General features: G+C 43.7%; 1 long non-coding RNA gene across 1 annotated transcript; it reads right to left on the minus strand.

Moving 5' to 3' along the window:
• Positions 1 to 2,659: 2,659 nt before the first annotated feature.
• Positions 2,660 to 26,574, minus strand: LOC145518770 (uncharacterized). The gene is made up of 3 exons (XR_014063281.1): positions 26,344 to 26,574; positions 20,959 to 21,101; positions 2,660 to 3,365 (listed from the first exon to the last, which is right to left on the minus strand). It is a non-coding gene; the product is annotated as an uncharacterized LOC145518770 (long non-coding RNA).
• Between the last annotated feature and the right edge of the window lie 45,515 nt (positions 26,575 to 72,089).

The raw sequence follows: 72,089 nt of genomic DNA on the forward strand, positions 1-72,089 counted from the left end.
ACCAGGGAATCCCATGATATATATACGTACAGTATATATTATGTATGTATATCAATATATAATCAACATATTAACTGCATGTTAATACATAATAAAAATATTAACTGTATTTACAGTCAAAGATAATATGTGGATTATTTTCTCTCTTTTTCTCTGTATATGTTTCTGTGTCTGTATTTTTTTGACAAATAAAATTCATGACAGTCACATATTAGTGAGTATCAGTCAGTTCAGTTCAGTCGCTCAGCTGTGTCCGACTCTTGTGACTCCATGAATCGCAGCACGCCAGGCCTCCCTGTCCATCACCAACTCCCGGAGTCTACCCAAACTGATGTCCATCGAATCAGTGATGCCATCCAACCATCTCATCCTCTGTTGTTGCCTTTTCCTCCTGCCCCCAATCCTTCCCAGCATCAGGGTCTTTTCCAATGAGTCAGCTTTTCGCATGAGGTGGCCAAAGTATTGGAGTTTCAGCTTCAACATCAGTCCTTCCAATGAACACCCAGAACTGATGTCCGTTAAGATGGACTGGTTAGATCTCCTTGCAGTCCAAGGGACTCTCAAGAGTCTTCTCCAACACCACAGTTCAAAAGCATCAATTCTTCGGCGCTCAGCTTTCTTCACAGGTCAAATCTCACATCCATACATGACTACCGGGAAAAACATAGTCTTGACTAGATGGACTTTTGTTGGCAAATAATGTCTCTGCTTTTTAATATGCTATCTAGGTTGGTCATAACTTTCCTTCTAAGGAGTAAGCGTCTTTTAATTTCATGGCTGCAATCACCATCTGCAGTGATTTTAGAGCCCCCAAAAATAAAGTCTGACACTGTTTCCCCATCTATTTCCCATGAAGTGATGGGACTGGATGCCATGATCTTAGTTTTCTGAATGTTGAGCTTTAAGCCAACTTTTTCACTCTCCTCTCTCACTTTCATCAAGAGGCTCTTTAGTTCTTCTTCATTTTCTGCCATAAGGGTGATGTCATCTGCATATTTGAGGTTATTGATATTTCTCCTGGCAATCTTGATTCCAGCTTGTGCTTCTTCCAGCCCAGCGTTTCTCATGATGTACTCTGCATGTAAGTTAAATAAGCAGGGTGATAATATACAGCCTTGACGTACTCCTTTTCCTATTTGGAACCAGTCTGTTGTTCCATGTCCAGTTCTAACTGTCTCTTCCTGACCTGCATACACGTTTCTCAAGAGGCAGGTCAGATGGTCTGGTATTCCCATCTCTTGAAGAATTTTCCACAGTTTATTGTGATCCACACAGTCAAAGGCTTTGGCATAGTCATTAAAGCAGAAATAGATGTTTTTCTGGAACTCTCTTGCTTTTTCAATGATCCAGCGGATGTTGGCATTTTGATCTCTGGTTCCTTTGCCTTTTCTAAAACCAGCTTGAACATCTGGAAGTTCACAGTTCACGTATTGCTGAAGCCTGACTTGGAGAATTTTGAGCATTACTTCACTAGCGTGTGAGATGAGTGCACTTGTGCGGTAGTTTGAGCATTCTTTGGCACTGCCTTTCTTTGGGATTGGAATGAAAACTGACCTTTTCCAGTCCTGTGGCCACTGCTGAGTTTTCCAAATTTATTGGCATATTGAGTGCAACACTTTCACAGCATCATCTTTCAGGATTTGAAATAGCTCAACTGGAATTCTTTCACCTCCACTAGCTTTGTTTGTAGTGATGCTTTCTAAGGCCCACTTGACTTCACATTCCAGGATGTCTGGCTCTGGGTGAGTGATCACACCATCGTTATTATCTGAGTCGTGAAGATCTTTTCTGTATAGCTCTTCTGTGTATTTTTCCCACCTCTTCTTAAAATCTTCTGCTTCTGTTAGATCCATACCATTTCTGTCCTTTATCGAGCCCATCTTTGCATGAAATGTTCCCTTGGCATCTCTGATTTTCTTGAGGAGATCTCTAGTCTTTCTCATTCTGTTGTTTTCCTCTATTTCTTTGCACTGATCACTGAGGAAGGCTTTCTTATCTCTCCTTGCTAGTCTTTGGAACTCTGCATTCAAATGGGTATATCTTTCCTTTTCTCCTTTGCTTTTTGCTTCCCGTCTTTTCACAGCTATCTGTAAGGCCTCCTCAGACAGCCATTTTGCTTTTTTGCATTAGTGAGTATAAGCACTCTCAAATCCCCTTTCAAACAGAAATGACAGCATATACTTGCAGAAATAGCTGTATCATTACAAAGGATGATATGGCATGTCTAGCATATAGTAGTTGCTCAAGAAACATATTTTCATTCCCATGAGAGACCTTGAATAAGTCACTTATTTTTGCTATCTCCATTTCCTTATCAAAGAAATGCGGATGATAATAATAACAAGACATAAGGCAGGAAAAATTAAATGTGATTGAAATGTGTGAAAAATGCTATGGAAGTGAAAGGCAATGCTGTGGGATATAAATTCTGAATATAATGGTATAAACAGTTTAAAACTACCATTGAAATTATTATGTGGTGCTGCACAAATTGGCATAAAATGAAGCCTATCCCGCAGTAAACTACCACTACACTCTCATCAGAATGGCTACCTTTTTTTTTCTACGTGATAATACCAAATGCTGGCAAATGTGCAGAGAAACTGGATCACTCATACATTGCTGGCAGGAAAGTAAAATGGTACAGCCACTCTGGAAAACATTTTGGCCCTTTATTGTAAAACTAAATATGTGATTACCATGTGAACCAGTAATTACACTCCGAGGCATTTATCCCAGTGAAATTAAGCCTTACATTTACACAAAAACCTGCATATGAATGTTCCCAGCAGCTTTACTCATAATAGCCAAACACTGGAAACAATCCACTCCATGCGTCTTCAGTGGGTGAAAGGTCAAATGAGACATCCAGACCATGAGTTACAACTCAGCAATAAAAAGGAATGAACTGTTGATACATGCAACAACTTGGATGAATCAATGATGTATTACGTTGAGCAAAAGCAAATCCTTGTCCTAAGATGCCAAACTGAAAAGTTCATGTACTGTGATTCTATTTATATTATATTAAGCATTCTTGAAATGACAGTGTTACAGAACTGAACAGACTAGAGAGTGAAGGGGTCAGAAATTAGGGAGGGGCTTGGGGGGGTGGATATAGCTACAGAAGGGTAACATGAGGATCCTTGTGGTGCTGCATCTGTTCTGTTCCTTGACCGCAGTAATGAGTCCACGAACCTACACATGTATCCATAAAATTGCATGCAAAACAGGGGACATTTGCACAAAATCGTTTGATTTCAACAATGTCAATGTCCTGCAGGTGACATTGTACTATAGTTTTCCAAGACGTAAAAGTTACATGAAGTCTCTCTGTTATTTGTTTCCTCTGAAGGAGACACCTGCTGAGAATTAGAAGAATCCACTGTTAGTTAGGACTCAGTTGCACATAACAGAATCCACTCTAGCTGGTTTAGGCACAAACGAATTTAACAGGGAATCAATCGCTTACAAAGTCACTGGAAAGTTATGAGGAACAGGGTCCAGCCTGAGTTTCCAGCCTTGACTTTCCAATATTGTTAAAGAGACCAGTAAAGCTGCTGTCTCCACTTCAATCAGCAGCCACATCAAGAAGCTACTACAGCTGCTGCTGGCTGAAGACCTACTACTTCAGCTGCCGTCATACCAGCAACTCGGTGTTTTGTGACCGACAGGGACCAAACACAGCACAGGTTCTGTGCTGCTGCCTCCACTGCTTGAACCACTATACTGCTGTCAGGAGAAGCCGCAGACACAGCAAAAGTGTCAACGCTACCTCATTTTCCAACCTTTGACGGTGCTTTGACTTGGGGACAGGTGCATCACATGGCAAACCTGAGGCTTAAGGGAGTGTGAGAATATGCAATTTACATTTCCAGCTTCCAAGGTGAAGGAAGACTTGCTATGAGAATGTGAATGGAGCTTAGAGAGCTTTTCTGAAATAGCTGCAATGGATCTACACAAAAATTTCTAGTGCATCTCTACATCATGTGACAATATGCCTTTCTTTTTAGTTCAATTCCTTTTTCTATGTCTGTTTTTAATTTTTAACACAGAAAGTGTATGATATTATTAATGAAACCAAAAAGCTATTCCATTTTTGCAAAAGCCAAACAAAACAACTATTCAATGAGCAAATTTGGCAGGTGGACATGGGACTACAGGGATTGGATCAGCTCATCTCTACAGTACTTTTAGAGGGACATCTTTGGTGATCCAGTGGTGAAGAATCCAGCTTCAAATGTAGGGGACACAAGTCTGATCCCTGGTCAGGGACATAAGAACCCACATACCACAGGGCAAGAAGTCCCCTTGCCACAACTAGAGAAGCCCTCGTGTGGCAAAGAAGATGCAGGAGAGTCAAGATAAACAAATAAAGTACCTGTAGAGGCCTAGAGGCTGCTTGTCCATAATAAAGTGAAAGTGAAAGTCGCTTAGTCGTGTCCGACTCTCTGAGATCCCATGAACAGTACAGTCCATGGAATTCTCCAGGCCAGAATACTGGAGTGGGTAGCCTTTCCCTTCTTTAGGGGATCTTCCCAACCCAGGGATCGAACCCAGGTCTCCCGCGTTGCAGGCGGGTTCTTTACCAGCTGAGCCACCAGGGAAGCCCACCATAATAAATGGCCATCTCAGTCCAAAGAGCTTCAGGTCCAGAGCTAAAAACTGAAACGTCTACAATAGAATGTAAAATAAGTGAGTGAGACAGGCCAGGTGAGACAATATGGAGTGGAGAGGACTAGGGCTAGTATGTCCTAACATGGAGAACCCTTATTCTACTGCCAGTAATTATTGCTAAATGGAAATTCAGGCTCAGGTTATGCAAACTTGTGGTTACTTTTAAAGGGAAGTGATGAGTGAGAACTTTTATAAAAGATATTATGATTTTAAATGTTGGTTTTAACACGTTTAAATCTTGGTTTCTACTAATTGCAACAGAAACAGCAACTTCTAATAGCCTTTTGTTTGGGGAGTCATTATAAGAGGGTCAAATTGAAATATTTTTACTAACACTGTGAAGTCCAAATGAAAAACTTCTGTAAGCTAGATTTGCCCAGAGAGCCCCCAGATTATGGACACTTTGCTTTAAGCCCTTGCTACACCCAAGTTTCTTTCTTTTTTTTTTTTTTTTGAAGTATAGCTGATTTATAATACTGTGTTAATTTTTACTGATTTATAGAGAATCACTTTGTTATACAACAAAAATTAACATAGCATTATAAATCAACTATATTCGCTCTATGTATATATATAAGTACACAGATACATAATATATACTTTTTATATTCTTTTCCACTATGGTTTATTATAGGAGAGTGAATATAGTTCTATTGATATACAGAAGGTCCTTGTTGTTTATCTCTTCTATATATAATAGTTTGCATTGCTTCACCCACTTATGTCTCTGAACGTTTTGTAGATACTTTTCTGAACAACTCCATTAGAGGAAACTCACTCAAGCCAATGGGTGTATCTACCATGATAAGAACTCAGTAACTTTTTCCAGAGCTCCTCTTGGGACCAAGGTGGAGATGACTTGGGTGACTATTTGGTGGGATTTGTCTTGTTTCTCTCTCTTCCTTGAGCATCCTATCAGCTGGTGTGGCAGGGGCCAAGGTGCAGGGCATGAGGGACGCTGATGCTCTGAGACACTGTCCAGTACCAAACTCAGAGCTTACAGCTCCACTTCCAAATACATCCTTCAGAAGAAACATAAAAAGCTGAGAAAAGGTTGCCAGGGAAAGGTAGAATTGGATATATATACAGGAACTAACATTTGATGATGCCCTCTGTGTGCCAGGCATTGTCTAAGTTAGATTCCATATATTAACTTGTTCAATCAAAGCCAGGCAATGTACTGGATTCAGTCCCTGCCTCACTGGAGGTCCAGGCCCTGTCTAGCCAGAACCACCCTAGCAATGGCCAACACTGTGCTCAGCACCCAAGGAACCAGCCCACTGATGCTGCTGCATTTGCAGGTGCAGGCCAAGGGGTCACCTGCAGCAGCTCTTTCAGCCTTTCCTGTGGCTTCTGAGCATAACCTCAGACCCGGCCTCACACTGGGCTACCTGATCCTCAGTTCCTACCTGGGGTTCCCTGTGGTCCCTACAGGGTGAGACCTACTAGTCACCCAGGCATGGGCAAACCAGAAGGTCAGGGCAATTAACTCCCAGCAGGTGTGAGCTTTGATCAATGGCAGTTAGGACACTGCAGATAAATGCTTTTCTTCAATCCTTGGGAGGTAGTGGCATACAGTATCTTAAAAGGTATCAGCAAAACAGAGAAACCAGCTTGCCCTGAAACTGACCAGTCCAGTTCCACTCGTCCTTGTATTTGGTCTCCTCCTTTCCCTGTCTCTCTTTGTATTTGGTCCCACCTTTTCCGGTCTCTCCTCTCTCTCTTATTCCGCTTGTGTTTTCAGCAGGGTCACGTGCTCCCCAAAGATGTGAGTATGTCACCTTATGCCTTGTACTTGGGCTTCTGGGGAACCCAGCTCACTCAAGGACTTAAAGCAAGTAAGTGCCACTGCCAGGGTTACAACCCAGGAGTTGATCCCCAGAGTCGGTGATTTTTAACCATTCTATGTACTACTTCAAAGGAAAAAACAGAACCTGGGATTATAAAGTTAACATCATCTTTAAAAATAACCTCTCCTTCTCTGCCGACTGTATGGCTGCTGTTTCTTTCCTTTCTCCAAGCTTAGATCTAACCTTCATTTTGCTCCAGGCTGGGTGCTGGAAGATTCCTACACAAACTGCTAACGGTTTATTCCATATCAGCCCACGAAAGGACATCGGTGCTCAGCGGGTAAGGTCTACTTGATTGCAGTGAGACAATTTGAAATGCGGAATGTAAAAGCCATTAAATTATAACCACACAGCTGTGTTCCAGAGTACAGCTCTGTCTGGGTTGGCAAAAATTTCCTAGCTCCTCTACAGAAATACTGCATTTTTGTTATGAGCCAGGTACAAAGTCAGATACAAAGATATAAGGCGGGGGGTGGGGGTGGGGTCAAACACAGTTCTTACGCTCCCAGAGACCTCTTTCTAGCAGAGAAGACAGGTACACCAAGACACAAGTTTAGCAAAGTAGTCAAGTGCTACACCTACAACTTCATTGTTTTTTCATAAAAAAAAAAAAAGTGTTTTAGCTGCTCTGTGCAGCATGTGGGACCACAGTTCCCTGACCAGGGATCAAACCCATGCCGTCTGCATTGGAGGCATGGAGTCTTAACCATTGGGCCTCTAGGAAAGTGCATCTTATTAATAAAGAGATCTTTGTTTTTATTTGATCAATTGAAAAGCTGCAGGCACATATGGGTCCTAATCTTTTCTTTGTAAAGAAATGGCTTCCCAGATCTGGGTAGGGCAGGAACAGCATGGGCTACTCAGAGAGGATCAGCAAACCCATCATATATTGGGTCTCATTGACAGATAAAGTCACATCCAACTACCAGTCCAAAGACAAATCCTGGCATCCATCAAATTCTTGTTCCAGGCTTTTCAAAGCCTTTTACCTACCTTAGCACCTTGGTGTTTCCCAAAGACAGTAGGAAGTAGGTGCTGTTACTGGCTTCCTCATTTTACAGTGAGAAGCTGGGGCACAGAGGGGTTAGCACGTAACCCAAGGACACACAGGAAGCAGATTGAGCAGTATGAGCATGTTTGAGTGACCCTCTGTATCCATGCCACCCACCCCCTTCCCTGAGATCTGAACATCCCACTGGGCACGACCTCCAGTGGTCGGATATCTTCTAGCTTCTCTTAAGAATGATGTATAACTTCCTTTCTTTCAAAATTATGCCATTAATCTTTTAGAAATAGCTTAGAGTTTCTCCATATATGACCTCTTGAGGTGCTAAGACTAATGTATGTATAATGCTCAATCTGGGCCATGTTTGAGAAGGAAAGGTGAACACTCTTAATAATTAAACCAGGACAACTAGTGAAACCAGGACTGTTCCAGGTAAACCAAGATGAACAGTTTTCTGAACACCCATCATTTATGACCAGAGAGAAACAGCTGAATTTGTGTGTAATATTACTAGAACATTTTTATATTGGTCTCTGCCTCCAAAGCGTCTCTGGTGGCTCAGTGATAAAGAATCCACCTGCCGATACAGGAGACATGAGTTCAATTCCTGGGTTGGAATATCCCTTGGAGAAGGAAATGGCAACCCACTGCAATATTCTTGCCTGGAGAATCCCATGGACAGAGGAGCCTGGTGGGCTATAGTCCATGGGGTCACAAGAGAGTTGGACACGACTTAGCAACTAAACAACAACAACTCTGCCTCCAGTTCCTGGCACAAGGCTCCTAATACCTTGCAACTTCTTAAGTGGTAAAAACAATAGGGGCATCTCCTGTTCAAATATTTGTCTTTGATCCCATCCCTGATTTAGGGCACCTGAAACTCTGGTAAATTCCTGAGGAATACAAGTACTAGGAGAGTCTTTTGTTCTAAGATGCTTTGGGGCTACAGTTCATAGGGTCGCACAGAGGTAGACACGACTGAAGCAGCTTAGCATGCACGTGCGGACCATAGCTCGCAGGCTCCACTGTCCATGATATTATCCAGGCAAGAATTCTAGAGTGGGTTGCCATTGTCTTCTCTAGTGGGGAACCTCATTATTGTACTAACATAGTTCACACAGATAGAGACTGAACCAGCAAAGTGGTCTGAGCTACCAGTGGTTTCAGAGGCTGTTCATTTCTCAGCTGAATTCTTGAGAGTAACAAGTTGTCTCTGGGATGAGACTCTCAAACTCTGATACACTATAAAAAAAAAAAGAAAAGAAAATACTCTCTCCATCTCCAGTATGGCTTTGATTAGGAAAATGTTATTAACTTTTCAAAAACTTACCATTTTGTTTTCTTGGAGTTTGGTCAAGGCCCCCCATTTATCTTGAAAATGCTAGTTTGTGCACAATTTTTAATTGAAATGCTCTAGGGCAAATTCAATTAAGTTGTGGTATATGAACTGAAATTTGCAATATATTAAAAATATTCCCTGCACAGTTCACCAATTAACCATTTTCTAATGTGAGGGCCATTATTCCAAATTTGTACTTAACTCCAAAGACATGACAGAGGGCTTCAGCAATCACAGACAAACCCCATATCCATTTGTACTTACTTATACACAAGCTTGGAAAAGGAAATGGCACCCCACTCTAGTATTATTGCCTGGAGAATCCCATGGACAGAAAAGCCTGGAGGGCTACAGTCCATGGGGTCATAAGAGTTGGATATGACTGAGCAACTAAACCAATATTCTTGCCTGGAGAATCCCCATGGACAGAGGAGCCTGGTGGGCTAAGACAACGTGGCTGAAAGAATACCCATCCTAACTGGGACTTATAGAATTGAGGGGAGGGGCCTCAGAAATCTTTCAAATTCTCCCTCCTCTAAATGAGCCACCTGAGGTCCAAAGAGAGTGACCCATTCAACAGAAACAACAGAGCTAAGGTTGAAAACCGAGGGTCCTGCCAATTGCCTGATTCAGCCTTGTCCCAGGCTGACTGGCTTCTACTTGTGTCCTTGGGTGACACTGACTGTCTGCTGCTACTGCTGCTGCTAAGTGGCTTCAACTGTGTCCGACTCTGTGCGACCCCATAGACCGCAGCCCACCAGGCTCCGCCGTCCCTGGGATTCTCCAGGCAAGAACACTGGAGTGGGTTGCCATTGCCTTCTCCGACTGACCGTCTAGCCACCTCATAATGAGGGTCCTTATGTTTTAGGCTGAAGCAGTGGAGGAGACTCAGGGATGGAGCCTTCCTGGTTCTCTCCTAACAAACCGTGTAAGTCGTCGAGTTCATACTTTCTCACCACCAGCCCGAACCCAGCCCTTCCCATGCAACGTGCTCCCAGATTGCCTTCTGGAACCATCTCCCCACAAGGAGTCCAGGCCAGGAGGTGGAGTCTGACGAGAGGATGGGGTATGGATGAGGCTCTAGATCCGTATTGAAAAGTCCCTCCGTGGACTGGCCATACCTAAAGGCACTTCAAGGCTAAATTGGGATTATCTATTAGCAATTGTTTTTCATTAACCACAACTGTCCACCTCTCGTTAGCACAGCCAAAGCTGAGCCAGTGAACAGCTGCTTCACATCCCCATGCAACTGTTAGGGCAAATGTCCATAAATCATGATGCAAATTTGCCAACTGTGACTGTTGATAGAATAGCCCGCAACTGAATGTGCTGAATTCCATGGGTCAAGAACTTTCTAGGCAGGTGTGTCCATACCGTATCCAGAAGAAGGTTTTGCAGGAACCTAGGAAGAATTCACAATATGGAGGACAGTATTCATTTCCCACTGCTTAATAAATACTGTCACAAAAATATCTTTTCAACTAAAGTAAAATTTTGATAAAGAAAACATAATACTGATAATGCCACTGCTCAATGCAATAGCTGCATTTTTGCCTATTTGCTTTCCAGGCTTGAAAATTGGTCTTGAAATTTTTAAAACCATCCTGAATTTGTCCTTTCACAATTTTGCTTTTTAAAAACTTAACACATAAGAAATATTTTCCCTTATTTCCAGGTTTCATTTATCTTAAATAAAACAATATTTTATCACCTTGAACTATAATTTAATGTGACAATTTGTCTCTTTTAATTGTATTGGTATTATACATTGCTGCCATGAGTATTTTGATGCTTTTGGTTTTATGAAATCGTTTCCTTAGGAAAAACTGTCATGTTTGGGCCCAAGATATGACACTTTTATGGTATACGCAGTACATTATTATATTGCTTTCCAAAAGGGACATACTAATTTGCAATACCACCAACAGTATATGTGTTTGCCAATTTTCCAGAAATCTTGTCTTTAACTTATTTATATTTAAAAGTTTTGCTAATTTGCTAGGTTGATGAAAGGCACTCAGGTTGCTGTAGAGAATTTATTTGTTGAATTGATTGATTGATTCATTTAACTATCCAGTCAAGAACTATTTATCAAATAAATGCCTTACTAGGAGCTGCAGAAAGAGAGAGAGATGAAGTTCTCATACGATCTCAGTACTGAAGTTAGTGGGGCAGCACAGCAGAGTATTTTAAGAGTAATGATAGAGGGACCATCGGTGGTCCAGTGGTTAAGAATCCACTTTGCAATGCAGGGGATGTGGGTTCAATCCCTAGTTGGAGAGCTAAGGTCCCACATGCCAGAGAGCAACTAAGCTGGTGGCCACAACTAGAGCATGCATGTAACACACTACGGAGCCCCAGCACCACAACTGGAGAATCTGTGCATCGAAACAGAAGGGTCCACATGCCACGACTAAGACCCAACACAGCTATAATAAAATGAATACATAAATATTAAAAAGAGTGCAATAAAAATATTAAATATTTTTAAAAGACCCTGATGCTGGGAAAGATCGAAGGCAAAAGGAGCAGAGGGCAGCAGAAGATGAGACGCTTAGCTAGCATCACCAACACAATGGACGTGAACTTGAGCAAATTCCAGGAGATGGTGGAGGACAGGGAAGCCTGGCATGCTGCAGGCCGTGGGGTCACAAAGAATAGGACGTGACTTGGCAAATAAACAGCAACATAGAAGAATAATGATAGAGTTATTAGAGTTGCATACACTGGGCAGTTCAGTTAAGTCGGAGGATTTGAAGAAGATACCAGAGAAGTAGAGATAAGTGGGGGACACAGGTATTTTAGGAAAGAACCGGAGGAGAATCGTGGGCAAAGGCATGACTGAAGGCATGAGAGGGAAGGTCAGCTCGAAAGAAACAGAGAGCCAGGTGGAGTGATCTGCAGAACCGCAGTGCCCTTGCCCAGAGCCTGGGCTGCACAGAGTTAAATGGAGAGAGAGAGCAGTTGGGCATATTAGTTAGCACTATTTTGGTTTCAAGTGTCATAAATGTCAAGTAGAAACAGCTTAAACAAGAAGGAAGAGACATAGAAGATGAAGGGGGAGAATTATTTGCTATAAAGAACTGTGGTGTCTCAGGGAGCCTAAGGACAGAAACAGCGTCAAGTCTTAGAAGTGACTATAATCAGAAACGACAGGCGTGCCTCTCCTTTCTTCTCTCTGTTTCTCTTTGGATTTCTCTCTCTCTCCAGCTCCTCACCTACATTCTCAGCTTTTTTAGGGCAGGAAGCTTAAACACCAATAGCTTTACCACATACAGTTTAGACATCAAAACAGAGATCAGCACGCACTCTTGGTTCCTCTGCTTGCCCCAGTTTGGGTTCAAAGACCTACCTCTGAAATGATGCACCGAGGCTATGAAGCCAGAACGTCAGGATTCTCTATTTAGGAGCCTGAAAATTCCTGTTGAAAATATGATCATCTTGGATAAAAGAGAGGGTTAAGTGGGTATCGAGGTTGCAGGAAAACAAAACAATTCTCTGTTGTTGAAAACAAAGATTTTCTATTATTGAAGAGAAAGTCTAGGGTGCCATCATGAATGACATTGAATAATGATGGGTCAAGGACTTCCAATTTTCTGTATGCCAACCTGTGTATCTTCTACCCTGGCATTCCTAAGCCTTCTGTTTGCTCTGGATGATTTGGTTTGTATTGTCCACTTTTAGGGGAGCTGGCAGAAAAGAACGTGGGAGCCAAATACTTCTTAAGTTTTTAATGTTGTCAGAGCATCTCCCAGCTCTTCTGGGATGTTGATAAACCAGCACATTATAATTGGAACATGCCTTGATCTTGACCTTAAAAAAGACCTGTGAGGTCTACATGCCTTAGCTTCCACCCACACAGTTGATTAAGAGACTTACTCAAGCTGGACCAGAGTCATTCCAAGAGATTTCTTTACCTTCTGATTGCTGGGGCTTCTGTCTAAGACTCGGTCTTGACCTTGAATAAGGCTGATTCCTTCTTTCTCTAATCCCACCCTTTTCTAGAGCTTTTTAAATAAGTGTAAACCATAAGGTCATTTTGCATTAAATGGTAGTTGAAAAAGGATAAATTTGAAGAGATTTATATTTTTAGCTGGAGCCCTGAGATAAGCAGATTGCTTTTTCTTTTCTTTTTTTTTTTTTTCTTCTGTTAGAATGATCACTCTGGCAGCTGGAGAGGATAGATTGCTGCAGATTGAGCTTAGAGGCAGCAACACCAGTTGGGAAGATTGTTCTATTAATCCAAGTGAGAAATGATGAAAGCTGGAACTAAGACAGTGACCATGGAGACAGTGATGGGGAGATAGATATTAGATATTCGTGAGGCATGATGGATCATTTAAGGAGCTTTTTGCAGCAAATAATAGGAAAATAAACAGCACACACTAGCCTCAGCAGTTGTTTGTTCATGAGATATTAAATCCAGAAAGAAAGTAGACTTCAGGAGAGGCTTACAGTGACTACAACTCTGCGTGTCCACTTCATTTTCTATGCTCACTTTTTTATTTTTTAAATTTATTTTTTAATCAAATAATTTATTTGGCTGTGCTGGGACTTAATTGCAGCATCCAGGATCTTTAGTTATGATGCATGGGGTCTAGATCCCCGACAAGGGATGAAGCCCAGGTCGCCTGCATTGGGAACTCGGAGTCTTAGCCACTGGACCACCTGGGAAAATTCCTCTATGCTCACTTCTTTGTGTCGATTTTATTCTCAAGATGAGAGCAAGATGGTTACAGCAATTCCAGACCTATTATCTATCCACGTATGACATCATCCAGAGAGAGGATCATTTCTAGAAACTTTCCCAGCAAACAGGGACAAACTTTCCTGATGGCTCCTAATGAATTTCTCTTTGATTCTCACATGACTGGGTCATATGCTCAGCCCTAAATCACCCACAGGCAAGGAGGATAGGATGACTGTTAAACCAACTAGGACTTTCCTAAAGTTGATGGTCAGATTCACTTCCAAAGAAGCCAGTGAGCTATGTTGAGTGGGGAAGAGGGGAAAAAGCTGAACAAAGTCAGAATTTTCTGGAAATGGAGAAAGTAAAAGTGGGGGTATAGTAAGTCAATACTCTTCAATACAGGAAGGAATCGCTTGAGTGTGGGGAAGTGGAGGGGGTGACCATTACATTTCTCAGGTTTGTTGAACTGAGTGACCAGTTAGATTCACCAGGATCAAAAATTAAGGAGAATAAATGGGGTTTGGGCAAAAGGTCAGTGTTGAAAGGCATGGGTTACATCCATGTAAAGATGTCATATAGATAGTTTGAAGCTAAGGAAAGAGTTTGCATTAGAGATACTTATTTGGAAGTTATTGGCACATGGAAGTTACATGACACACAAGTGCTCGGGGAGGTCATTGTTGGATAAAAAGACCCAACGAAGTGAGTGAGGCGAGATAAAGAGAAGAATTCCTCCCTGGAAAGGCCAAAGTATATAAGCTGGAATGGAACCAAATGCACTTGCATGTCAAAGAGGTGTTTCTTGAATTTCGCTAGCTTTGGTAGTGAAAATTTCTACATAATCACGTGATTTCGAAGCTCCATTGGACAACTTACTACTTTTAAAGCGACATCTCCTCACCCAACAAAGTTCACCTGCACTAAAGTGTATGAAAAGAGCTTTGGAGTTAGTAGCAATGGAACTGAACCTAAAGTAATAGGTACTGTGTAGATTGTCAAAGCATTTGGAATCCTTTTATGACACAAATAATCAGCTATGGTTAATAGGCTACATGGCTTCTCTTGGAGGGAAGAAATGTTTGATGATGGAATTCCCTCAGGGGGCACAGTTTTGATCCCTGGTTGGGAACTACAATTCCTGCATGCCATGTGGTGTAGCCAAAAAAAAAAAAAGTTTGGTGAGTCTGTCATCGGTGACTTTGCTGTAATAACTTCAGCTTGGCAATCTTATAGGAGGACCTTAGCAAACGCTCAAAGAAGGTTAAGGTCAGATCTAATTGGAAGTGTCAGGATTCTCGTTCTACCAAATGGAAAGTGAAAGAAGGAACATGCAGGGGCGGAAAGCGTTGAGTTTGCTAGACTTCTGGGAGGCATGCAGACTGCAGGGCTGGCTCTGCTGCTGGGGTCCCCCACCGGGCAGGCTTTCCCCACAATGGTGGGATGGAGAGAGCCTGCTTCCATGTGCACAGGTGCAGATAGGAAGTAAAGCCCTCCCCCCTGCAGGAGCCAATGAGCCTGAGACCAGGGCAGGAAAGCTCAGCAGAGGGGCCCAACTTCAGAGCTTTCTAGTCTCTTACTTAGAGGACATTTCCCACGTTCATGAAAAGAACCTCCTGGATGGTTTCTTTTAGCCAAAGAGAAAACATCATTTCAATGCTAGATATTCATAGAAACAGCCAAAGTGTCAGTTTTGGCAGATGCTTTGGGAAATTCAGGAAAAGTTTAAAGGTGAGGACTGTCTACCTTCTTAGGGTGGAGGTGAGCTCCAGGGTTTCCCTTCAGCTCTGGAATTCTGAGTTTCTGTGCTTGACAGTCACTGATCTGTAGAGCAGGAGAAATTGACCCAGACACCCAAGGTCATGACAGTTCAGTTGCCCCCTGGCCATGTGACCTTGGCCCCTGCTGCATTTCTTGGATTCACTTTCTCTTTTTGGACAAGATGTGACTCTCTGAGAGACAGTCAGTGCAGTGGCTAAAGGCAAATTATCCCCATTTACAGCCTGGCTTACCCACTCCTGGCACAATGGGAGGGGATGGGGGAGGGGGCGGGAGATGGTTAGTTAACCTCCCTGTGCTTTAGATTCTACACCTAGAAAAAGAGTCCAGGGTCTCCACAGTGCTCAGATTAGTGCTGTTCCATATTGAGAATCATGTAAATACCGGCTACCTTTAGCCTAGCTCTAATTTTATGGAAATCTGGGTAATTATAGGCCCAGTACTTAGCATAACTTTTACCCTATATCAAGATTCCTAGGAATGAAACATGTTTCCATAGATATGGACATGTCTTGAGAATATTCCATAGCCAGAAGTTAGTGTGGCTGAGTTGCCTTTTTATTACTTTTATATATTTCTAAACCCTTTTAAAGAAAGTGGTTTTCAAAATAAGGTAAAAGATTGTAATTAGGCTTTGCAATATCTTGTAAAACCATACCCACAAGGATTTATGTCTTTTGTATTAAATGGAGCTGCATAGAATTAATTACCCAAAGAGATGGGTGAAAGTCCATCGACTGCTTGATGAGAACTGTCACTGCCCCCAGCTCAATAACCTGGGCTCCCCAAAGGGAGGTCCGCTAGGATTGTGGGCAGTTGGGAGGGCAGAGGGAAAGGATGCAACTTAAATTTTTCTACCAAAAAGAAAAGTTGTATTTAGATTCTATCATTCATTCATTTACCCCTCTTCACCCTCATTTAATAATCCTGCAGCTATTAAATAACCCTTGAGATTAGGAGTATGTATAAGAATTACTTGTTAAAATGAAGATATCTAGTTTTTCCCTGCTGATCTAATAGAGCTACCCTTGGGCCAGCAATCTTCATTTTCAGCCAAGACAGTAAAATATCTGGGCTTCAACTTGGAAAACACTTCTTGACTATGAGGAATGGTGAAACCCACACTAGACAGACTTGTGGGCAATGTAGACAGTAGAAAATGTCATGCCTTTTCAAGTTAATGTTTTTAACATTTCAACGTTTGTACTATGACATTTATTTGGTGATATATTTATTTGGAAACTTATATAATATTTCTATTAATAAATATTCCAAAAAGATCTCCCTAATAATTCACTTCCACTCTCTAAAGCTAACTTTGGGCTGTGAAGAAAGCTCAGCCAACAGCATTATAGCATGCATCCTTCTGATTTGGAATTTGGGTCTTGTATGCCAATTACAGAAGACCAGCATCTCATTTATCTAAGATTTGTGTTTGCAACATGGAAGTATTTAATTTATAATTTTTAATTTTAATTTACCTGCAAGGGAAGTCTGGCAGGCAGGACCAATTAAAATTTTACCAGCTGTCTAATAAGTCCCCATAGAAACCTGAGTTAATTGGCATCATAATTCCTATTTATTGCAGTGATATTATAATGTCCTTTTCAGATTAGGATGAGTGGTTGTCCAGCTCTTCTTCCCTTCATCCAACCTGGGTGGGACTACTGGATATAAGTAGAAAAAAGAGTGAAAGAGGGAAGTCTGGGCCTTGGACCAGGCTGTAGAAATTGGTCAGTCTCAAAAGTCATGGTCAATGACTTAGAGGGGGTACTGTTACACAGGCTGTCCAAGGTGTGGCTGGGTTAGGACTCTCCACAGAGCCCTCCGGATAAGATAGTGGCAGTGGTTTAGTGTGGACTTCTCATCCGGAAAAACAGCCAGCAGTTAGTATTCTAAGAGGGCAGGAATCCTCGGAAGAGACACTTGCAAGGGTTAGGCAGATGCTTGGGTTCTGACACTTGGTCTGAGCTCAAGGCAGAGCTCAGTCGTGGAGTGACCAGCAGGGGATCAATATGGATGGTATGTATCCAAGGGCTGCAGAACCAGTGGGTACCTGAGTGTTCAGGGTTCAGCCTCAGGCCATAGGCTCACATATTAAGGCAGCTGCCAAAGGCCTCTCTCAATCCCTTGTTGGGGATAACTTGCTTAACTTTAAACTCTTTTCTACCTGGTTTAAAATATTCTCAGGGTACAGGATGGAATGTCTTAGAATTTAAACAAATGCTGCTAGTTCCCATGGCTGGGAAGAGAATAAATGGATTATTCCCCAAGAATAACTTTTTATAAAGCCTCTAACCTGTTTGGAGGGTGAATGCTGATCCCAGAAATAACAACTTCCAAAGGTCAAGTGTTAAGGGAATGGTGGAATCTTCAGGTTTAAATATGGTCCTCTCCTCATTGCATGGCTGGAAATAGGAACATGATTTCATTTCAACTTCCACACCTGCAAAATTTCTCCTCTGCTTTCTTCACAGCATTTACTCCGATCCAGGAACATTGTCAAGTGGAATGTGTACACCACACACATGCTTCTGTCTTATCCCTCATAATAACCCTAAGACTTGCAACATTCTTACTTTATTTTACAGATGAACAAAATGAGTCTTAAGAGAGGTTAAGTGACTTGCCCAGTCACAAAGCAAGGCAAGGATCAAAACTCTTTCAGTCTGAAACAGGAGGGACTGGGGCAGGACACAACCTTTAAAAGAATGGTGTAACCATGGGATACGACATAAATGGTTAGACCCAACTAGGTCTTTGATGGCAGACGAGGCTTCCACTAGACCTTGAGCCTCAGTATATGCCCACTGTAACACATCAGCAAGCTAAATGACATACCTACAGGCACCATGATAGTTCCAGGGCTGACCATAAAATGTCAACGAGTGAGAGGAGGCCCAATTCCTGGAAATCCTCACCCTTTTCCCAGAATTTCCTAGAATACTCCTCCCACTCATTAGCTTATGAAATTGCCCACCCTTATAAAAGCTGACAACCTCATACCTTGGTGCCACTCTCACCTTTTGAGATGGCCCACACTCTGTCAGTGGAGAGTGTTCTTCTCTAGATTAATCCACTTTTTATCTATCACTTTGTCTCTTACTAAATTCTTTCTGTGAGGAGACATCAGGAACCTGAGCTTCATTAAGTCCTGAGACCAGGTGTGTGAGCTCAGATAAAAGACAGTGGGTTTAAGTGCCAGTCTGGGTGACATGGTTTCAAGTCTGTTTCTAGATCCTTCTCCTTAACCACGATGCTCTGCTGTTGAAGACTACATCCTACAGAGAGTACACAGTGAAGGCTACATCACATGTAGTGTGTACAATGAAGGCTACGTTGTGTACAGAGTATATAATGCAGCCAAAGGAACACAGAGGTAGGAGGAGAAGATAGGGCTTCAGGTGACAGATCTGTCCATAGTAAGCTTTCTCAACATACTTATCTTCCATTCATTCAAAGAAAAAATTTAGAGTGTCTTCTGTGCTCCTAGGATTGCTTTAGTGAGTTAGGTTGGAAAGGATCGCTGTCCTCATAAAGTTTCAAATAATGGCAGAGGCCACAGATGATAAAATAAAAAAAAGATCTAGTAAGTACACTACAAAATATAATGCAAAGTATTATTACTCCCAAACAGGGTTCACCTCTGTGTGGGTGTGAAGCCAAAGGACACAGTCAAGGCAAAGAGTGGGGAAAGGAAGGATTTCTTACACAAGTAAAGAGAACACTGGGGATCCTTCCAGAAGCAGTATCGCCCCAGACAGCAAAAGTAGGGAATTTTTGAGCTAAGGGTACATGCATATTCATGAAGGGGCTTAGGTGGTTGACAGAGTCCAAGGTTTAGTTGATTGAGGTCATGAGGGTCAGGAAAGATCAACTTCATCCTTCCTCAGGTTCCAGTTGATCTTGTTGAAGACTTCAGGCCAATCTTGACCACTGAAACAGAACTGGGAGACTTTTTTTTACAGTTTTGTTTTTAATTAATTAATTTATTTTAATTGGAGGCTAATTACAATATTATGGTGGTTTTTGCCATGCATTCTCATGAATCAGCCACGGGTGTACATGTGACCCCCATCCCGAACCCCCCTCCCATCTCCCTCCCCACCCCATCCCTCTGGGTCATCCCAGTGCACCAGTTTTGAGTGCCCTGTTTCATGCATCGAACTTGGACTGGTCATCTATTTCCCATATGGTAATATACATGTTTCAATGCTATTATCTCAAATCAGTGCAAGACAGCAAAACAGACACAGATGTAAAGCACAGACTTTTGGACTCTGTGGGAGAAGGCGAGGGTGGGATGATTTGAGAGAAATGGGAGTCTTTACAGCTGACATATGATCTTTGTTATTGTTGCTTCTCGTGCCTGAAAACCAGCATTTTCCTCTGCCTTCTTTTGTTCCCTTAAGATCATTAACTACTGAGACCTGTTAAGGACAAGCACTGTGGTCAGACCTCAATCCCAAAATGGCTTAGGCCCAAAATGGCTTCTCTCCTGTCAAGAAATCCATGCTTGGCCCTCTTCCTCTGGAGATCCCCTACCCTATCTGTTTACACTATGATTACAAATTATAAAAAATAATTACAAAATAAAAACAAAAGTAAACCTAATAAAAACAAATATTTATTGGTTATCAAGCTGTGAGTCTTATAAGGAAAAAAAAATGTGTTGAAGGGACTTTGGGAATATAGGGGATGGCTGCTGCTGCTGCTGCTGCTGCTAAGTCGCTTCAGTCGTGTCTGACTCTGTGTGACCCCATAGGCGGCAGCCCACCAGGCTCCTCTGTCCCTGGGATTCTCCAGGCAAGAATCCTGGAATGGGTTGCCATTTCCCTCTCCAAGGGTATGGCTACTTAATTTTAAATATGATCAGGATAACCTCAGGTTCACAGAGAAGGTGATATTTAATTAAAAAAACAAACTTAAAGGGAACGGAGGTACTAGTGAGGCACATGTGAGAGGGGAACATTCCAGGCAGAGGGCCTGAACAGGGTGAAAGCCTTAAAACTAGAGGTAGCTTGGAATATCGGAAGAATGGCGGGGAACCAGAGTGGCTGGCATGGCTGGAGTAGAGGCATGGCGGAGACGGAGGGCCATGCCAGCCATGAAGGGCCTCCTAGGCCATTGTAAGGGATTAGACTCTTACTTGGTGGGAAATGGGTGACCATTGCAGGGTCTTGAGCAGAGAAGTGACTGACACAATATGAACTCATTTTTTTTTTTTTTTTGGCCACGCCGCATGGCTTGTGGGATCTCAATTTCCTGACCGAGGATTGAAACCCAAGCCACGGCATTGAGAGCCAGGAATCCTAACCACTAGACGGCCAGGGAACTCCTGAACTCACTTTTTTAAAATAAAAAATACTTCTAAAAATGGGAGTCTAGTTATTGTACAATATTATATAAATTACAAGTGTACAGTAGAGGGTTCCACGATGTTTAAAGGCTAGACTCCATTCGCTTGTTGTTGAGTCTTGAAGTTGTGTCTGACTCTTTTGCAACCCCATGGAGCAGCCAAGCCATTACTGCTCTCAAGACTGAAGGAGAAATGGGGAGGGAAGAGTGGTCCTGAAACCCAGTGAGAGGCAGAGCTGAGAAAGCAGCACATCCTGCTTACCAATCAATCAGAAGGCAACCAGCAAGGGGGCCTGGGGACTGGAGTCTGCAGCGCCTGACTCCTGGAGAAGACAAAGGACCTGGCCTGGAGAGGGCAGAGAGCCAGCAGCACAGATGATGCACAAAGCCTCAGGCTGGATGCGACTGTCAAGAGAGGGAGAGCAAATAGTGAGGATAAGAGGACAAAGAACTGAGCCTGGGCCTGTCCATCATTAAAACTTTGGGGAGAAAAGGAAAAGCAAGCAAAGAGCATTACACAAAGTCCCCTAGATGTGAACGAGTTCCATTCCGAGACCAGGTCTGTGAGTCCAATTTGTTTGGAAATCCAACAAAGTCAGCCTTCAGGTAAGGTAAGGTTAGGTATTAGTTGCTTAGTTGTGTTCGACTCTTGGTGACCCCAAGGACTGTAGCCGGCCATGGAAGGCTTCTCTGTCCATGAGATTCTCCAGGCAAGAATACTGGAGTGGGTTGTCATTCCCTTCTCCAGGGGATCTTCCTGACCTAGGGGTCAAATCAAGGTCACCTGCATTACAGGATTCTTCTCACTGTCTGAGCCACCAGGGAAGCTCCAAAGTTAACCTGGTGGTTTAGTAGCTAATTTGTGTCCAACTCTTGCGACCCTATGGACTATAAAGCCTGCCAGGCTCTTCTGTCCATGGGATTTTCCAAGCAAGAATACTGGAGTGGGTTGCCATTTCCTTCTCCAGTCACGTTAGCCTCAGTTCTGTTCAGTTCAGTCGCTCAGTCGTGTCTGATTCCTTGCTACCCCATGAACCCCAGCACACCAGGCCTCCCCGTCCATCACCAACTCCCGGAGTCTACCCAAACCCATGTCCATCGAGTCGGTGATGTCATCCAGCCATCTCATCTTCTGCCATCCCCTTCTCCTCCTGCCCACAATACTTCCTAGCATTAGGGTCTTTTCCAATGAGTCAACTCTTTGCATGAAGTGGCCAAAGTATTGGAGTTTCAGCTTCAACATCAGTCCTTCCAGTGAATACCCAGGACTGATCTCCGCTAGGATGGACTGGTTGGATCTCCTTGAAGTCCAAGGGACTCTCAAGAGTCTTCTCCAACACCACAGTTCAAAAGCATCAATTCTTCGGCACTCAGCTTTCTTTTAGTCCAACTCTCACATCCATACATGACCACTGGAAAAACCACAGCCTTGACTAGATGGACCTTTGTTGGCAAAGTAATGTCTCTGCTTTTAAATATGCCATCTAGGTTGGTCATAACCTTCCTTCCAAGGAGTAAGTGTCTTTTAATTTCATGGCTGCAGTCACCATCAGCAGTGATTTTGGAGCCCAAAAAAATAAACTCTGACACTGTTTCCACTGTTTCCCCAACTATTTCCCATGAAGTGATGGGACCGGATGCCATGATCTTAGTTTTCTGAATGTTGAGCTTTAAGCCAATTTTTTCACTCTCCTCTCTCACTTTCATCAAGAGGCTCTTTAGTTCTTCTTTGCTTTCTGCCATAAGGGTGGTGTCATCTGCATATCTGAGGTTATTGATATTTCTCCCGGCAATCTTGATTTCAGCTTGTGTTTCTTCCAGCCCAGTGTTTCTCATGATGTACTCTGCATATAAGTTAAATAAGCAGGGTGACAATATACAGCCTTGATGTACTCCTTTTCCTATTTGGAACCAGTCTGTTGTTCCATGTCCAGTTCTAACTGTTGCTTCCTGACCTGCATACAGGTTTCTCAAGAGACCGGTCAGGTGGTCTTGTATTCCCATCTCTTGAAGAATTTTCCACAGTTTATTGTGATCCCCACAGTCAAAGGCTTTGGCATAGTCAATAAAACAGAAATAGATGTTTTTCTGGAACTCTCTTGCTTTTTTGATGATCCAGCAGATGTTGGCAATTTGATCTCTGATTCCTCTGCCTCTTCTAAAACCAGCTTGAACATCTGGAAGTTCACGGTTCACATATTGCTGAAGCCTAGCTTGGAGAATTTTGAGCATTACTTTACTAGTGTGTGAGATGAGTGCAATTGTGCGGTAGTTCGAGCATTCTTTGGCATTGCCTTTCTTTGGGATTGGAATGAAAACTGACCTTTTCCAGTCCTGTGGCCACTGCTGAGTTTTCCAAATTTGCTGGCATATTGAGTGCAGCACTTTCACAGCATCACCTTTCAGGATTTGAAATACCCAATTAACACAATCAGCTATCTAGTACTGCAGGGTGATAGGTTTATAATGCTTTCCACACAAACAATACATAACAAGCAGACACAAAAAATAAAGAAAACATTTCTCTTACAGTACGATTCCTTGCAAAATACAGTAGGACAGCATAACAGCTGGTATCCAGGGGCTGGCATCGAGTGAACAGGCAAGAAGAGTTACAGACTGGGAGAGGGAGAGGAGGTGAGAGACGGTAGAGCTGAAGCATCGTCAGCAGGAGGAGACAGAGGGCACAATGCAACGTCACTCACACCTGATTTTGATGGAACACACGTTTGCATCTTTGAAAGTTCACAGCTTGAAGGTAGGGGACTTACTGTATGAAGAAATAGCTTTGACATTGGATCACAGCAGAAAGTAGGGAATCCTGGAAACCAAAAAAGACCATCCATTAAGGGAGAGGGCGTGATCCACTGGGTCAAATGCAGCTGATGAGTTGAGTGAGATGCTGGGAGAGAATTGACGTGTAGATTTAGCAACACAGATGTTACTGGTGTCTTTGTCAAGAGACATTTCCAGGGTGTGCTGGAGATAAATATCTGAGGGGAATGGCCTTCAGAGAGAAGAGAATGAGAGGGCTTTCTGACAGCAAGGTGAGCAATTCTTTCTAGGATTTTTGCTGCAAAGAGGAGCATAATACTGGGTTGAGAAGTAGGGAAGAAATAAGGGTCAAGAAAAAATATCTGGGGTGGATACACAGCAGCATGTTTCCAATGATGATGGCAATGTTCTAGTGGAGAAGAAATGCATGATTCAGGGAAAAGAGAGGGAGACTATTATACCTAGAGCCATGTCTTAGCTCTTGTTTCTTCTGTAGAAATGGGGTCAGAGTCTTCCTGTCATTTTTGAGGGGCTCTTTGGTGAATGAACGAGATACAAGAGGACTCAACAGCACCCCCCCCACCAATGGGCATTCTTGGCATCAGCATTTCCACCTCCTGTCTGACTTTAGAGCATCCACGAGTCCCTCCAGGGAAGGAACAGCCAGGTTCTTGGCACCTCCTGGGCCCCAGGCACTGTGCTTCATAAACATTAACTCTAATCTTCACAACAACCCAGAGCTTTATCTCTCACTTACAGAACTGAAGAGTTGCTTGGCAATGCCTCAGAGAGGCTAAGGAATTTATCAGGGGCCAGAGCTCGCAGGACACGGAGCCAAGACAGAAAGCCCGGTCTTTATGACAAAGCTGGAGAGTCCAGTCTCTCTCCCTGGCCGGCCTCCTATCCCATTTTTCTTTCCCTGCATCACTGTTCCCTCCTCCCCTTCTCTTGCAAGTCTACTTCCTGTGCACTCTCGTCTAGAATCAATACCTACTCAGTCCCGGTCATTCAAAATCAGCTCTGATAACATTAACACCTTATGGCGTTAATACCTAAAGTTACCCTCCTCTGGGCGTTGGTGATGGACAGGGAAGCCTGTGTGCTAAAGTCCATGACACGACTGAGCGACTGAACTGAACTGACTCTTCAAGATGTACGATTTCTCTTCTAAAAGGGACCCCTTGCCCACCCCCGCCCCTGACCCTTGCCAAGAGAGACCTCCATCCCATTCCCACAATAAGTCTCTAACAGTGGACTTTCACATATGGCGATTGTTGGAGGACAGAACAGAGACTTGGAAGAGCTCCCGAAGCAGTACTGTTTACAGTAGCGGAGGCATGGAAGCAATCTCTAAGCGTCCATTGGTAGATGAGTGGATAAGGAAGATGTGTAGCATTTATACCATGGAAGACTGCTCAGCAGTGAAGAAGAATGAAATAATGCCATTTGTAGCAACATGGATGGGCCTAGAGATGATTGTACTAAGTGAAGTCAGGCAAAGACAAATAACATATATGATATTACTTATAGGTGGAATCCAAAATATGATAGAAATGAGTTTATTTGCAAAAGAAAAAATAGACTCACGGACATAGAAAACAAACTTATGGTTACCAAAGGGAAAAGAAGAGGTTAATGGGTAGATTAGAAGTTTGGGAGTATCAGAGGTACACTACTATATGTGTGTGTGCCCAGTCGCTTCAGTTGTGTCTGACTTTTTGCGACCCCATGGACTGTGGCCCACCAGGCTCTTCTCTCCAGGGATTCTCCAGGCAAGAATACTGGAGTGGGGTTACATGCCCTCCTCTAGAAGATCTTCCCAACCCAGAGATGGAACCTGGATCTTCTGCATTGCAGGTGGATCTTTTACCATTGAGCCACTAGAGAAGCCCCCACACTACTACATATAAAATAGATAAATAACAAGGACCTACAGTATAGCACAAGGAACTGTATTCAATATTGTGTGCTATTTATAAAGAAAAGAATCTAAAAATATATATACATATACGCACACAAATCTATATATGTAACTGAATCATTGTGCTGTACATCTGAAACATTGCAAATCATCTATACACCAATGAAAATTTTTAAAATTAAAAACTTTTTTAAATAAAAAAGTAAGAATAAAAATCCCTGCAATCCAGCTGCATAGGTCAGTCTCTATGCCCCTGAAAGATTGCTGTGTCCCTTCATGCTGTTCGTGTGGACGGCTGCTTATCTTTCAAGTCCCCAAAACTTTTATGACCTCAACCTCTGCCAGGTCCACGCTATCAATAGCTTTTTTCCTGATCAAGCTGACCAACACTATTGTCCACCCCATTCTAAATACACTTCTCGCCCTTTCACTCCCTCCTGTTCCCTTCTTTTCTCTTGCTCTCTCCATTACACACACACACACACACACACACACACACACACACACACACACACACACACACACGGACTGCTCTCCTCAGAACTTGGACAGGATTTGGGGAGGATGAAGTGACCTGCCACCATTGCTAATAGGTCAGATCAATATCATGTAAGGCACCCCATCCTTCTTCATTTTCTCATCATGAGGCGGTCGATAGCCTTGCCCGCCTGTAAGCCTTTCCCAGAGGCTCCACACTTTTCACTTCTCCTTGTTGTTTTCAGGGCTGAACCTCTTCACTCTAAGATGCTCAGGACAGGAAAGGAGGAACTGATCCCAAATTCACCAAGCTCGAGGGGCTCATGCTCACTGCCGTGTCTCCCCCGTGGCACGTGAGTGTTCACAGGTGTGTGCAAGTGAGTGCACGGCCATGGGCGCCCATGAGCATCTATTTCTTAAGTGTAAGGAGATCAATAGCATTACTTTCCTGCACCCTCGGGGAATGTAACCTACCAGAGGAGGAACAAAGTGCAGAAGGATTTATTCATCCCTATAAATTAATGTCATATGGAAAAACTCCTTTACGCTAATGAAGAGCTGCAGCTGGCAAATAACATGACCTGGTTTCCAGGGATGCTGTTCAGTCCATTTACAATGTTCACTCCAGATCCTAAAGCTTTATTCTCTGATGAAGGGCATGTGGATGTGCCTCTGACCTTACACAGCACAAGCAAATGTCAGTATATTATGGTCTGAAGAGATAGAATGTTCCCTTTGGGGCTTCCCTGGTGACTCAGCAGTAAAGAATCCGCATTCCAATGCAGGAGACACAGATTCCATCCCTGGGTTGGGAAGATCCCCTGGAGGAGGAAACGGCAACCCACTCCAGGATTCTTGCCTGGAGAATCCCATGGACAGAGGAGCCTGGCGGACTACAGTCCATGGAGTCACAAAAGAGTCAGACACAACTTAGCGACTAATCGATAACAGCAAATGCTCCCTTTACCCCAAATGGAAATGGCACCTCCATGGGCCCAGCACCATACCTCCAGCTCCTCTGTGAGGGCTGGATGTTGAAGGCAGTGGCTGAGGTGAAAACACACAGACTTACTGTGTGTGTGTTCAGGGGACATACAAATCCACTCACCCAGCCTCCATGGCTCCTCTTTCAGATCACTGTCTTCCTGTTTCAGCTCCAACGTTCAGTCTGGACCCAGCGTCTGATGAGGGCTGTCAGATGCAAGCTGCAAAACACTTTCTCTCAGTCCTGGCAAGAGTCTCACTCAGCCTCTTGACTAGATTCTGCGACCCATGTTGCGAGGTTTGTCAAGAGTTTCACGGCTGAGAACTGAGGGTAGCAGAGCAGGCACCTGTCTTCCAAAAGCAACCTGTATTTCACAACCTGGCCAGTTCAGAAAAAAATATTACACTTCAGAAACATATGGCACGGTTTGGGGGTTGCTGAAGCCAATGGTTGCTGGCAAATAATTTCCGGTAGCTTCCAGGGAGAAATTGCCTTCTGTTCCTTCCTGGATCTTAAGTGCTATCTGCAGAGTGAACCCTTGATGTGAGGTGATACCTGGTGATGAATGAAGCTAGCAAAGTTGCTCTTTCTAGAAAGTCTCCCCCATACACCAGGACCAACTGAATGAGTTTGGAAATGCTACGAAAGGAGGGGTGTTTCTTGCATTTTATACGATGACAAGAGGCTTACAATCCAAGCAAGAGGAGTCTTTCTCTTCTTTTCCTCCTTAAAAATCCTACAAGTGTAAAAAGGAATGCATTTGAATCAGTTCTAATGAGGTGGATGAATCTAGAACCTATTATACTGAGTGAAGTAAGTCAGAAAGAGAAAGATAAATACCGTATTCTAACGCATATATACGGAATCTAGAAAAATGATACTGAAGAATTTACAGGGCAGCAATGGAGAAAGAGACATAGAGAATAGACTTGTGGACATGGGGAGACGGGAGGAGAGGGTGCGATGTATGCAAAGAGTGACATGGAAACTTACATCACCATATGTGAAATAGATAGCCAAGGGGAATTTGCTGTATGGCTCAAGAAACTCAAACAGGGGCTCTGTATCAACCTAGAGGGGTGGGATGAGGAGGAAGATGGGAGGCAAGTTCAAAAGGGAGGGGATATATATACACCTATGGCCGATTCATGTTGAGGTTTGACAGAAAACAACAAAATTTTGTAAAGCAATTATCCTTCAATAAAAAATAAATAAATTAAAAAACAAACAAACAAATACACACACACACACACACACAAAATCCTACAAGTGTCCTGTATGGAAAAAGAATGGATATGTATATATATGTATATGTATATCTGAATCACTTTGCTTCACACCTGAGACTAATGCAACATTGTAAATCAACTGCACTCCAATATAAAGTAAAAAAAAAAATTAAATGAAAAGAAATGCCACCAGTGTATAGCATCTGTCTCAGTGACGGTGTGACATGAATTTCTCCAGGTCTTGGACTTCATGGACTTTGGGTAGGGACCATCCTCATCCAATCTCTGCACTCCTGAGAGTGTCTCAACTATGGACAGTGTACACTTCTCACAATGTAGTGGTAAGAGGTCCAAGGGGCAGAAAAGACTACAGGAGTAGAGACAGGTGATAGAAACAGACAATTCCTAGTGAGCTTTGGACGTGAAACCCACTTACCTCACCCTTTCTCCATGGATAAGGTGCTTCTTTCCAGACGGACATCTGAAGCCCAGAGATGCCCTTGTTCTGGTGTTTAGCTTTCCAGCCCTGAGGATCCCCTTGAAACTTGGGCTCTCCCACCTCCCTCTGCCTCTGTGGTCACAGCCCCCTCCCTCCAGCCTTGCCGGGCGCCCAGTGTGCCCTAACTGTTATCGCTGGGCAGGAACCCCTCCCAGGCAGGCTGTGGAGAGGTCCCCCTTGGCCACCCTCCAGGATCCATGGAGCACAAAGTGATGGCCCATGCTTCGCCGACACCGTCCCAAGACCCAAACCCTTTTCCTACCCCCAGGAGATGAGACTGGTCATATCCTACTGCTCTGCCCCTTCTAGGCCTCCTCTGATTTTGCTGTATCCCTGCCTTTTGCCCTTTTGCCACACAGTTGCTTTTAACCTCTGAAAGCCTCCCTGTCACACTTTCCTGGGCGATCACTCGTCTCCGTACCTTTGGTTCAGGTATAATTTAGTTCCGCTGCTCTCACTGTCAGTCTCTGCAGTCTGGGGTGGCCTGGTGACAGTTTTCGAGTCTCCTTGTTGTGAACCCTGTGGTTTGAGAACTTCAGCAGGTTTTGGCCAAGTACCTTGACTTTACAAGGTCAGAGTTTTTCACACCGGTCCAGTTAGTTGAATATAGGGAGATGAGAAAGAGGTGGTGGGAGTGGGAAAAGGAGGCAGAAGATGGGGAAGGAGGAGGGGGAGAAGGAGATGAAGGGGAAGGGGAGGAGGGAGGAATAAGCAGAAAAGGGAGAGGAGAAAGGGAGGGCTTTTTGAGTTTCGTTCTTTTATGTTTTTGTTTAAGTATTAACTTCTAAATCTGAAGAGGAAAACATATAAGAAAGATCATGACCAGCAACCAAATCTAGCTGGAACTCGTCCTTAGATTTGGACTAGTCCAAATCCACCCACAGGCTGATAAGAGCAGGCAATGCTATGCCAGGAGTCTGTTCCCCACAAGACTGGGCTTCTACCTTATGGATGATCAGCTCCAAGGAACTCACAGGTCGCCTTGCCCCTGGCCATGACCTCTGGCATTAAGGGGGACCCCCGCCTAGGTGCTGGGGATGCAGTGCCATCTGCAGGGACCCTCCCCAGCCCGTCGATGTCGGTGCTCCATTCTCCCTAAACAGAGCTCACCCCGAGCCCTGTTTCTTTCACTCTGACTCCATCTCCATTTGCGTCCTTCCTCTGTTCTAATTGGAGCCTCAGGCTGTAGAAAATCCCAAATATCATAATCACACAGGCCTCCTGAGTCTTCAGGGAACTGATGGGTAAATGAACCACTGCAAGAAAAGCCATAGAAAATAGGCATTGATCCGAACATGGAGGTGAGGTGTGTGAAATTGTTTATAAATTGTCTGGATAATTGTAGGCACTGGAGTGGGACATAGGGGCTTCCATCCTCTCTGGTTTTTGGGCAACTTTAATTAACTTCCAGACAGGAGATAGCATACTCTTCAGAGCCAAGCAGGGCTGGATTCAAATTCTCACTAGTCTGATTTGAGGGTTTCCCTTGTGGCTCAGCTGGTAAAGAATCCGCCTGCAATGCGGGAGACCTGGGTTCGGTCCCTGGGTTGGGAAGATCCCCTGGAGAAGGGAAAGGTTACCCACTCCAGTATTCTGGCCTGGAGAATTCCATGGACTGTATAGTCCATGTGGTCGCAAAAAGCAGGACACAACTGAGTGACTTTCACTTTCAGTCTGATTTGAGAGTGCTCTCATTTTCATCAAGTCACAATTTCCTTATCTGTGACACAGAGATAAAGTTTCTTTGAGTGTTGCAGGAAGACCTAAATTGAAGAAGGAAATCAACCCTGAATGTTCACTGGAAGGACTGACACTGAAGCTGAAGCTGTAATACTTTGGCCACCTGATGTGAAGAGCTGATTCATTGGAAAAGATCCTGATGCTTGGAAAGATTGTGAGCAAGAGGAGAAGGGGGTGACAGAGGATGAGATGGTTGGATGGCATCACTGACTCGAGTTTGAGCAAATTCTGGGAGATAGTGAAGAACAGGGAGGCCTGGTGTGCTGCAGCCCATGGGGTCACAAAGAGTCAGACACGACTGAGCCACTGAACAGCAACAACACGGCTCAAACAGAACATGGTCTGGTGCACACTGGTGACTCCCTGGTGTTCCTGGATCCTCTTAGAATAGGACCCAGATCTCTGAATCCTCATCCTGTTTGAACTCAGGGTGTCATTTTCTCCCCCAAGCCCACTCTTCCCTGCTACTTCCTTGCCCATCTGAAGGCTGAAGACCTTTTTAAAAAAAAATTTTTTTTAATTTTTGACTGCGCTGGGTCATTGTTGCGGTGCAGGCTTCCTGTTTGTGGCTTTGTTCCCTGTTTGTTACAGTTTGTTGCAGTGGGCAGGCTTCTCATTGCAGTGGCTTCTCTTGTTGCAGAGCATGGGCTTTAGAGTGTGCAAGCTTCAGTAGTCATGGTGCATGGGCTTTGTTGCCCATGGCATGTGGGATCTTCTCAGACCAGGGCTGGAACCCATGCTCCCTGCATTGGCAGGTGGATTCTTAACCACTGGACCACCAGGGAAGTCCGGGCTGGAGATCTTTAGTTCCCCCTTTCCCTGGCATGAGGTCTTCTCCCCACCCTTTTCCACGTTGTTCTCTGTCCCTAGAGACCCACTCCCAAATAAGGATGACAGCAAGCCTTTTGTTTCTGGCTGAGGGTGTTGATAGGGGGCAAGAATAGGAGATCAGATTGGGGTGGGAGGGTGAGGTCAGGGCATTTATTCCCTGGTTCCTTCCCTTGGGGTCGACCTGGACTGGCACCATCCCTTCTCAGAAGATCAATATTCCTCTCTAGGGCTCTCTCTCCTGAACTCGCCCATTTGATTCTGATAACAGATTCCTCCCCTGTCATTTCAAATCTAGCCTCAGGGTCCTGGACAGTCCCTTGTGGCCCTCTGCACCTTTGTAATTAGGCCCTTTGTAAAACAAAACAAGGCTTACTCAAATTATCTTAATTGGATAGGTCATCTGTGTCCCGTAGGAATTCTAACAGCTTCAGGGGCTATATCTCTCCGGATGCTCAAATCAAGAATCTAGAAGTCATTTTCACCCACCCTTTCCTGTACCCCTAATTCCTACTGGCCATCCAGCCCTGTCAGACGTGCCACCCAAATATTTCTGTACCTGGACCTTTCATTTCTATCCCCAGTGATGGTCTCATCAGCTGAGATATTGATCATTGTGTGTTTGGGTTTCCCCAGCTGCCGGCCAGATGATCTCCCTGACTCCACTGGCACCCCCTCCTTGATCCATCCTTCCTGCTCCCAACAGGATGGTTTGCAGATTCTTTCCCAGGTCGCCAGTCCTTAAAAGACAAGAACTCAGCATGGTGCTCAAGACACATCTCAACATGAACTTGACCTACTCCCTCTTCAGTGTTTCCTCCCCTCCTGTTCTCAGATTCGGCCAATCCGGCCACCTATGGACTCTGCAGCCCAATCATGTGTGGCCACATCCGAGGCAGATTCAGTGATACCACCTTGGCAGGAGAGAAACGGGGCAGGAGAGGGAGTGATGCTTCGGATGGATGGTGTTTCTGGCTCCCGTCATCCTAGAATATTTGTCCCAAGATGTGGAGAGAAGGCAGGCAGCTGTAAACTCGCACACCACTCCCTTCCCCGCCCCCGTGCCCACGTACTTCCCTGCCCATCCCCCCAGTGTGAGCTCCGCCATTCAGCGTGGGGCTTCGGGAGAAACACGTTTTGTTGAACATGACTTTGAAACTCAAGCCAACTCCTTCATCTGCTGCTTAGACGCAGAAACACAATCTCGTTTCAATATTGGGAAACAATCTCTCTTGGATGTAGTGAGAAGCGATACATCAGTTTCCTAATGAGTTTCCAAGATTATCTTGAGTGTTGCAATCTTCCCTTAAAGACAGACAAGTGACTTGCCTACCGTCCTTCACACCAAGGCCCTGTGTCCATGCAGCGCCTCTGCCGGGAGCATCCTGCTCATCCTTTTCTTACAAGTAAAACCTACGCATCCTCCAAGGCTCAGCAGAAAGCAGGCAGGCACTCCGTCCCTCCATCCCTGGAAGCCCTTAGTCATTGCATCTGTTTCAGGACTCATCTCACTGTGTCTTAACTGGTTGTTGGCCTGTGGGCCCCTTGAGGGCAAAGGTGGGTCTGACTCTGTCCCCACGTGCGCTGTGCCTTTCCTTTGTCACTCACCCTCTGGTCTGCCAGCGGTTCCACCTGCGGTTCACATCACCTCCCTAGAGTAACGCCTGCGGTGAGGCTGCAGAGCTGTGGTTGTTTATCAAACTGGTCTGCTACCTCTGCTCCGCATCCTGGGAGAGACGCAGATGCACTGGGGAGAGACCAGACACTTGGCTCCATCCTGTCCCAGGAGAAGAGAGCTCGTCATGAGGCCAAACCCCAGTCCTTCAGAGTTGGGAGACAGGCTGGTCCCCCTAGCATCTGGGAAACTGAGGTTACAGCTCTGGAAGGAGAATGCAGGGTACACTGAATCTGGGCAGGCCTGATTTACCAGGAAGAATTTGGACAAGAAGCCCAGAGTTCAAGGCGGGGACCCAGAAGACACTCCACAGGCAGAGGAAGGTCGGCCTAGAAGAGGGAAGAGCTGTGCTAGAAGCAACCTGTTTGGGGAGTCTGGGGGGTGGTAGTTGTCCAAAGAGCCAGCTTAGGAATCCAGACCAGACCAAGTTCCAGCTCTGTGTGTGATTGATGCAAACTTTCCTGAAGCTCTTGAGAGTTGCAGCATGCTCCAGCCAAACATCAGTGGATGGAAGAAAATATTTTGTCAAAGACAGATAAATATTTTTGGTGTATTTATTATATCAAGCATGGACATAAACAGGCATCACTCGTATGAGGATGTATGTCTAACAGGTCTCTCAGGTCCCGGAGGCATTTTATCTCGGGTTTTTATGAGCTGTCTTGAAGGGCAAGTTTACAGAGAAATCCCCAAAGTTGCCAGTGACATTCAGCATTTTCTGAAAGTAAAATATTAAGCAGACAGACTCAGGAAAGCTTTCCAAAGGATGTCCGCCCACCCTGAGAGATGAGGAGTCTTGAGACGAAGGCCAGATGGCTCTTTACCAAGCTGTCTCACGGGGAGGTCTCACGTTGGTGGATTCTCTGTGCCCTTGAGATGCCAACTTTGTCCTCGTCCTGGAAGCAGGTGGAAGCCCGGACGCTGACTCACACTAATCAAATTAAAATTAAAGTCCATCAAGAGATGGAAAGCTTCTTTGGATACAATGGAAATTATTTTGATCCGATTAAAGGAATTCTCATTTTTCCTGCTGGGTTAAAGCCCCTTTCTAGAGAGGTAAAAATAATAACTCCAGTTGTGCAGTAAATACAGAGTCAGAACAAAGGGAGGTGGAGAGTCTGGGAGATTTTTATCCAGGCCATGGTATTGTGTGATGAATCATCCCTACCCTTTGCTACAGAACACCTCTCTAGTAATTTAATTAAGGTTGTCTTGCAGATTCAGTGTCTTCTTAGCTTGGCCATTGCTGGAAAAACACTGCCAAGCTGTGTCCTGTCGAGTTTTTTGTGATCCAGACTATTTCTTTATGTTCATGCATTAGAAGACAATTGATTGGGCTTTTGCTTCCTAAGTATTAACCACATACTTGCCCTGCCTCTCTGAGACCCGGCTCACCTTGTATGGGATTGGAGGACATTGCAAATCCTTTGGTCACATATTTACAGACCGTCTCTTATTTATGTATCCAGATTGCTAAACATTTTGTATGGATTTAATAGTTGAACCTTTGGAAGCTAATCTTATTTATCTCATCTCCAAGTTCTTAGGGGACAACTCTGACATCTTCCCCATCCCAGACCCACAGTCACAACATCAAGTTCTGGTAGAAGGATGACAGAGAATATGTATGTGTTACCCAAACACAGAGCATCGTTTGTAATCCACTCTAAACAGAGGGTACCACTTAAAGTCTGAAAGAGATTTTATTTAATGAAAATTCTTTTTTTTTAATTGAGGTATAGTTGGTTTACAATATTTTGTTAGTTTCTGATGTACAGCAAAGTGATTCTACAAAGTGATTCAGTTATTACATATATATATATTCATATTCATATTCTTTCCATTGTGGTTTTATTACAGGATATTGACTACAATTCCCTGTGCTATACTGTAGGACCTTGTTGTTTATCCCTTCTATATATAATAGTTTGCATCTGCTAATCCCTAACTCCCAATCCATCCCTTCCCTACCTCCCCTCCTCTGTGGTAACCATTAATCTGTTCCCTATGTCTGTGAGTCTGTTTGTTTCATAGATGAGTTCATTTTGTGTTGTATTTTAGATTCCACATGTAAGTGATATCATATGGTATCTGTCTTTCTCTGTCTGACTTCACTTAGTATGATAATCTCTAAGTCCACCCATGTAGCTGCAGATGGCATTATTTCACCCTTTTTCATGGCTGAGTAGTATTCCACTGTATGTATGTACCACATCTTCTTTATCCATTCCTCCTTTGATGGACACTTAGGTTGCTTCCATGTCTTAGCTGTTGTAAATAGTGCCGCTTTGTACATTTGGGTGCATGTATTTTATCAGATTATAAATTTTCTGGATATATGCCCAGGAGTAGGATTATAGGATCATATGCCAACTCTATTTTCAGGTTTTTTGAGGAACAGCCATATTGTTCTTAAAGATAATTCTTTCCTAAACTTTCTAAGTAAAATCATGAAATCAATTTTCCAAATAGGTGATACAGATTAAATATATAATAGACACCCAAAGGTCTTGTTAAATTCTTGGTAGACCTTATAGATTATTCAAAGAAATCATGGGGTTCAGAGGTCAGCCAGAGCATCTGGAGCAGGTACCAGTGAAGGGAACCAGGGACCCCCACATGGTAAGCCCCTGGCCCTGCCGTTAAAAAGACAATGCTGGGCCACGTGGATCATGACCAACAGAAGCAATTTCTGCTTTGCCTTCTCACCCCCAGGCATGTGCAGGTCCCATCTCCTGAAAAGCAGACTGAGACTTAGATCTGTGTGCAGATGGGGACTCACTTTAAAAGCCAACACCTAAGAGAAATGAGGGAAGTGGGACAGAGTGGAGGGACCTGCTGGGCTATGAGAAACACATCGGAGTCTTGTCAGAGACTCCGGGCCCATAACAAGCTTTGCAGGGATCTGGCTTTGAGGCAATGGAGCCAGGGTGTCACCTTGTATGAAGTGGCTTCTCTGACTGAGGACAAATCCTAGCGGGGTCCTCAAGGAAGAGCCTTTGGCCACTGAGGCCTCCAGTGGCTTCAGATACAAGCATCCCATCCTGGACGGGGCATGGGAGTGTCCAGCAAAGGTGGGATTCACAGATGCTGAGCAGATGACAGTCTCTGGTCCCAAAAGGCAAGGACAACCCACCTTTAGAACTTAGATATCAATGGTCTGCTGTATTATGTGCCAAGATATGAAATCCCTGGGGGAAAGCTATCATTCTAGAAGCAATGTGACAATTTCACCATAAAAGGGATACATCTTCCATGCCACCTCCATTCAACATCCCCCAAAGGAGCCAACACACAGTACCTCCCAGCACAGCTTCTTGCCTCCCCCATAGTCACAGAATCAAGATGGTGCAGCACCGGTGATCCAGACGGCTGCTTGGGGAGTAACAGACAGGGCAGAAAAGGTGCTTTTCAACTGTGACTGTGACACTGGCTAGACCGTGTGGAACGGAAGTTGGTTGCCTGCCCATGACCCTGGCCAAAGACAGAAAAACAAATGGTATCGTCTCTGGTGTCTGATCCCCTTCTCTGCTCCGAAGCCCAGTACCTCTCCTTCACCCCCTTCTCTCTCTTAGTCCAACCACTGTTGGGAAAGAACGTGAAATTTACTGGCATTAAATGTAGGTGACTCATAATCATTGTCTCCCTTCCTCTCCCCCTACCCCATGAAATACTAGCTTCAACTTGTTGGCAATCAGTTCTAAAGCAGATGGGGCATTGCTCACAGCCCTGGCAGTTCAAGTGAAAGTGTGAAAGTGAAAGTCACTCAGTCGTGTCAGACTCTTTGAGACCCCATGTTCTGTACAGTCCATGGAATTCTCCAGGCCAGAATACGGGAGTGGGTAGCTTTTGCCTTCTCCAGGGGATCTTCCCAACCCAGGGATCGAACCCAGGTCTCCTGCATTGCATAAGGAATTCTTTACCAGCTGAGCCACAAGGGAAGCTCTGGCAGTACCAGGCAGAGAAGAAAGAACATCTGGAGAACGTGGAAGACCCTGGTAGTAGCTTGTCCCATCTTCTTCCTTCTCTTCTGTTTTGCTGACAGAGATCCAATTTTACCTTGCATGGCCAAGGGCTAAGCTGAAAGACTACATTTCCCAGGCTCCCATGCGGTTGGGTGTGTCCTAATTGACCTAAGTGAAGGTCCCTGGGAGACAGGTAGAGGAAGAATTTCAAATCAAGCTAACTCCACTCCTAGGCTTCACTTTTCATTCAGCACCCTGCTGCCCTTCTTCCTCTTGCTTGGAACATGCCTGTGGTGGCTGAATAGTCAGCAAACATTTTGAGCAATAAGGTCACCTTGAGGATGATGGAGCAGAAAAGCAGAAGCAACGCAGTTCCTTGAAAATCCTAACACTAATATACCTATCACGGACCACTTGCTTCCTCCATGTGAGAGCGCAGTGAATCTCTACCTTGTTTAGATCATGTATGTAGGCTTTATGTTACATGAGGCTGAAACCAACCATGACTGATACGGAATTCCAGAAGTAGGACGCTACAGACAACAGAACCCAAAATATCAAATGCAGGAGGTGGGGAGGCTGACATTCAGGATTCAGGTCTTGTAGTCTAAAATCCCTCCTGTCCTTGTTACTGCGCTGGTGAAATATTTTGTCAATCTGTTGCCTACTGTACCTTGAAAATCAGACCTCATGCTGACCACAGTCGAAGTGTTGGGAAAAGTGGTAAGAAATTAAAAATTGTGCTAGCATCCTCCTGCTGCTCTCAGCAAGAGTCCTACAATAGAATAAGACACTCGGCGGAGAGCTAGCCACGCTACAGGCCCAGATGGAGAGAAAGATCAATTTACTAAGAGAGATGGTCCTGCCTACAGCCTGCAATCTGGGTTGAATTGGAGCCTCATAATTTAGATCTTGCAGGGTTGGAAAAGCCAAATGCATCTGCACCCCGAAAGGAAGCAGTTATGAGAAGCGGCTGCACAATTGCTGAGAGAGAAGATTGAGGTTGTCTCACAGGAAGTTAGGAACCTGCTGACAAGTTAAAGATAATACATTCCCATCCAGGTTCAATGTATCAGATGAGTCCAGGAAGTGACCGTTAATTTGAGAAAGCAAGACTTCGCAGAGCACAGAGGCCAGTAAATAAAAGATGCGACCCTTCCCGAAAAAAATCTCTTTTTAGCCTGCAATTACTTTGTATACTACTGAATAGATGCAGGAAGGCTGGATTCTTGGTCAACTTCAAAGAAAACAGGATGGGGGGAGGAGTAAGTTACGAGCTTGGAGTTAACAGATACACAGTACTATATATAAAATGGATAACCAACAAGGTTATAGCACAGGGAACACAGCTCAGTATTTTGTAATAATCCATAAGGGAAAAGAATCTATAAATATGTACATATATGTATATATATATAAGTATATATACGAATAACTAAATCACATTGCTGTACACCTGAAACTAACACAAAGTTGTAAATCAACTATACCTCGAAAAAAAATTTTTCAAAAATGGCATAATGATTATAATAAACAAACATGGCAATCAGCAGCCTGAGACTTTTCTACTGTCAAAGGGATACATGGGCGCCCAAACTACACATGCAGGGTTAGATATGGAGCCCCCACCCCCAGGGGTACTCTCTAGAACCTGATTCAGATGTGCTCATAGACAACAATGACAAGAGCTTAGCATCCAGGGACAAAGGTGACTGGATGAAAAGGACAAGGAAGGGAGTTCTTTCCAGAAACCAGAACCAAGGCTACCTTTTGAGCTAGCTCCTCACACACTCCACTGACAGGGCTGGGGACCCTTGCTGTTCTTACCCAAAAGGATTTGATAGTGGCTCTGGATCAGCATTTCTTTTTCTCCTCTCTTCCAAATGGATGATTGTGTTTATTGGCTTGTTTTTATTGCCGCTATCCCATTTTTTTTCTCCATTATGGTGCATTAGCTGTTTAGGAGAAGATCACTTGCTTGTGAGTTTATGTGCCGCTGGACCGTAAGAAGAGACATCGAGATACAATGGAGCAGACTGCACATCATCCAGATACCCTGAACGTTGAACTGGATGCAGCACTTGGGTAATAATTTGGACCTGACTCTTTGAGGCAGCTGGTGATTGCATTCTCTATGTCTCTCCTGGATATTGGGGAGCAAAGAAGAAGACTGTGTCAGAAACAGTTGCCTAACCATATCCAGTCTCTCTTTTTTCCTAACAGAAATTGATTGCCCTTTTTTGAGATGGTGTATCTGTTTAAAGGGCTTCCCTGGTGGCTCAGATGGTAAAGAATCCACCTGCAGTGTAGGCGACTGGGGTGCATTCTCTGAGTGGGAAAGATCCCCTGGAGGAGGGCATGGAAACCCACTCTAGTATTCTTGCCTGGAGAATCCCATGGACAGGGGAGCCTGGCAGGCTACAGTCCATGGAATGGCAAAGAGTCGGACATGACTCGGTGACTAAGTGAACGCACACGTGCGTGCGTGCACACACACACACACACACACGCACACACACACACTGTTTAAAAACAAGCAAAGAAAAACATATAAGTGGCGGTCATGGGGATCTTCCAGGAAAGCTAACTAAAGTGGGATAATGCTTCTGAGAGGTGTATCCTTTGACATTCTCTCTTTTTCTTTTTCCTGACAAAAACATGTAGATGATGACTGGCAATCTGCCAAGCAGCTTGGACAGCAAACCAACCTAAAGTGTGAAGCCATGCTCCAGTATAGTGGAGCAGAAAGGTGGAAGGAGGCTGGTGCCCTCCTGCTCCTAGCTACATATCAGTCTTTCTTCTCTGGCATCAGTTCTTTTTTGCCTTTAAGAGAGCAAGAAATAAACCCGCTTTATTTAAGCCACTTGTGTTTCCTGTTATCTTTAGATGAATGGAATCCTATTTGGTACCAAGGATGAACACAGCCTTCACACTTCAGAAGTCTTGGCTTGCGTATATGGCCCGTCCATAAGGCAGACCATCCAGCCTTGGCCAACCTTTACGCTCTGAGAGCAGAGATTCTAAAAGCCTATGTTTAGAATAAACCAAGAAACAAACCCCTTGGGGCACAATCTCTGAAGCAAAGTAGGCTGAGTCTGGGCCTTCTAGGACTGCTGGGCAATGTCACTGTGGATAGGTCAAGTCCAAGTACACACAAGACAGATAGACCTGAGGACAATTTGCGTTTGAACCAGCTTGCTACAAGTCTACGAGGTCTAGATGCTCAATCCCCTGGCTTATCGAAAGCACAACGTTGGTTTCTTTGACCAAGAGTTATAAAACCCATGGCCCAGAAGATAGAAAAATCCATGGGCTTTTCCATTTTAGTTAAGACCATGTGTGATGGGAAACTATGGCCCGTTGCCTAATTTCATTTTTCCAATGGTGCTAGGAATCCTATTACTGCTGTAACACATTGCAGTAAACAGTGATTACAAATAAAATCTATTCTGTTATACTTCTGAAGATCAAAAGTCCTAAAATGGGTCATCAGGGCTGTGTTCCTTCTGGCCCTAAGGAGTGATCTATTCCTTTGCCTTTTCCAGCTTTTATAGGCTTTCTGCCTTCTAGGCTTTTGCCCTGTTCTCCATCTTCAAAGCCAATAGCTTGGCATCTTTCAATCTGCCTCTCTGTCCCCTGCTTCCATCTTCACATGGCCTCTAAGTGATTCTAACTTTGCAAACTCTCTTAAAAAAATCATTGTGAAGATATTAGGCCCACCCAAAACATCTAATCCCCCACCTTAGGATCATTATCTCAGTGATGACTGCTAAGTCCTTTTTGCCACATAGGGTGGCATATTCACAGTTTTCAAAGATTAGGACATGGACATCTCTGGGCAGTCATCATTCAACCTACAAGCACCAAGGTCAACTTAATATTCTCTCAAGTGTACTTAGTGGCCTGTATTTCCCACATCCCAAAGTAGTAGGCTCTCCAAGCTTACTATATTGTCTTTTTTTTTTTTTTTGCCATTAAAATTTCCATCAAGAGACCTCCAGAGGTGTAGATGGACCTAGAGTTTGTCCTACAGAGTGAAGTAAGTCAGTTAATATCATATATTAACACATATATGTGGAATCTAGGAAAATGGTACAGATGAACCTATTTCCATGGAAGGGATAGAGACAAAGGCATAGAGAATTGCTATATGGACGTAGGGGGAAGAGGAGGGTGGGATGAATTGGGGGATTGAGATTGACATAAACACACTACCATGTGTAGAATAGCTAGCTAGCAGGAAGCTGCTGGATAACACAGGCAGCTCAGTTCAGTGTTCCATGTTGACCTGGATGGGCGGGATGAGAGGGGGTGGATGGGAGGTTCAAGAGGGAAGATATATAGCCAATTCACTTGTTGTATAGCAGAAACAAATAATTTTAAAGCAATTATACTCCAATAAAAAAAAGTAAGTAAAAACTCCCAATGTTAGTGTATAAAGCTGAGAGCTTTTCTTTTGATTCCTTGTTAATCTGCTCCTATTTTAGAGATCAGGAGAAATTATCTTTAGGCCAATTCAACCTTATTAGGGGAGAAGCTTCATTACCAAAGTGAGCTTGCATGGGACACTGCTGCAAGGGCCCTAAGTGAGGTGGGGCCATTAGGGTGGGAGGGTCACTTCACAACAGTGAACGGTGGGAATGTAAAAAGGCAGCGCTCAAGAAGAGCAAGCGAAAGGTGGCAGAAGTAGAAGGAAAGTAGGCCTTCTATGATGAATTTTAGGAGCAACGTCACTACAGATAGCTAATGTTAGCTGGACTTTGATTATATATCCATGTAGCAGATTAAATTATTGGTCCTAATTCTTTATACTGCTTCCCATTCAAATCCATGTCCTGGGCCATGGAACTTGTTAATTCCTCCAACAAAGACAGGGTATATTTCTAAGGCCCTTGATTTGGGACTCATCCACATAACTTCTTTGGCCAGCAAGATGTCACTGGCCAAAGATGAGAGAGACATTGGCTTAGTGAACTTGCTTGTTAGGGTTTGCCCAGCGTGCACTTGAAGTTGCCCATCGTGATCTGCAGACACATGAGAGACCAGAGCTTATCATTTCATGCCGTTGAGATTTTAGTGATTGTTCATGTCAGGTTGCTTATTTCCTGATCCAGCTGAGAATCTTTCTAAATGTTACAGGTATTCATTCATCTCAGTTAATTCATCTACTTGCAGAGTAGAAACCATCCTTTGTATAATTATTATACCATTATTATATAATTATATTATTTCTCTCATCTATTGCAGATGAGAAAACTGAGGCATTGGACCATTAACATACTTGCTCAAGGTCAGGCAACTAGCAGGAGTTGGAGCTACAGTTTGAACTTGGTAGGTCCATTGAGTTCTTTTTCTAATTAATTTATTTTTAATTGAATGACAATTGCTTTACAATACTGTGTTGGTTTCTGCTGTACATCAACATATTGGTTTCTAGTCAGCATAAGTTTCCTTTCTCTCTTTCATTCTTTGGGGCCCATTTTCAATCTGCTTCAAACCATTGGGGTGTTAGATCCTTCTGTGAGCATATAAAATGAGAAATCCATGGGCTGAGTCCGGGGTCCTGGATTCTAATTCCACTACCAATAAGGAATTGCTTTATTTGAAACTGCTAAAACTGCCCATGTAGGAACACTTTAGAAGGGGAAAAAAAATTTGGTTTGCCAATTCATGATCCACATTTTCAAGGTGTGATCTGGTAGACAATATAGCAGAAAATCAAAAACATGAGCCCAGAAATAAATTGTCATTGGATGGCCAGGAGATGCCCTGTTCCAGAAGACTGGCCGTGTTTGAGATTTTTATAAAGAATACTTTTTCTCTTGGCCTCAACTCTTCAAAAGGAGAGTTTTATTCTTTATGGAAACTTTTGGAAGCTGAGTTCACAGGTGGATGATAGATGCCTAGGAGGTCAGTGATCGTTTATAGATGAGACTTAAGGAACCCCAAAATGTGAATCTAAACACAAGCATCAGAAAGTGGGGTTTCCAAGAAGGCAATGGCACCCCACTCCAGTACTCTTGCCTGGAAAATCCCATGGACGGAGGAGCCTGATAGGCTGCAGTCCATGGGGTTGCTACGAGTTGGACACGACTGAGCGACTTCACTTTCACTTTTCACTTTCATGCATTGGAGAAGGAAATGGCAACTCACTCCAGTGTTCTTGCCTGGAGAATCCCAGGGACAGGGGAGCCTGGTGGGCTGCCGTCTATGGGGTCGCAAAGAGTCAGACACGACTGAAGCGACTTAGCAGCAGCAGCAGCATGTAGCACATAGTTGATAAAGACTAGAAAGAGACCCAAGGAGGTTCAGATGTTTCTAAATAAAAGCAGGAGGCTCACAAGTCTACTGAGACCCAAAAGAAAGGAAAGATTTAGGAATTACTGATGGGGACAATGAGAATCAGAATTTTGTAAGTTAAAAAAAAATTGTGTGTGTGTGTCACATATATGGTACCTGCTGTCTTTTGTCTGGCAGTAAACAAAAAAAATAAACAAAAAAGTCAAAAAACAAAAATAAGCAAAATTAAAAACAACTTAGTAATGTTACTGCAGGAATTTTCAAGGGAGTTGAGAGCTAGGAAGACTACTTCTACTGTTCAGTCTTGGATGATGAAGGTGATAATAGTAATGACGATGCTAATCAGCATTTGTTGTATTATGTTCTTTTTGGATTATTTATTTTCAAAGCAACCCTGGAAGGAAGATATTAATATTGTATCTCTTTGACAGATACAGGGTTTGAGACTTAGAGTCTTTACATTATTCTCTGAAGTCACACCATCTCAATGATGGGACTAGTATTCAAATACAGAAAGTTTGACTTAGTGCCTCTTAACAAACAGGAAAACAAAAGCAGATGAAGTGGTTTCCATTTAGGAAAGAGAAGTGGAGGTGACAGACTCCCTTGGAATTTTCGTGATAGATGAAAAGGCACACGTATGGCTGGCCGGTGAGGAAACCTGTGATATAGGTGGAAAAGCATAACCTATTAAGCTCTTGACAACCCCAACTCCCTGCCTGGCACAGGTGAGTACACTGTATTAGGGACCTCCATCTTTCATGGCTCCTACCACATTGATTCAACTTCTCCAACAGAAACTCTGTCCTCCAGCTGCTTGGCACATTGCCTCTTTGCCTTTCAGAATGTACCCTCATGCCAGGTGAAGGCTGACAAAGGCAGGAAGAGGGTGGGCATTAGAACCGGGGCAGGGGGAGCCTTCTGGAAAGAGTCAGAGCAGGAAGTTCTCTATAAGACAGTGAGAGGTACAGGGCAGCAGGAGCAGGCTAAGCCAAAATCAGCAAAAAACAAGAACAAGAAAACAACCAACCAAGCAAACAAAAACTAGAGTCTTGCAAGAGTCAGAGGTGGATTTAAAAGTCAAACATTTGGAATCAGAAAGTCAAAATCAAGCAAACCAGGGGCAAAGTGGGTTTGCAACCTGGGTGATGATCTTGAATGCAGCTTGGCACTTGAAACGGGCTTTTGCAAGCCTGGAAGTCATGATGCACGAATGTATTCTTTCTGCAGAAAGGACCGAGATGAGATGGGCACTGTTGAGACTGCAGCTGAAGATTAAACCCTGCTCTATATGATGGAGGCTGGAATTCTGGGTTCACAGCTTGTCACTTGCTCCCCCAGGAAGCCTGTTCCTTCAGTCACTAGGTGCTAGCGAATCACATCCCAAACTGAGCTGGCCATCAGGACCTACAATGCAGTCATAACACCTGATCAAAAGGTTCTTCATTAATATATTTCTGCTGCAGCCTCTTTTCAACCAATGCCATCAGTTTGTACTCCCAGACGCCAATACAAGTCCATGTGATCACAATGCTCCCCTATTCCCACCCGTTGCCCAGACCCAAGGCTGAAGTCACACCAGCTTCCCTTGGCTCCACTTCAGTCTTCTTGGTCATAGGCATGTCCTGCATGCAGATGCAATCTTCCCAGGACAGTGGAGACTTCTTTAAGGGTTTCAGACGTTGACCGATTGAACTGCTGTCCAAGGTACCTCTTTTCTCTCTCTCTCTTGTTTTTTTTACTTGTTTCTCTCAAATTATTTTCCCCCACCTCTGTTCTCTGGTTTGTATTACAAGAAGTTGACCTATGAAAATTACAAGCCCAAAGCTCTCTTGCTGAGTGGTTGGGTCCAGCTAATGGGAGTCATTGGCAGGAGCCTAGAGGGTAGAAGGAAGGGAGAGGCCAGAGAATTTCTCTCTCCTACCCTCTCTGCTGTGGGCTGCAACTTTGGAAGGGACTGTGTTTCCCCCACGGTACCAGCTCACTTCAAACTACACCCATCTTTGGGCCCAGTTTCTAGAGTTGACCACTAGCCTGGGCTTTCTCTACTGCACACCTCTGCCTCCCAAGCTCCTTGTGTTTCTCCAGATCTAGGCATGATGGATGGTAATTTCTGAGACTGCTGAATATCTGGGCTGCCTCCCACTACCCTTTGTGAAATTTCAAGTCCTCCAATATCTTCCAACTATTTCCCCATGCTAAAATATTTCTATTGGCTGGGACCTGCCTGATACACACTAAAAGGCCAATCAACTGGTATAGGAAAAGGGAAAAGGAAAAGTGGAGAGAAAGCAAGATGCCAGGGCATGAAAGCAGACTTTGGACTTGACGGTTTTTCCCTTGGGTTTGATCCTAGAGCTGCTGGGTGGGCAGGAGGCTGAATGGAGCAGTTTGTGGGTCCACGTGTGGTGATCACATGCTTCTGTAGACTGCCTGGGTTCCTTGCATCCCTGAGGACCAGACCTATCCTAGGCCATATTTCCCAGGAGGAAATCAGTCTGGGCCACCTTCCCCTCCTGCATAAGTGGTCTCGAAATGCCTCGTTTTCAGGAATCTTTTGTTGTTGCGATTCAAATACTGTCACAAAATATCTTCATCACAATAAAAATGCAAACTACAAAGTTGCCTTTCTGCGCGGCACCACTGAAGGATGCGGGGACATTATTCAAATGTGTTCAGGGCAATTGCCACTCAGGCACTTGCAGCAGGCGACGGGACTTAAAAATAGCACATTCCATTAAAAGGAAAAAAAGACTCTTTGGTAGCAAAATAAGTGTTCTGTTTGTCCCTATTTTTTACAGACACGAGTCCCCTCCCCAGACTCTCTGCAGAGTTGCAGTTTTCCAGAAAATATGAGGGACAAGCCGTGGTACGCTAAGTGGATCTGGATCCAGGGGAAGAGGGGGAGACAGAGCTAAGGACTGGAGTGTGTGGGACTGCCGCCCCCTCCTCTGCCTGCGTCCCCCCAGCCCCCGCCCAGCTCCCTGGCCTTAGGGAGGGTGCGTGTGATTGCCAGCCCACAGGGGGCTACCTGCAGTACATGCTATTGGAAGGAGAGGAGAACCGAGAGACTTCCAGAAAGTTCAAGATGCCAGTGATTTAGAGCATGTTTTGTTGCTGTTGTTTTGGCTTTTATTAAGTCTCCTACCAGAGTGAGTTCATAAGTCTAATTTGTAAGTCCAATGAAGTTAGCCTACGTACCCAACTAACACAATCAGATATATACTGTTACATTTACGCTTGTTTCTGGACATCCGGGAGTTGAAACAAAGATACTGTACTACTATACTCTACACAGCAAAGTGCATAAAAGCACAACCGTTTGTAGAGAATGCACATGTGTGACGATGGAAGCTAGATATGTACGCCAACTTAGTGATTAGACATGTTATCACACGTTCATATCTCTGAAAGTTCACTACTTGAAGGTTTGTATGTAGACGATCTACTGTGCTTGCCTATTTACATTATAAATAGAGAACTTAGACCCAAAAGAACCAATTGATTTGGCCAAGGGCACTCAGTTACTTAGGGGCGCGGTCAGGACTTGGAGTCCCAAACCAGTGTTCTTTACACTCTAATTTAGTACAGTGTTGAGTTTGTTGGCTGAAAAAAAAAAAACATGATGTGAGAGTTGTGAGTTAAGTTTTATTTGAAGGCAAAATGAGGACGGTAGCCCGGGAGGCTGTCCATCAGATAGCACTGAGGACCTGCTCCAAAGAGCAGGGGGAGGTGGTCAATGTTCTGTGTGATTTTGGCGAAGGGGCCGAGGGCAGACAAGCACATGTTTTGGCAGAAGGCTCTGCTAGTCACGAGGAGCAGATGTCTCTGTTCATGCTTTTAATGCTTTTCTAGATGTGAGATGATGCAAGAATTTGGGCTCATAAAATCTCTTGGAAATATCCAACTATCCGAAGGCCTGTTTTGCCAGTCTTTCCCAGAGCCCAGAGCACCTCATTCCTGATCTCTACCCTGAACTTCTTTGAGGGTGTGTTGAAGGTCAGTGATTGCCATGGCCAGTGACATCATTCTTATAGAGGCAGATGGCAAGTGACAATTTTTCATCTACAAATGAATGTGTGTAATAACCTGAATTTCAATCATTCATCACACCTATTAAAAGAAAAAAACCTAGGATGTGTAGACAGTTAGATGGGTCACTAGATTGCTAGATCACCAGATAGATAGATGATAGATTATTCACTCCCACACATACACAATAGAAAGGTTCCCACTCAGAAGCTGATGGAGAGTAGGAGTGCCAGAGGATCAGACAAAATGGGAAATCTCACTGCCAGTCCCTCCTGGGTACTACTTCATGATGGAATTGGGGCTGGTCCCATGACCTTGCTGAGCTTCATCTTTCTCATCAGAAAATTGGGCATAAAGACTCAAGCTATATGTACTTCATAGGGTATTATGCTGCTAAAATGAATCAAAGTATAGAAGAAAGTGGATATTCATGTTTACAGATATTAGAGAAGAAGCAGGGATTAGCCGGTTTGATCTGAAGGGCCAAAGAATAAATATTTTAGGTTTTTAGGCCAAATACATTCTCTATTGCAACTACTGGATTATGCTATTACAGCATTAAAGCAGCAATGGACAATACCTAAATGAATGAGTGTGTTGGGTTCCAATAAAACTTTATTAGCAAAACAGGCAGCCAGTCAAATTTAGCCCATGAGTTATAGGTTGCCAACCCCTAAGAGAAAGTCCTCCCATTGTGTTCAGGGCTCTTCACTGAAAATGCCTCCAACTTCTCCACCACCACATCCCCTCCTGGGCCCAGGCGTGATGACTCAGCCTCAGCCTTATTTTTGGAGCACCAGCTTTTTTAAGGCAAAACATAGCTCGCTAGAGGGGTTTTAAGGCACATAGTCATCTGCATCAGAGGAAGGAAAAGCTAAAAGCGCATTTATAGCCATTTATAGCCATAGTCACAGCCAGCCTTCTTTATGAATATGTTTATGTCTGCATTTCAACTCACAGCCACACGCACAAAGTGGTGCAGAGAAGGGAACAGAGTCGTGGATGGAGAGTCACATCAGTGGATTTCATAGGACGAGATGTAAGCGTAAACAACAACGCTGAATATTTATAGCCCAGCTCTAACTTTTTAAAGCACATTCACATTTATTTTCAGTTATCACTATGAGATTAGGACGGGGTTTTGACAGATTTGAAGGAAAGCAGATACTTAGCTATAGAGTCACAGTTTTACTGGCTTGTAGATCTTGGAGTGAGGCAAGATCAGAGACTTGTGCACCCAATGGAACACTTTCCCCTCAGACTGAGACCTGGATTGCCCAGAAGACACTCTCCAGTCACGGTCATGCTTCTTCCCAATACCCTGCTGGAGAATCTCGGAGTCAGTTTTCCATGAGGACATGATCTTCTTCCCTGATTGAGTCTCCTTGATTAAGTCAAAATGAAGGGGATTTTAAATGCTGTGGGATTGATGGGGAAACACAGAAATCAGTCCTCACAAGGCACTGGGGATTGGATGGGGCTGGATTGAATATTTCTCAGATCTTGGATGGATTAGTCACCCCTGGATGAGCTGAAATCAGAAATGCTACTCAAGCTAAAACATGAGTTGGATGATTTCCACTGAACCTAGGGTAGTGTAGCTGAAAGTGAAGTTTGGCTGCTTGCTGCTCAAAAGCCAGTAAAGAGGCCAGGTTGGTAGAAAGGAAAGTTTGCTTTATTTTGGATGTCGCCAAAGGGGATGGGGTGTGGATGCCTGTCCAAAGATCGAATATCTCCATACACACACACCATCAGTGGGCAAGAGCTTTTATAGATGGAGGGAGGGGGCTGCCTGCAGAAACAGCACAGTCAGCCCTGACAGTCATCTTCAAATTGGTCATTGGTGACCTGGCCAGTGTCATCTTAACTGTTTTAAGTACAGTTAGTCTTCAGTTCCAGGGTTGGTTTGTTCCCATTTCCTTGAGGCCAGTTCTTGGAATTGTGGCAGCTGATGTCATGCCTATAGTCTGGTCATCATGTAGTTAACTTTTCCACCTGGTGGGGTTTCAGTATCTATAAGACAGCTCTCAGGATATGGCTCAGAATATTATCTGTAGCCCTTGAGAAGGAACTAAAGGTCCTTGACTTTGCTTCATGACCAAACTATTACTATTTGGTCTCCATTGACTATTTTTCTTTGTTTTTGCATTTTCTCACTTCTCTGATATAACTTATTCTTCAGTTAAAACCCTTCCACAGACAAAAGATAGGCAGAGGACGTAGGGAAAAGGACCATAGGATCCTTTCGGATCCTATGGTTATTCCCGTTGGGTAGAGGTCTCCAGCCCTGGAATGGGAGAAACAGAAATCTGAAGCTGACTTCAGAGGAAGCATAAGGAAAGAGTTCAGATATTGACTTCATCTTGAAAGAAGAGTGAAGATGCTTCTCAGTGGGGACAGAACAAATAAATCAGGCAGCTGATGAATACACTTCAGAAAACTAAAGAAGACACCAACGTGGGGATTGTCCTTCAATGGCTGGGCCACCGAATCCACCCAGAGGAAAATAAATTACCTGTAACACACATGCAGGGTAGTTTTGACCCCAGTAGAAGAGCATATGGCCTCATATAAAAGTGTATTCTTGTCCCAGGGCACTTGATGTTGGGGCACCTCCTCGGGGATCAAATATAAATAAAGATTGAAGGGGTTCTGGAAAGAGCCAAGAAGTCCATCCAAACTACTAGGCTAATACCCACATCTATGTTAAGCTGTTATCCTTGAACTTTTCCTGGCATCCATGTGAAACCAGCCTTCTTTGAAATCTAAGCTGAGAGTCATGGAGAAGGGAGGGTGCAGCTAAGCCCAAATTGTAATGATGTGTAGTCAGTGAGCATTTATTGGAATACACTGAATTTAAATACACAATTGGTCAAGCACTTCTTGTACTCAAATTTTCTCATGATTCTATTTCTTTCAGTATTTACTGCTTCACGTAATCCCTCTGGTTTACATGTAATTAATCCTTGCTTTTCTAAGGCAAAAAAGCAAGGATTTTCTGATGTGGAAAGCTGAAAGGCATTTGCCCTCAGGGACATTACCATACATTAAAATTCTTCAAGAATATTGGTGTTTAAGAGCGCGTGGGCCTTTATGACCTGTGCAAGCTGGCTAACTCTACTGCGGGGTATTGTTTCTCTGAAAAGTTGCTCCAAACAACTGCTTTATAAATGGCTGCTGCCTCTGAGATTTTTTTTTGTAAATTAAGGACTGTAGGTCTGTGCACACAAGTGTGCATGTGTGTGTGTATGCATGTGTTTATTCACTACCTCTCAATCCCTTTGCTGTCCTACAAACAGATCAAATACCCACTCTTTCAGAAGCTGGATCCTCAAATCCTTGTTTTGTTTTGTTTTTCCAAGACTTCCTAGAAATACATTTACTGATTCCCATTGCTCCCCATCCCCCATCAAAATGAAAAATCGAGTGTCAGAAATCAATACTTTCAGCAGCACCTTGTTCTCTCAGCCCATTGTAATCCCTGAAGGAATCTGTGTGCCACCCACGCCCACGGGCTTCATCTCTATTGTGTGGAGCAAATAGAATCACTGAAGCTGTATTTCTTGTCTTCTCTAAACAGCAGCAAAAAAGAAATGGGGGAGAAGATGACCCATGCAATTATTTCCTGATTATACTCACAATCAGGGAGATGAAATCCATCTCCCACCCTTCCAAGTCCCTCCCATCGTGAAATGAGTAAAAGGCTTCAGTGCAACTCAGGTCAGGCAGTTGGATCAATTCAGAGTGTAGAACACCCCACACAACAAAAGATCCGAGGAACAAGGTTTACCCCCAAACCCCTTCTCAAAACTGTGAATCTCCGCTTCTGGGAGGTAAGGAGAAGAAAAGGAGGCTGTTGGAAAATATGAATTAAAAATATGTCAAATCATCAATATATTTTTTTGTACTCAAAAGTTTTACTTCTGACCTGTGATCTGTTTACAGGTTAATTCGAAAATTTGGAAACCAAAAAACAATGTTACATTATTAACACTATATATTTAAAAAAATTTATTGGAGTAAAGTTGTTTTATAGTGTTGTGTTAGTTTTTGCTGTACAGCAAGGTGAGTCAGCTATTCATGTACAGATGTATAGTCTTACCCCTCCCCTTTTTTTTTTGGATTTCCTTCTCATTTTCATTTGTTTTCTGTTTTGTACATAGTAATGTATTTATGTCAATCCCAGTCTCCTGATCCATCCCACCCTCCTCCCCCTTGGTGTCTGTACATTTGTTCTCTACATCTGTGTTTCTATTTCTGCTTTGCAAATAGGTTCATCTGTACCATAAAGTCTGACAAAATGTTATTCTCATCTTCCATGGACAGATTTCCTGACTCTTTTTTCTTTTAATGTTTCTGATCTGATTTTTTTTTTCTGATCTGATTAAAAGTAAGATTTAAAAAGGAAAGAAAAAAGAAAGGCTACAAAAAGAAAATTCACTTTTCTCTTCTACTTAGAAATCTCTCAAGGTGGTAGATGTCAAGAATAAGTCTTCTTTGCTACCTGGTTTGGTCTTACCCTGGCTGTGCTGAATCATTTTTGTCATCTCCAGCCATATTTCTGGGACAAATTAGAGTCTCTGCTCCTCAGAGTTCCTGGGGATAAATTCATCTTCACAGAAAGTCTCATAGAATACTACAGTATACAAAGATTGGGGATACTGGAAAATTTTCCTTCTTGTAAAAAAAAAACAACTTCTTGTGATTTGAAAAGTTATCCCAGCTCAAACCTGGGCAAGAGAACTTAGTGGATTTTCCCCTAGGGCCAAAATAAAATGGTGATTTAAGATAATTTGCTGAGAGGGAATGATTGTGTGTTTGTTTGATAGCCCAGGGGTGGGAAGAGAGGCTGAATAATCAAAATCGCCCATCCATAGAGTTCACAGTATCTGTAGTGGAATGGAAAGTACAAAGGACCTGAAGTGAGAAAACCTATAAGCAAGTCCTCACTGCACCACTGGAGCATAATAGTCATATGACCTTGGAATGACATTCATGCTTTATGAAGCTCAATTTCTTCACTTATGTATGCATTGGGATAAATGTTCAGTTAGCAAAGTATTTTATGATAATCAAAGGAGTAAGTGTACTGAAAACATTGTGAAAACTAAAGTACAACACAAATGTTGTTGTTGGTCAGTCGCTAAGTTGTGTCCAACTCTTTGTGGCTCCATGAACTGTACCACGCTAGCCTCCTCTGTCCTCTACTATCTCCTGGAGTTTCCTTAAGTTCATGTCCATTGAGTTGGTGAGGCTATCTAACCATCGCATTCTCTGTTGCCCCCTTTTCTTTCTGCCTTCAATTTTCCCCAGCATCAGGGTCTTTTCCAGTGAGTCGGCTCTTCCTATCAGGTGGCCAAAGTATTGGAGCTTCAACGTCATCATCAGTCCTTCCGATGAATATTCAGGGTTGATTTCCTCTGGATTGACTGATTTGATCTCCTTGCAGTCCAAGGGACTCTCAAGAGTCTTCTCGAGCACCACAGTTCAAAAGCATCAATTCTTCAGCGATCAGCCTTCTTTATGGTCCAACTATCATATCTGTACACGACTACTCGAAAACTGTAGCTTTGACAATACAGACCTTTGTCAGCAAAGTGATATCTCTGCTTTTTAATATGCTGTTTATGTTTGTCATAGTTTTCCTTCCAAGGAGCGTCTTTTAATTTCATGGCTTTAGTCTCTGTCAGCAATACAAATAGAGGCTGTATATATTTTCACACTGTTTATAAGAGGTCTAAGCAAATCAGTCATTAATAAGGCACTGATTTCCTATCTTTCAAACAGTGAGTTCTGAATAAGATTGCTATTAAGACTTAGCAAACATATAGGTAGTTGCTTTGGCTGTAGAACGAACCTATTATTTTGCTCTATTCCTGTTCATTAGTTACATCCCATAGCATTGCTATTTAGATACTTAGCATACAAACTGACAAATGAACCATCCTTCTAATTTAATTAGATTTGGAACAATATTTTTAGCACCTAATGACTTTCTAATTTGTAAATTTACATGTAGGTTTTTTGAATTGATCAGGCTGAATAATAATAATCCTTCATAATTACATAGCATTTCATAGTTTACCAAACACTTCCACATAATATTAACTCATTTCATTCTCTTAAAAACTCTGTTACATAGAACATGGAATTATTGTATCTATTTTTACGGATGATAAAGCTAAGACCTAAGGAGACTGATCTTTCCAAAACCACAAAGTAAGGGACCAGATCCAGGGTAGGGATCTATAAATGCAAGAACCCTTCTGGTCCCAAGACCCCAATACCATTACTTGACCTTGCCACACACCTGAAAGATTTAGGTTACTCTGGTCAGGATGAACTTGATGGGTTTGTGAAGTTAACGGATTTGCTGAATCACTGCCACTCAAATAATACCAGTCATTTCTCATCTTGGTGAAGGAGAAGAAGTTGTGAGAATGGCCATCAAACACCTGGATTTCTAGTTCATCTGGGTGAATGTTTGAGCCCCAAGCTGGCCCCTTGCCAGCAGGCTCCCTGGAACAATAACACCCTTGTTTACGTGACTCTACAACTCCTTCCCTGGGGTCAAGACTACCATTGACTTAGATGCAATTTATTTTTCTCTTAATGGGTTCGATGGCTCAGCCAGACTTGAGAGAGACAGAGAGCAACCCAAATGGAGCCACTGTGTCTTGTGTTACCTGATGTTAGAAGGGACATACCATTGTTTTTGTTCTGGGCTATTGGTTCCAGAAAGGGGCTTCCCTGGTGGCTCAGTGGTGAAGAACCTGCCTGCAATGCAGGAGACGTGGGTTCGATCCCTGGATCGGGAAGATGTCCTGGAGGAGGGCATGGCAGCCCACTCCAGTATTCTTGTCTGGAGGCTCCTATGGACAGAGGAGCCTAGTGGGCTACGGTCCATAGGGTCACAAAGAGTCCGACACAACTGAAGCAACTTAGCAGTGGTTCCATAGAGCCATCGTTGTCCAATATGGGAGAGGACTGCATAAGGATGTGACTATCCGGAGACAGAGATTATGGCATCCACACTTAGGTATTATTAGCATCACAGATAGTACTCAGGCCATCACAGGGTAGGTGACAGGAGACACGTCCTCTCTGGAACCCAGGAAAGCAGCCACCATTGGAGCACTCCTCCTGGCACCACAGTGAGGAAGACTAAGAGAAAAAAGTCTACACAGAAGGCCCCATGTGGCCATGGGGAGAAGTAGAGTCATTTTTACTGTGTGTGACAGGCCATGTCAGGATCCTGAGAGGCAGAGGGCCCTGGCCACCTCACAGTGGTGGTAAGAGAATACAGCTCCAGATCCTATGAGCCCCACTCGCGCTGGAGGCCAGACCTGGACCTGGTATTGTGACACTGGTTAAGTCCGTTTGGGTTCCTCCTGGTGGATAATGATAGCCACCAAGCAGTCTGAGATGGCTGAGCCATTAGCTGAGCTTCACAATCTTGCTACGGGATTATGATGAAAGCAAAACAAACAAACAAAAAGAAGTGACTCAGTCCTGTCCCACTCTTCGTGACCCCATGGACTGTAGCCCAGCAGGCTCCTCTGTCCATGGGATTCTCCAGGGAAGAATACTGGAGTGGGTTGCCATTCCCTTCTCCAGGGGATCTTCCCAACCCAGGGATCAAACCTGGGTCTCCCACATTGCAGGCAGATTCTTTACCATCTGAGCCACCAGGGAAGCCCAATGAGAGCAAGTCTTAGACCAAATTCTTTCCAACATTTGGATATTTACTAAACAAACAAAAAAGCCAAACATTTAGTAGCAAGTAAGCAAGAAACAATGTGATAGGGACTTTGCTGGTGGTCCAGTGGTTAGGAATGAACACGGGTTGGATCCCTGGTCGGGGAACTAAGATATCACCTGCTACGGGACACCTAAGCCCACCCCACAAGTAGAGTTTGTGCCCCACAACGAAAGGTCTTGCATGACACAATGAAGATGCAGTATGCTGTAACTAAGACCCAATACAACCAGATAGATAAAAAGAAACAAAATTATAAAGTCCAACTCTGTAACCTTAATGCTCATCAAACCAACCCTGTATAGAAAGCTCGCCTAGGGCAGACAACAATATTCTAAAGGCCAGATTCTGTTACCTGTAGACCAGAAAATATACAACCAGAAACTTCTGATCCTAAAGCTAGTCACAGGACCATGCAAAGACCAGCTCCAGTGTTCTCCCTTAGCAAAAAGGTTGCAAATATGATCAGATGTTCAAGAAGCAGTAAGGGGTGTCCCTACAATATTCTAGCCATGACACATTCTGAATACCCACTAATCTCATCTATAAGAACCCATCATGCCTTTGATGCTGTTGGAAGATAAAGATACACTAAAGTATTCTGGTATTATTCCTGGGTTATTTTGGCTTAGTATTTTCAAAGCCTTAAGTAAACAGTATGTGTTTATTCAGCCTAAATAAAAGAAACAAAATAGCAGTTACCCCCAGTATGTGCCTACAATGCTAGGAGTGTGAGTTCCAAAATAAAGCATCTGGCTGCACTAAAATACAGTTTTCACCAACACACAAATAATACCATGCTGTTTAGGCTGATGCCGTTCTAAGTAAATTACAGATGTCACGGTGGTGCTAACAAGCCTAGACAAACTTTGCAGATAACCAAAGATCAGATGTGATGAATTGCATGTCAGGAGATGCCAGTGAAGGAGAGAGGACAGGTGCAGACCTGGCTCCTCCTACTGCACGATGCCAAGAAGTCCCCACGAAGGTCTGGAGAGAGGGGTGAGCCTGACAAAAATGACAGTTTCCTGAAAGTGACTAAATGTGGTTCTTTGCTCCCCAGGTTTCGAAAAAAAAAAAAAAAAAAAAGGCAGTAACTGCTCTAGCATGTGAAGTTCTTTCTTAAGACCTTTCAGATGCCTCCACGGCGTAACAGTCGTTACTTAAGGGGTGGACTTCACACCATGGGATTCTGTGCGTTCTGCACTCCGGTAAACCCTCACCTAAAGGCTAAGGGCGTTTGTCAGCTCTTAATCCCCAACTCATTACCACAAATCTGATCTTATAATCCCTTTATTGAGTTTCAGGTGGGAAAAGGCTACTTCCATTCTTTATGCCCTTGAAACGTTCTCCCTACGTAAGTCTGCACTGCCCCCTATCTCTATGGTGATCAGCAAGTCTCTCCCCCCACCCAGGGACAGCAGCTGCGTCTAAACCACCCATCTGCTGTCTTTCTGGGGCTCTGCCATATTCGCTTCATGCCCACTTGCAAGTGTATTCCATTTCTATTTAGAAACATTCTGCCTACCCTGGTTATTTTTGGCTACTTATCAATCAGTGCACATCTCTGTGGTAGGCGTTGGAACCGCTGAACCGTCCTGCCCCCAGTATGCCCAGCATCTTCTGTAGGCTGGACCAGCAGTGAGTCAGGGATGTGAAAATGAGAGGATAAGTGAAGTCTTGAGCTTGATACGTGGGGACTGGAGCTGGTAGGATGGTGGTGAGGTAGCACGGTATCTCAGTCTGTCCTGGCTCCTCTAACAGAACACCATCCTCTGGGTGGCTTATCAACAATGCAAAGTGTGATTTCCACAGTCCTAGAGGCTGGAAATCTGAGATCAGGGAGCGCAATATGGTTGGCGGCTGGCAAGAGCTGTCTTAGGGGATGCTACTGAATCGGTCAAAACTTCCTTCAGGTAAAATGTTATGGAAAAACCTGAATGAAATTTTGGCCATCTCAATGTTTCTCCTTCTAACCTCTCATGGTAGAGAGGTCCAGAGAGAACAAGGGAGCTTCCTGGGGGCTTATTATTATTATTATTATTTTGATGTATAATGTACATCTAGCATTGAATTAGTTTTGGGTATACAACACAGCGATTTAATACTTGGATGCATTGTGATCAGTATAAGTCTAGTAACCAGCTGTCACCACACATAGTTACATTTTTTTTCTTTTCTTGTGATGAAGGCTTTTAAGAATTTGCTCCATCAGCAACCTACATATATGCTGCTGCTGCTGCTAAGTCGCTTCAGTCATATCCAACTCTGTGTGACCCCATAGACGGCAGTCCACCAGTCTCCGCTGTCCTTGGGATTTTCCAGGCAAGAGTACTGGAGTGGATTGCCATTGCCTTCTCCGCTATATACATGCAATACAGTATTATTAACCGGACTTGTCATGTGGTACATTACATTCCTTTGATTTACTTTTTCTTTTTTAAAAATTACTATTTATTTTTGGTTATGCTGGGTCTTCACTGCTGGGTAGGGGCTACTCTCTAGCTGTGGAGTGTGGGCTTCTCATTGCAGACCACAGACTCTAGGCATGCAGGCTTCAGGAGTTTCTGCACATGGGCTCAGAAGTTACTGCTTGCAAGCTCAGTAACTGTGGTGTGTGGGTTCTGTTGCCCCATGGTGTGTGGGATCTTCCCAGGCCAGGGATCAAACCAGAGTCTCCTGAATTGGCAGTCAGATTCTTAACCAGTGGGCCACCAGAGAAGCCGTGGCCTATTGTTTTATAACTAAAATGTGTGCCTTTCCACTCCCTTTACCCATTTTGCCCACCGCTAATCCCCACCTGCTCCAGCAGGCAACCACCTGTTCTCTGTATCTATGAGCTTAGGTTTTGTTGGTTGGTTTGTTTCTTTATTAGTCTTGCTTTGTACATTGCGCATATAAGTAACACTACACAGTATTTTTCTTTCTCTGACTTATTTCACTTAGCATAATGCCCTCAAGGTCTATGCATGTTGTCACAGAATGCACACATGGTAAGATTGCACTCTTTTTTATGGTTAGTATTTCGCTGTATGTACACACACAATGCGTATATATGTGTGTGTGTGTGTGTGTGTGTGTGTGTGTATTGATCCCATTCATAAGGGCTCTACCTTCATGACCTAATTATCTCCCAAATGCCCCACTTCTTAATACCTTCACATTGGAGGTTAGGATCTCAGCATAGAGGTTTTGAGGGGACACACCCATGCCAGAACATGAGGCAAAAGGAGGAAATAGGAAGTTTAAGTGTTGAAATCTCTGGTCACATATCATTGGAATAGAACTTCACATGCATTTGGAAATATACAAGGAACTTATATTTTTAAATGCAAGTAAAATTTGCATAACTAAATGAACCTTTTTAAAATTTACAATTCAGTAACATTTAGTGCATTCATAAAGTTCTGAAAAGGATCGTCTCTATCTAGTTGCAAAGTAACACTATCATCCTAAAAGAGAATCCCATGCCCGCTAAGCAGAGGGTGCCCATTCCTCCCTCCCCAAGGCAGCCTGCAGCCTACACTCTGCGTTCTGTGTCTGTGGATTTACCTATTTTATGTATTCCATGTAAAAGGACTCATGGAACACATGGCCTTCTGTGCCTTTTTTCTCTCACTTAGCATAAAGTTTTCAAAGTTCATTCACATTGTAACATGTATCAGAATTTCATTCCCTTTTATGGCTGAATGTTATTACATTATGTGTATAGATCATGCTGTGTTCCTCCATTCATCCATTAATGGACACATGGGTTATTTTCACATTTGTCTATTGTGAGTTATGCTGCGATGAATATTTGTGTATGAATACTTGCTTCAATACCAGTTTTCAATCCTTTCGGGTATATTCCTGTGTGCGTGCTAAGTGGTTTCAGTCGTGTCCAACTATTTGCAACCCTATGGACTGTAGCCCACTAGGCTCCTCTGTCCATGGAATTCTCCAGGCAAGAATACTGGAGTGGGTTGCTATGCCCTTCTCAGGGTATATACTGAGGAGTAGAATTGCTGGGTCAAATGGTAATTCTATGTTTAATTTTTTGAGAGATCTCCATATTTTCCATTGTTGCTGCACCATTATAAGGACCCACTAACTATGCATGAGGACTCCCATTTTTCCACATCCTTATCCTTGCCAAAACTTATTATTTTTAATGTTTTTTATATTATTATAGTCATCCTACTGCATATGAAGTGTGGATTTAATTGTTATGGATTGCATGCTTGTATTCCTCCAAATTTTTTTTTGCTGAAACCCTCATCTCCCACATGATGATATTTGGAGAAGGGAATCTTTGGAAGGTGATTTGATCATGAGGATGGAGCCTTCTGCCAGGAGCAGATGCAGCAATCACCAGAACTCAACCAGACTGTACCCTGATCTCAGACTTCCTGGACTAACAGTTCTTAGGAGGGTGGGGGGAGCCGATGAGTCTAAAGCATGCATTCCTCCTCTGGAAGGGGACAGGAAGACTTTTTCCTTGTGTTACCTCATTGCCAGGAGTCCCAGTGCTAGAACTTCTCAGGGTGAGTGTAACAACAGAGAAACAGGGTTGATAACTGGGGTGTTTTGGAACAGGTGGGCAAGTTGATTATCTAGTAGAGGAAAATGGTGATGCTACGGACCTCTGTGGACTCAGGTGAGATTAAACCCTCCCTCCAGCGACTAAAAGTGATGCTGAGAACAGCTGTGTGATTCAGGTAGACAGCAGGACTTGGAGTTTCTTTACTTCTGTTGTTCTTTAGTCGCTCAGTCGTGTCTGACTCTCTGTGACCCCAGGACTGTAGCCCACCAGGCTCCTCTGTCCATGGGATTCTGCAGGTAAGAATACTGGAGTGGGTTGCCATTTCTTCTTCCAGGAGATCTTCCTGATGCTGGGATCGAACCCACATCTCCTACATTACAGGTGAATTCTTTACCATTGAGCTACCGGGGAAGCCCTTCTTTACTTGCAACTGACTAACAAACTATGCCATTTGCTTTTTCTGACTGTGAATTAAATTTCCTTTTCCTACATGGTGGCCAGGGTACTTGGCAGTCATGGCAAAGCAAACTATGACATGGATGTCCCTCTCTATTGGGTGGGAGCTTGCTCCTAGAGACAAACTTATAGTTACCAAAGGGGAAGAGCAGGGAGGGATAAATTAGGAGGTTGGGGTTAACAGATACATACTACTTTATATAAAATAGATAGCCAACAAGGACCTACTGGATAGCATAGAGAACTGTACTCAATATTTGTAATGACCTCTAAAGGAAAGAAAACTGAAAAAAGAATGTATATATGTGTTTGTGTGTGTGTGTGTGTGTGTGTAATTGAATCACTTTGCTGCACACCTAGAACTAACACAACATTATAAATCAACTCTACTTCAATGAAAGAATTAAATTAAAAATTTTTAAAATCACCATAATGTTACCACTTTCTTCAGGAGAGAGGTTATGTAAGACAGCCATCCTGCCCCTCCCAGCCTCCTGTGGCTAAAGCAAAGGCAGCTGTGCTGAATGCAGACAATGTTCTGGGGGTGGGGGTCCCTGCATTAAAACAAAGGCATTGTGTGAGGAAACCAAATCCCAGATGCATTTGCAAGTCTTTCTAACAGACTTGAGTCTCCAGTGCTGATTTTCCTTGTAGAGTTTAGAAAGAAAGAACAATCTCAAGGGAGGAAAAATGTAGGTACCCTGGAATATTTTCCATTTAAAGGAGAGAAAGAAATTAGCTCGGAGGAAAAAAGTAGAAACTTCCATGGTTCCTGTACCCAACTGCTGTAAAATGTACATGAAACAAACAGAAACAAGAAGACACATCTTGCTGCTCATCTAAAAAGAACGGGCTAATGACCCCGAGTGATGCTGAATGACATCCTTATAGGCGTGCAAAGCGACTACTCTTGATTTGGGGGCTACACGTTTCATCCACCCTCCGCTGATACCAGACCTCGTTCTTTGCTGAACGCATCTGTCTGCTGCTCTTGAGCCATGAAATGATTTGTCATTTCTCCCTAGTGAACTATTAATGGAGAGCACTAAAATTCAATTTAAAAGTGGGAGTTACCACATAATACTGTTGTTGATGATGGATTATGGGATTTAAAACAACGTCCACATTGTAACTTTTTTTAAGGTTACAGATCAGCAGAAAGAAATGGCCTTTGTAATACGCTAATGCAGCAGCAGCCAAACATGTTCTCGAGAAAATAGTTATTTATGAGACGTTATCATCATTTCACTGTCAAGATAGGCTGAAAATCCTACCATCTGATTTTAAAGCCTGCCACCACCACCACCATCTCTGCTCAGGACCAAGGCACTGGATCTAGGTGGGCAAAAGAATTGTTACATGTCTGCGGTACAGCAGAAACTAACGCAACATTGTTAAGCAACTATATATACTCCAATAAATATTAATTAAAATTAAAAAAAAACTGGTAGTTAAAAATCTAAAAAAAATGTATTAAATCTCAGATGGGATATTGACATCCAGAGCTCTGTGACAGAAACTCCTAGATGTTACCAGACCTGTTTCCTCTACCTTCTGGAGCATAGCTAGATTACATTCCCCAGGTTTATCTCTTGCCCAGTATGATCATGTGACTGGACGCTGGGACGTGGCCTGTGACTGGAAGCGATACCCATCAATACCTCTGCTTCAGAGTGCCCCATGCTCTTTCCACGCACTCCCCTCCTTGGTGACCCCATAGAGACATAGCTGAGCCGGGAGATAGAAGGAACCAGGTCTCTGAATAACTGGACAGAAGACGTCACTGATTAGCTGTACACGTTTGTATCTTCCATGAGTGAGAAGTAACCTCCTGTTGGAGTAAGTCACTGAGATTTTGGAATTCACCTATTATATGAGGGGCAAATACTGCCATCATTTCTGCGGCTTAATTGACAAGTCGTTTCAAAAGGTGGTGAGGAACATGGACTTTCTGCCATACCTCGACGTGAATCGGCCACAGGTATACATATGACTCCTCCCTCTTGACCCCCTCCTTGCACCTCCCACCCCATCCCACCCTTCTAGGATGTCACAAAGCACCAGCTTTGGGTTCCCTGCTTCATACAGCAAACTCCCACTGTCTATCTGTTTTACATATGGAAACGTGTATGTTTCAATGCTATTCTCTCACATCATCTCAACCTCTTCTTCTCCCACTGTGTCCAAAAGTCTGATCTTTATGTATGTGTCTCCTTTCTTGCTCTGCAAGTTGAATCATCAGTACTATCTTCCTAGATTCCTTACATATGCCTTAATATATGATATTTGTCTTTCTCTTTCTGACTTACTTCACTCTGTATAATAGGTTCTAGGTTCATCCACCTCATTAGAACTGACTCAAATGTGTTGCTTTTTATAGCTGAGTAATATTCCATTGTGCATATGTACCACAATTTTCTTATCCATTCATCTGTCAATGGATATCTAGGTTGCTTCCATGTTGATGTAGGGCAGAAACCATCACAATATTGTAAAGTAATTATTCTCTAAAAATTTAAATAATAGTAATAATAAAATTGACAGATATAGTCTACCATGTATAAATAAACAAGGACCTACTGTATAGCACAGGAAACTATATTCAATGGTTTATAATAACCTATAATGTAAAATAATCTGAAAAAAATTTATGTATATATGTATACCTCAGCTGGGCTTCTCAGGTGATGCTAGTGGTAAAGAACTCACATGCCAATGCAGGAGACATAAAAGAGGTGGGTTTGATCCCTGGGTCAGGAAGATCCCCTTGAGGAGGGCATGGCAACCCACGTCACTATTCTTGCCTGGGAAATCCTATGGACAGAGGAGCCTGGTGGGTCCATAGGGTTGCAAAGAGTAGGACACAAGCAAAGTGACTTAGCACGCACACATACCTGAATTACTCTGATGCATACCTGAAACATTGTAAATCAACTTCACTAACTAAATTAGTTAATTAAATAAGGAATCTTCAGAAAATAAAAATAAGAATGTGGGCTTTGGCATGAGATCTGAGTTTGAATCTCTGCTCTGCCATCTTGGCCACGTAAATTTGGACACATTGCTTAATTTCTCTGAGTCTCAGTCCTTCCATCTGTGAGAAGAGGATGACAAGGCCCACTTTCCACATGATTGTGAGAAAGTAACAGAATCATATTTGTAAAGTGTTGGCACGAGGCTGGCACACAGCAGGTCCTTGCTGTCCTCCTTCTCACACCCCTTCCTTCCTTTCAAGATCTAGCTGCAGCCCTCCTTCAAGCTGAGTTTTCTAAGACTCAGAACTGACATGAAATTATGCATCTACTTGAGATTTCTCCAATTCAGAGATGCTAAAACTAGGGGACTGGAGGCTGAATTCTACTCTCTGCCATATTTTCTTTTTTTTCTGGTGTGTGTATAGTGTTGAAGGCTTTTAAATGAGATGCCAATACTGAAGCATCACAATAAAAATTCAATTTCTAGCTTTTCTTAAATAACTGAATCAGCTGGAACACTGAGTCTGCATCTCTACCTCACTGACAATGAGGTGACAAAGATAGAAAAATCCATGGAATCTTCCCATGTGCCAAGTACTGGTCTAAGCCTTTTGCTTATAATGTAATCCAATTCTTATAATACACTTGTGAGAGAGGTATCCCTATTATTCCCATTTTTCAGAAGAGAAAACTGAAGCATGAGGAATTAACTGACGTGTCCAAGGTCATGGCAATGAGAAGTGGCAGAGATGGGATTTGAACCCAGGCCCTCCAGCTTCAAGGTTGAACTCTAAAACTGCCTTCCCACACTACCTGTTATGTTAACTGGACCTTTGTTGGTGCTATAGACACAAGGTGTGTGTGCCACACTCACTTCTGCTACGTCCTCTTCTTGGCTGGCAACTTTCAGGAAAATCTAGATGGAGACTCATTTATTAGATTAATTCCTGAGAAAATACTGTGGAGGACTTCAGTGACTTAGTGGATGAAGACTAATTGCCCGTGACTTTGGTCAGGCAGAGAGAGTACCAACTGCCATGGAGAAAAAGGCAGGTTCAGACAAAAAAAAGAAAATCAGATTCCTTCTATTTCCAGCTCCTTGGGAGAAAACCAACTGCATTGCAACAAATACCCAGGTTCTTTTATCCTGCGATGAGGAGGTAGTTTCCGAATTATTTGATTTACCAGCCCTTCATTTCCAATTATGCCACTGACTAAGAGCAAAACAGTGAGAAAAAAAAAATCAGGTGTCCACGAGACCGCGTTATTTGGGAAAATAGTTATTTCACTGTCAAGATAGGCTGAAAATCCTACAGCTTTCCATCCTACAGTCTTGTGGGGCTGAGGATGTTAATAATAGCATCATGTAGTTTCTGGAAACACTGACGTACCAGAAGTTTAACCAACGCCTCTAGGTCCACAATTGGCTCCTACCCAATGCTCTGCACTGTCTCCCCATGATTCCAATAATGATAATAATCCGCAAATGAGTATGCCGACTGTGCAATTGCTTTATCAAAACTGGAAAACATTTTTATTTGATTTTGAATCTTATAGCAAGTCTATGGCCTAAGTAAAACCAATTTAGTGCATATTTTCTAATGGTAAAACCTGATTCTAAGAGAGTTTACTAACTTGCCCCTGATCAAAGCAGAAAATAATGGAGAAATAACCCCACATTGTCTAATTCCAACTCCAATACGTATATTATTACATTAGCTTGCCATGTACCACTTTCTTCTTAGAGTCTGAACTGCTGGAGCTGTTTCAGAAGGCCGATAACAAAGGCGTTTTAACAGAAAGCATTCTGGGGTCAGGAAAGTGACTGTGGTTTCCAGGTGAGTCATTGAAAAAGATATAAATCATGGTACCTGGATATTGGAAGTAGGAAGGACGTGAAGTCAAAGACTAGAGAAGCCATCACAAAGACTGAATTGTGAGGTATCAGAAGAGGAAAAAGTTGGGAAGATTAAATAAGCAGTCAGCTTAATGCAAGCTGAATTAGAGAAAAGTGCTACGTGTCCGTTAGAATTGTATTGGCTGCACGTCACAGGAACCCAGCCACAGAGACTCCTCCAAACATGGGTCTGTTTTTTTCTTGTTTGTGTGTTTGGCTGCACTGGGTCTTTGTGGCAGCACACAGACTCTAGTTGTGGCGTGCGGCTCAGTCGTTTCGGCACTCAGGCTTCGTTTCTGAGAGGCATGTGCGATGTTAGTCCCGCGACTAGGAATCAAACCCGGGTCCTCTGCACTGCAGGGTGGATTCTTAACCACTGGACCACCAGGGAAGTTCCTATTTTTCTTATGTAACAAATAATCTGGAAATTGGAAATCTGAAGCTGCAACCGCCATCACTTCAGTGCCTTAAGCTTCCCAGATTCTTTAGCTTTCAGCTCCTCTCTCCCTAGGAGAAGGCAATGGCACCCCACCCCAGTACTCTTGCCTGGAAAATCCCATGGACGGAGGAGCCTGGTGGGTTGCAGTCCATGGGGTTGCTAAGAGTTGGACACGACTGAGCGACTTCACTTTCACTTTTCTCTTGCATGCGTTGAAGAAGGAAATGGCAACCCACTCCAGTGTGCTTGCCTGGAGAATCCCAGGGGCGGGGGAGCCTGGTGGGTGGCCGTCTATGGGGTCGCACAGAGTCGGACACGACTGAAGCGACTTAGCAGCAGCAGCAGCAGCCTCTCTCCCTAGCACGTGGCTTTCAAGTTCATCCTCAAGAAGTGGGTGTGGCATCCACTGTCCTTAAAGAAAGAAAAGTGAAAGTGAGGTCACTCAGTCATGTTCAACTCTTGGTGACCCTATGGACTGTAGCCTGCCAGGATCTTCTGTCCGTGGGATTTTCCAGGCAAGAATACTGGAGTGGGTTGCTATTTCCTTCTCCAGGAGATCTTCCCAACCCAGGGATTGAACCCAGGTCTCCCACATTGTAGGCAGACGCTTTACCATCTGAGCCACCAGGGAAGTCTCATTTGTAACTTAAAGAAAGAAGGTCAAAGGCTAGAGAAATGGAGAGGCAAACCAGCTGAGCCCTCTCCCTTGTAAAGAACATTTCCAGATAGCACCCACCTCTTCAGCATGCTTGGTTGCCCCTCCTTGGCTTCAGCTATGTCACAGGACCACTCCTGGCTGCAAGGACCTAGGGCAAGCTGAACTTTGGGTTTTGTCTTGAGACCATCACATTGCTATGCTGAATAGAATTCAGATCTGTAGCTGTAACAGGTTACAGCTGTAAAAAAAACATTAAGACAATAAGCAGATTGCACCCAATGGTGTGGCTCATGTAGGGCATCTTCAAGGACCAATACAGTGACCTGGGATTATCAACAGAGCATCCTTAGGCCTTGATGGATGAGGAGAAGGTGGTACAAGAGCCAGGAAGGGCTGAAGCAGGTAGAGAATGCCACTTTGAAAGGAGCAGAGATTTGATCAAAGGACATCATCAACTCAAGACCATGCCAGAGAGAAAGAGAAAAGGGACTAATAGCCTGAACTCACTTCACACCTGCCCTCTGATATCTGCCACAACTCCCTATTGTCCAAGCCAAAGAGAAGCTGGATAACTAGGAGTGCTTAGGGGAGGAGCAGAGGGTTTCTGTGTTTTAACCATCGCGTGGTTTCCACCCTCGCGTCTCAGGGCTCCATTTTCTTCCTTGCCTGTTTAATACTGGGCATCTCCTCCATTTACGTTTAGGGTTCTCTCTTTTTTTTTTTTTGAGGAGGTCCATTTTTCATAAGGGGAAAAGATTTCACTTGTCCTATATTTTAATCGGCAAAAATGTTCACGTTTCCGCCTTTGGGGGAAGTTTTCCCATCAGGAATGGCTGAAAACCAGCAGGTTTACGGAAGTGAACAGAACGGGTCACAGGGCAGGATGAGAAAGAGGCTCTGCTAAACACAAGAAAGGCATTGCCCTGCATTGGCTCCATCGTAGTAGAAAAGCCTTCATCCTACTCTTCACAATAAAAGGGATCCATTGCAGGACTTCCCAGTGTTTAAGAATCCACTTGATAATGCAGGGATGCAGGTTTGATCCCTGGCCAGGAAACTAGGATCCCACATGCCATGGAGCAACTAAGCTTTCCAGCCACGACTACTGAGCCCAAGAGCCCTGGAGTCCTTCAGCCACAACTAGGGAGTCCGTGTGCTGCTACAAAAAGCTCCTACATGATGCAACTCAGACCCAGTGCAGCCAAATAAATAAATAAATAATTTAAAAAAGGACCCCTGGTGGCTCAGTTGGTAAAGAGTCAGCCTGTAATGAGGAGGACCTGGGTTTGATCCCTGGAGCAGGAAGATCCCCTGGAGAAGGGAAAGGCTACCCACTCCAGTATTCTTGCCTGGAGAATCCGATAGACAGAGAAGCCTGGTGGGCTACAGTCCATGGGGTTGCAAAGAGTTGGACACGACTGAACTACTAAGCATGCATACAAAAAAGGATTTATTGCAAGAGCCTTGCCACACTCCCACACTATGATTGAATTTATGTGTACTGAACTGACCGGCATCTCTCCCAACGTAAGATACGAAGGAAGCTAGAAGTGCCAGCCAATTGTCTAGCTGCTTGAGTAAACACTCATAGGGTCCCTCCAGTTCACCAGGACCCCCACTTGAGTCTTGTTGGTGAGCAGCTCAAGGATGTTTGAGCTGGAGAACCTGGCCATGATTATCAGACCCATAGGAACTGGATTTATACTCAGACTGACAAAAGCCTTCAAGGCCTGGAATTTTAGAATAGGGCATCTCCCCCCAGCCCTGACCCTTGCTCGCTCCCTGTGTTTCCTCTGCTTGAAACACCAGTATTCCTGCCCCTGCCTCTCTCTCAATAAGCTCCTCTCAGCTTTCATCTTGAGAATCACTTCCACGGGGAGGCCCCTCTTGGCCCCTAGACTGGACCAGCCCCTCTGCCATAGGGTCTCCAGGCATCAAGGACTGTACAGCTGAAGCACTCACTATCTCTAATTACTCACTTACGGGGCATTGACCTCACCAGGTTGCAGGTGCCTTTGTTTATACCTTATGGCCCAGTGCAAATATAGCACTAGATGTTCAGTAAGTATGTGCTTTGACTTATTATTTGGAATCGAATTTGCTAAATTGGCCACAGCTTGGGGAGCGTGGGGCATATAACATAAACAGTTGGTTGTCCTGTGCAATGTTTCATTGCAGCCTGGAGGACTGGCCCTGTTCTAACGCTGAGAATAGCTCTGTGAGAGACCAAAATAGCGGAGCCGGGGTCTCTGCCCTTGGCAATGCTGGGGAGATACAGACACACATTCTTCCAGGGCTTCTTGCATAGCCGTGTCCTCTGCTAATGAACTTGTAGCTCTCTTCTCTCTCTGGCCTGAGTTATGAAGGAGGGTTATGAAGGAGGCAACACTTGCCCCAGATTAAGAAATGGCTTTGGCAGGGGTGTGTGTGAGTGTGCATGTGGGTGTGTGCATGTCTGGGTCTGTGTCTCTTCGGGAACACAGATGGCAGTGAGCAGGTGTTGGAGAGTGGGGCTTCGTCAAATGGTCCATGCGCATCCCTCCAGCTATGAAAGAAGGAATGATGTGTGAATAATGGAGGGAAGCTCATCCCAGCTCTAGCCCAGGACTTAGCAGACTTGTCCCCTGGATTTGTCCAAGGATGACAAGAACTTCTGGCTTCCTCTTAGGAAACAGCAGGGGATTTTCCAGTGATGTGCTGCCTGGGTGATTGCAGCTGTTACACTAATAAAACCTTTGCTCATCTTGCCCCCAGTAAAGACAGGGTCCCTAAGTACTCTTTTATACTCTTTTCATACTCTGCGAAGATGCCATCCACTTAATCATTAATATGAATTGGACAAGTAGGCTGAGCATATGTTTACTTTTAATTTGTTATGTATCTTAATCATGTCACAGACTAAGCAACTGATAGATGCTGAATTGGTATAAATTTAACACATTGTCATGATGTCTGGGGACCCTGATAAAGCCCCCTCGCTTTTATGTTAATACTTGAGACCCTTTTATTCTTCACAGTGACCCTTAGAGTCTTATAATCCTCTAGCCCCATATTTCCTTTTCCACTTCCTATGCCCCACTTTCTAAATCACCACTGGTATCTTCAGTTGGGAATGCTGCTGCTGCTGCTGCTAAGTTGCTTCAGTCGTGTCCGACTCTGTGCGACCCCGTAGACAGCAGCCCACCATGGTCCGCCATCCCTGGGATTCTCCAGGCAAGAATACTGGAGTGGGTTGCCATTTCCTTCTCCAGTGCATGAAAGTGAAAAGGAAAGTGAAGTCGCTCAGTCGTGTTCGACTCTTAGCGACCCTATGGACTGTAGCCCGCCAGGCTCTTCTGTCCTTGGGATTGTCCAGGCAAGAATACTGGAGTGAGTTGCCATTTCCTTCTCCAGGGGATCTTCCCGACTCAGGGATCGAAAACGCATTTATGTCTCCTACGTGGCAGGCAGGTTTGGGAAGCCCTATGTTATGATACAATGACTCAGTTACAGCTAATCTTGCTTTAGTTACATTTTAGCCTAGTGGATCATATTTGAGAATGTCTGGATGAATATTAGGAGACAATCCAGTTTTATTAAAAAGCAAATTTTCAAAATTTACTAAGAGCTCCTATTTTTTTTCCCCCTTGATTCTGAGATGCCGGGGAAGATGTAACTCAGGCCTGGGAACTGCTCTGGGTTCTAAATATGAGGTGCTTGCGTTTATGTGGGTGCCCATGATAACACGATGATAGTCTTTCCAATCATTTAACTTACACAGGACTAAGTTCCCTTGAACATTCAGTGTGTAGATTTCTAAGCACCTTTAAAGCTGGTTGGGATTCCTAAATTCCGTGCGTATGGTAAACTGGCACTGAGCTTTTGTTCATTGCTGACCATTTTGCTCCTCCTTCTATCAGCCTCCAGGCCCTGTCCAACCGTGGATCCAGCTCCTACGGATGGTTCTTGTAGTCAATTCTGTCTTCATGTTTTATCGGTTTCATCCCAGGAAAGCGTATTTTCACCTATTTCCTGCTTGCCTATAGTGGGCAATTTTATATTTCATTATTGAATTCCATTTGCTTTATGGACGTACACATCTTACGCCCCAACTAATTATAAAGGCCTATGTTTATGGAGCATATTCCCTGTGTTAATTCATTTCATCATCCCTGTAATTCTAAACGTACGGATTGTGGTCATCCCCGTTTTATCAGATGAGGTAATGAAAGCAAAGAGAGCTTAAGTAAATTTCCTCAGGTCACATGCAATTAGCTTTATTCAACTGTTCCTTCTATAGTCATTAAATATTCATTTGTATCAATGTTGCATTAGGTGTTGTGCATGCCAAGTCGTGCAAACTGCAAGAAATGGTGAGGGGCAGGGAAGCCTAGCAAACTGCAGTCGGTGGGGTCATGAAGAGTCTGACACAACTTGGTGACTGTACAACAACTGCTAAGTCACTTCAGTTGTGTCCGACTCCTTATGACTCCACTGACTGTAACCTCCTAGGCTCCTCTGTCCATGGGATTCTCCAGGCAAGAATACTGGAGTGGGTTGCTATTTCCTTCTCCAGGGGATCTTCCCGACCCAGGGTTCAAACCTGGATCTCATGACTCCTGCATTGACAGGTGGATTCTTTACCACTATCACCACCATATTGGGTATTAGGCATCACATTATAGGTTGTTCCTGAGCAGGGCCAGCACCTTGCAGGTTTTCAGCTGTAGCTATGCCTATAGCTCTAACCGTAGGTGCCCAGCATGTAGCAGCTGCTAGACAGAAACTTATTGACTGAGTCACTGTGGACTGCCATATTATTGAATTGGCCAAAAAATTCACTCAGGCTTTTTTGTAACCTGGTACAGAAAAACATTAGTGAACTTTTGGGCCAACCTAATATATGTGCCATAAGATTTTTAACCTACTATAAGAGAGTCTTGTCATAAATGTAACATTAAGCTGATGCCCTTCCTAAGAAATCACACACCCTTTGAGACCTGTTTTTTTCCCAAGGAGTAGAACTGGATGGCTGCACAGCTCAGCTCACCTTGCAGAATGCTGCCTTGTGAAGGACTCCACTCCTCTCAGAGAAATCTGCTGTGGGATTAAGAACGCACTTTTAAGCCAAATCGTCCACATCCTGCTGTTTGATTTTGTAACTGCATATTGACCTCGATGCTGTAAATGTCAAGGTACCTATGTCCGGCTGTCTGTGACCGGGGTCCTTCTCGTTGGGATCTGACCCAATTGATCAAGGACTTTGTTTTCCTTAGAGCCAAAAGATTTGTTTCTGTCAAGTCTTTGAGTGGAGGGGAAGGTAATATTTTCTAGATAAGGGTTACATAAAGCAGTTCTCCAGTGCTAGGAAATACAGCTTTTCTAGTACTTCTGCACATTGGAAAAAAAAAAAAAAAATAGATGAGGTTCCAATTCCAGAATGTACGGCAAAGAAAACAGAGTTGAGCCTCTAACAATTCCCAACCCAGACTCACTGACTAGGTAACACTGAATGCTTTGTTAAAGAATTTATCAAACTGGGTGCTGTCCAGTTATCAACACTTCTCGCTTTGCTCTTAATCAAATAAAAGTCTTTGTAGGTTGTGACTTGTCCAGAGCTATGATTATATAACGAGGTAGTATTAGAATAGGTAATAGAATACAGGCCTCATAATTCCTGTTGCAGAATTATTTCCTCAGTACTCAGATACTCTTAACTGTTTAGAGTGTTCCACCCTTAGCACATTGAAAATGCATTGCAGTTAGGGAAATTCTGATAGAAATAGAACTATTTTGAATCACAATCTGTGAGGCAAAGTAACACGTGCCTCTGACATAAACTAACATATAGTTATACAGCCTGAAACTGAAAAGAAAGTGTTAATAGCTCAGTTGTGTCTGACTCTTTTTGACCCCATGGACTCTAGCCTGCCAGGGTCCTCTGTCCGTGGGATTCTCCAGGCAAGAATACTGGAGTGGGGTACTGTTTGCTTCTCCAGGGGATCTGCCCCACCCAGGGATTGAACTGTCTCTTGCATCTCCTTCATTGAGCCACCTCGGAAGCCCATATAAATTCTGAGGATTGGTTCATCACAGAACTGGCATCCTTCTCAGGCCCTGCAGGAAAAAAAAGCAAGATAAAACCAGAGAAGGCTTTGAATGTGGTACCAGAATAAAGCGGCTGAATAACATTTAAGCAAATGCCCACTGATTGCATCTGATTCGCCAGCATCTTTCTCTTGCTCCTAACTCTGCTTGGCTCCATTCTTTAGAGGCAAT

Source organism: Giraffa tippelskirchi, chromosome 8 (genome assembly GCF_054371585.1).
Source record: "Giraffa tippelskirchi isolate mGirTip1 chromosome 8, T2T-mGirTip1v1.2.pri, whole genome shotgun sequence".
Taxonomy (NCBI): Eukaryota; Metazoa; Chordata; class Mammalia; order Artiodactyla; family Giraffidae; genus Giraffa; species Giraffa tippelskirchi.